Source organism: Lissotriton vulgaris, chromosome 4_2 (genome assembly GCF_964263255.1).
Source record: "Lissotriton vulgaris chromosome 4_2, aLisVul1.2, whole genome shotgun sequence".
Classification (NCBI taxonomy): domain Eukaryota; kingdom Metazoa; phylum Chordata; class Amphibia; order Caudata; family Salamandridae; genus Lissotriton; species Lissotriton vulgaris.
The window spans coordinates 17,219,674-17,291,762 of NC_141692.1; the positions used below are offsets into that span (position 1 = coordinate 17,219,674).

Sequence of the window (72,089 nt, forward strand, 5' to 3'; positions counted from 1 at the left end):
GATGCGCACTGCTTGAAAGTGGTTTTATTCGCAATGGCACCATGCTGAACGATGCCCATAGATTGAAAGTGGTTTTATTCACATTGCAACATGCTGAGGGATGCGCACAGTTTGAAAGTGGTTTTATTCGCATTGTACCATGCTAAAGGATGCGCACAGCTTGAACGTGGTTTTACTCGTATTGCACCATGCTGAGGGATGTGCATAGCTTGAAAGTGGTTTTATTCACATTGCACCATGCTGAGTGAAGCGCACAACTTGAAAGTGGTTTTATTCACATTGCACCATGCTGAGAAATGCGCACAGCTTGAAAGTGGTTTTATTCGCATTACACCATGCTTTGGGATGCACACAGCTTGAGAGTGGTTTTATTCGCATTGCACCATGCTGAAGGATGCACACAGCATGAGAGTGGTTTTATTCACAGTGTACCATGCTGAAGGATGCGCACACCTTGAGAGTGGTTTTATTCGTATTGCACCATGCTGAAGGATGCGCACAGCTTAAAAGTGGTTTTATTCGCATTACACCATGCTGAAGGATGCGCACAGCTTGAAAGTGGTTTTATTCGCATTGCACCATGCTTAAGGATGCGCACAGTTTGAACGTGGTTTTATTCGCATTGTACCATGCTGAAGGATGCTCACAGATTGAAAGAGGTTTTATTCGCATTGTACCATGCTGAAGGATGCACAGAGCTTGAACCTGTTTTTTTTTCCGCATTGCACCATGCTGGAGGATGTGCATAGCTTGAAACTGGTCTTATTCGCATTGTAGCATGCTGAAGGATGTGCACAGCTCGAAAGTGGTTTTATTCGCAATGGCTCCATGCTGAAGGATGCCAACAGGTTGAAAGTGGTTTTATTCGCATTGCACCATGCTGAGGGATGTGCACAGCTTAAAAGTAGTTTTACTCTCATTGTACTATACTGAAGGACGCGCACAGCATTAAAGTGGTTTTATTCACATTGTACCATGCTGAAGGATGTGCACAGCTTGAACGTGGTTTTATTCGCATTGCACCATGCTGAGGGATGTGCATAGCTTGAAAGGGGTTTTATTCGCATTGCACCATGCTGAGGAAAGCGCAGAGCTTGAAAGTGGTTTGATTCGCATTGCACCATGCTGAGGGATGCACACAGCTTGAAAGTGGTTTTGTTCGCATTGCACCATGCTTTGGGATGCGCACAGCTTGAGAGTGGTTTTATTCGCATTGCACCATGCTGAAGGATGCACACAACATGAGAGTGGTTTTATTCGCATTGTACCATGCTGAAGGATGCACACAGCTTGAAAATGGTTGTATTTGCTTTGCACCATGCTGCGGGATGTGCACAGCTTGAACGTGTTTTTATCCACATTGCACCATGCTGAGGCATACGCACAGTTTGAAAGTGCTTTTATTCACGTTGCACCATGCTGAGGGATGCGCACAGCTTGAAAGTGGTTTTATTCGCATTGCACCATGCTGAGGGATGCGCACAGCTTGAAAGTGGTTGTATTCGCATTGCACAATGCTGAGGGATGCGCATAACTTGAAAGTGGTTTTATTCACATTGCACCATGCTGAGGGATTCGCACAGCTTGAAAATGGTTATATTCGAATTGCACCATGCTGAAGACTGCGCACAGCATGAACGTGGTTTTATTCGCATTGCACCATGCCGAGGGATGCGCACAGCTTGAAAGTGGTTATATTCGCATTGCACCATGCTGAGGGATGCGCACAGCTTGAAAGTAGTTGTATTCGCATTGCACCATGCTGAGGGATGCGCACAGCTTGAAAGTGGTTTTATTCGCATTGCACCATGCTGAGGGATGCGCATAGCTTGAAAGTGGTTTTATTCGCATTGCACCATGCTGAGGGATGCGCACAGCTTGAAAGTGGTTTTATTCGAATTGCACCATGCTGAAGATTGCGCACAGCATGAACATAGTTTTATTCGCATTGCACCATGCTGAGGGATTCGCACAGCATTGAAGTGGTTGTATTCGCATTGTACCATGCCGAGGGATGCACACAGCTTTAAAGAGGTTTTATTCGCATTGCACCATGCTTTGGGATGCGCAAAGCTTGAGAGTGGTTTTATTCGCATTGCACCATGCTGAAGGATGCACACAGCTTGAAAATGGTTGTATTTGCTTTGCACCATGCTGCGGGATGCGCACAGCTTGAAAGTGGTTGTATTCGCATTGCACCATGCTGAGGGATGTGCACAGCTTGAAAGTGTTTTTATCCGCATTCCACCATGCTGAGGGTTGGGCACAGCTTGAAAGTCGTTTTATTCGCATTGCACCATGCTGAGGAATGCGCACATTTTGAAAGTGGTTTTATTCGCATTGCACCATGCTGAGGGATGCGCATAGCTTGAAAGTGGTTTTATTTGCATTGCACCATGCTGAGGGATGCGCATAGCTTGAAAATGGTTTTATTCTAATTGCGCCATGCTGAGGGATGCGCACAACTTGAAAATGGTTTTATTCGAATTGCACCATGCTGAAGACTGCGCACAGCTTGAACATGGTTTTATTCGCATTGCACCATGCTGAGGGATGTGCATAACTTGAAAGTGGTTTTATTCACATTGTAGCATGCTGAAGGATGCGCACTGCTTGAAAGTGGTTTTATTCGCAATGGCACCATGCTGAAGGATGCCCATAGATTGAAAGTGGTTTTATTCACATTGCAACATGCTGAGGGATGCGCACAGTTTGAAAGTGGTTTTATTCGCATTGTACCATGTTGAAGGATGCGCACAGCATTAAAGTGGTTTTATTCGCATTGTACCATGCTAAAGGATGCGCACAGCTTGAACGTGGTTTTACTCGCATTGCACCATGCTGAGGGATGTGCATAGCTTGAAAGTGGTTTTATTCACATTGCACCATGCTGAGGGAAGCGCACAACTTGAAAGTGGTTTTATTCACATTGCATCATGCTGAGAAATGCGCACAGCTTGAAAGTGGTTTTATTCGCATTACACCATGCTTTGGGATGCACACAGCTTGAGAGTGGTTTTATTCGCATTGCACCATGCTGAGAAATGCGCACAGCTTGAAAGTGGTTTTATTCGCATTACACCATGCTTTGGGATGCACACAGCTTGAGAGTGGTTTTATTCGCATTGCACCATGCTGAAGGATGCACACAGCATGAGAGTGGTTTTATTCACAGTGTACCATGCTGAAGGATGCGCACACCTTGAGAGTGGTTTTATTTGCATTGCACCATGCTGAAGGATGCGCACAGCTTAAAAGTGGTTTTATTCGCATTACACCATGCTGAAGGATGCGCACAGCTTGAAAGTGGTTTTGTTCGCATTGCACCATGCTTTGGGATGCGCACAGCTTGAGAGTGGTTTTATTCGCATTGCACCATGCTGAAGGATGCACACAACATGAGAGTGGTTTTATTCGCATTGTACCATGCTGAAGGATGCACACAGCTTGAAAATGGTTGTATTTGCTTTGCACCATGCTGCGGGATGTGCACAGCTTGAACGTGTTTTTATCCACATTGCACCATGCTGAGGCATACGCACAGTTTGAAAGTGGTTTTATTCGCGTTGCACCATGCTGAGGGATGCGCACAGCTTGAAAGTGGTTGTATTCGCATTGCACCATGCTGAGGGATGCGCACAGCTTGAAAGTGGTTGTATTCGCATTGCACAATGCTGAGGGATGCGCATAACTTGAAAGTGGTTTTATTCACATTGCACCATGCTGAGGCATACGCACAGTTTGAAAGTGGTTTTATTCGCGTTGCACCATGCTGAGGGATGCGCACAGCTTGAAAGTGGTTGTATTCGCATTGCACCATGCTGAGGGATGCGCACAGCTTGAAAGTGGTTGTATTCGCATTGCACAATGCTGAGGGATGCGCATAACTTGAAAGTGGTTTTATTCACATTGCACCATGCTGAGGGATTCGCACAGCTTGAAAATGGTTATATTCGAATTGCACCATGCTGAAGACTGCGCACAGCATGAACGTGGTTTTATTCGCATTGCACCATGCCGAGGGATGCGCACAGCTTGAAAGTGGTTATATTCGCATTGCACCATGCTGAGGGATGCGCACAGCTTGAAAGTAGTTGTATTCGCATTGCACCATGCTGAGGGATGCGCACAGCTTGAAAGTGGTTTTATTCGCATTGCACCATGCTGAGGGATGCGCATAGCTTGAAAGTGGTTTTATTCGCATTGCACCATGCTGAGGGATGCGCACAGCTTGAAAGTGGTTTTATTCGAATTGCACCATGCTGAAGATTGCGCACAGCATGAACATAGTTTTATTCGCATTGCACCATGCTGAGGGATTCGCTCAGCATTGAAGTGGTTTTATTCGCATTGTACCATGCCGAGGGATGCACACAGCTTTAAAGAGGTTTTATTCGCATTGCACCATGCTTTGGGATGCGCAAAGCTTGAGAGTGGTTTTATTCGCATTGCACCATGCTGAAGGATGCACACAGCTTGAAAATGGTTGTATTTGCTTTGCACCATGCTGCGGGATGCGCACAGCTTGAAAGTGGTTGTATTCGCATTGCACCATGCTGAGGGATGTGCACAGCTTGAAAGTGTTTTTATCTGCATTCCACCATGCTGAGGGTTGGGCACAGCTTGAAAGTCGTTTTATCCGCATTGCACCATGCTGAGGAATGCGCACATTTTGAAAGTGGTTTTATTCGCATTGCACCATGCTGAGGGATGCGCATAGCTTGAAAGTGGTTTTATTTGCATTGCACCATGCTGAGGGATGCGCATAGCTTGAAAATGGTTTTATTCTAATTGCGCCATGCTGAGGGATGCGCACAACTTGAAAATGGTTTTATTCGAATTGCACCATGCTGAAGACTGCGCACAGCTTGAACATGGTTTTATTCGCATTGCACCATGCTGAGGGATGTGCATAACTTGAAAGTGGTTTTATTCACATTGTAGCATGCTGAAGGATGCGCACTGCTTGAAAGTGGTTTTATTCGCAATGGCACCATGCTGAAGGATGCCCATAGATTGAAAGTGGTTTTATTCACATTGCAACATGCTGAGGGATGCGCACAGTTTGAAAGTGGTTTTATTCGCATTGTACCATGTTGAAGGATGCGCACAGCATTAAAGTGGTTTTATTCGCATTGTACCATGCTAAAGGATGCGCACAGCTTGAACGTGGTTTTACTCGCATTGCACCATGCTGAGGGATGTGCATAGCTTGAAAGTGGTTTTATTCACATTGCACCATGCTGAGGGAAGCGCACAACTTGAAAGTGGTTTTATTCACATTGCACCATGCTGAGAAATGCGCACAGCTTGAAAGTGGTTTTATTCGCATTACACCATGCTTTGGGATGCACACAACTTGAGAGTGGTTTTATTCGCATTGCACCATGCTGAAGGATGCACACAGCATGAGAGTGGTTTTATTCACAGTGTACCATGCTGAAGGATGCGCACACCTTGAGAGTGGTTTTATTCGCATTGCACCATGCTGAAGGATGCGCACAGCTTAAAAGTGGTTTTATTCGCATTACACCATGCTGAAGGATGCGCACAGCTTGAAAGTGGTTTTATTCGCATTGCACCATGCTTAAGGATGCGCACAGCTTGAACGTGGTTTTATTCGCTTTGTACCATGCTGAAGGATGCTCACAGATTGAAAGAGGTTTTATTCACATTGCACCATGCTGAAGGATGCACACAGCTTGAAAGTGGTTTTATTCGCATGGTACTGGTCTAAGGAGAAGGAATCTGAGTCTGTAAACAAGGTAAGTGCTGTAAAGAAGGGTTGGAAGAAAACTGATGATAGTGACAAGGGAAAGATGGGAGAACAAGATTAAAAAGAAAGAGTGTTTTAATGTGGAAGTACCAAGCATACTGTGGAGGCAGGTAATTGCCCAGCTACTAAAAGCAAGTGCTTCAAATGCAAGAAATTAGGTAATTTCTCAAGAGTTTTTAAGATGTCCTTTGTAGGGAGGTTTAAGAAATTTGTAAATTTGGTAAACAGACATGAAATAGCTGGTGTGGAAGGAGAGTGGAGAGCGATGTTGAAGTTTTAGTAGTGTGTGGGAAGGAATCACAACTGAGTAATGAGGTGTGTGCAAAATCTTTGGAAAAATATAATGTTTATCTTCCACCCAAGTATGATCGGGATGAATACAAATAATGTGCATGTGTGGGATGATTCGTGTTTGCCATTTATTTTCATTGACAGGCATGTCTGGGAGGATCTTAAGATGGGTGAGGTGAGTCCCACTTATGTGAACCCTGAAGGATATTGTGGGAGAACACTACCTGTCTTGGGATATTTCATAGCAAAGATAGAATTTCAAGTGATGAAAGCTGATAAAAAGATTCACATGTTTAAGCAGGTAAGATCTGTGCTTGGATGGAAAGAACAACGTGGGCATTGAATTGTTTTGAACCCAGACCACCCCAAGCAAGTATTTTTAACAGAATATCATGGAGTAAATAAATGGGCCACCAGATTTCCTGACTTGTTAAGAGAGGGACTGGGATGGCTTAATACATTTGAACCCCACATAGTGCTCTAAGAAGTTGTTGTGCCTAAAGTACAGAAGTTGAGGAATATTCTGCTTGCTGTAAAGGGGTTCATGAAGGAGGAGTTAGAAAGATTATGTGAAGAAGCACTGATTGATCCTATCAAGGCTTCAGAATGGTCAAGTCTGAGTGTTATCGCAAGAATCCCAATGGGAAGTTCCGCAGGGGTGTGGATTTAAGAGATTTGAAGGACTGTATTTGGATTGCCCGTCATTCCCTACTCCAGTTAAATGAGATGTTGTGGAGTGTGAAGGGTGGAAGATACTTTACCACCCTAGATTAATCATGTGCCTATAATCAGGTATACTGCACAAAGAATCCGACCATGTTACTTTCTTCATTACACCCGAGGGAGCATTCCAGTATATTTGCATGCCCTTTGGTCTGGCCTCTGCTTCTACATTGTTCTAGAGGGTCATGCAGTGTGTCTTCTACACCATATCGAACGCACTTGTATTTAATGTATTGATATGTAGAGAGAGTAAACAAGTTCATGATTAAGTCCTGCAGGAGGTGTTGAACAGGCTGGAGAAGATAAGGCTTACCGTCGGTATGAGTAAATGTACATTTTGCGTAAATGAAGTAGTTTAAGGCACTCTTTCAATCCCAAGGAATTAGACTCAACCTAATTTAGTGGAGGCAATAGATAAAGCTCCCCCACCACAATATAAGGACTAACTAAGATCACTGTTGGGACTTGCGGAGTACTATGCTAAGTTTGAGTATCATTTTGTGGCTAAAGTTCATGATTTTAAATAAATGGCATGGTTTCCTACTTAGATAAGTGCATAAATGACTCCCCCAAACTAGCTGGTCACTCCACCTAAGCACTTCTAATTGAAATGAACACTCTTCTGCTTTACCATACTCCATCAGGGTTCCAAAGTCTTCTGAATACATTTTAAGAGTTCTGTTCCATCCATGGGCTGGAGGTGTACACCTCTAAAACAAAGATCATGGGGACATATTTACAAGAAAGTGGCAAAGCAAGTTTTTTAAGCCAAGAAGGCTAATGACACGCTTCGTCACTTTTGGAACACAGGCCTGCACCACATTTACTAGAATGTGGTGCAGCCCTGTGATTCCCCCTGCGTTGGCTCTAAATTAAGCTGCCTAGAGCCAACATAGGCACCCTTGTACCAAAGTGCAAGGGTACCTGTGTTGAGGGGAAGATTGTTTATGTGCAGTATTGTCTCCCTTCCTTCACATAAACAATCTTTAAATGCTTTTTTGCATCGTCTATGTGTGCTGCTTAATGCAGCACACATCAAAGTTGCAAAACAACATTTTTTAAATGAGTGTTAATGTGCAGGAAGGGGGACCTTCCTGCACATAAACAATGATTAATGTTTTGCTGTTTCCATGTTTCCCAACGCAGCACACAAGGAAAGAGCAAAAACAAGGAGAAATAACTTCAGACAAAATCCTGCACTTACTACTTTTGGTATTCACAGAATGGATTCTGGCCCGGAGGTGGGGATTCCGGCCCGGAGGTGGGGATTCCGTGCGGTGGCAGCAATTTAGCCATGGCCGAAATCTCAATCTCTGGGCTGGAAGTCCCACCTCTGTGCTGGAAGCTCCGCCTCCGGTCCGGAAGCTCCGCCTCTGGTCCGGAAGCTCCACCTCCATGCCGGAAGCTCTGCCTCCAGCCGGAAGCTTTACCTCCCGGCCAGAATCCATTCTGTGAATACCAAAAGTAGTAAGTGCATTCTGTGAATACCAAAAGTAGTACGTTTAGTTAATTCTGTGAATCGGGCCCGAAGGTTTCCCTGGTCTTAATTTTGGCACTGCCTCCTCTTTACACTGCCCTTGTAAATAGGGGGCAGCATCAAAATCAAGGGGTGTTGCGGTGGAACGCCCACCAAAACACCCATTGCCCGCCCCTTTCACACTAGGTGTAGCGTGCAAGGGTCCCTTATTCACAAGGCAGCGTTAAGGCACGTTAAGTGGCGTAACGCTGCCTTGTCCACCATAAGCGTGGAAGGGTATACTCAGATGTGAGTCCCTTGCTCATTGCACCATCAGGATTCAAGAAAGCCGGGCCGAAGACGGCTGAAATGCCAGAAACCGGTCCCCGGTAGCTTGTTTCCTTCCCAGTATAAGAATTGGCTTGGTAGTTTGGTCTGCCCTGTTCCCATGATGCACTGGGCCAGGGTCAGACTAATTTGCATGTAGCCAGGTTCTGAGCTGGGATGGTGCAGTGAGCTAAAAAACAGTGATGGATCAAGCCCTGATCTTTGGACTGGGTAAGAGTGGTCTGCTTAATTCAGACACTCTGTTCATCACCACCCCCTTTTCTGAATCGTTTTTGTCCACCATAAGCGTGGAAGGGTATACTCAGATGTGAGTCCCTTGCTCATTGCACCATCAGGATTCAAGCAAGCCGGGCCCAAGACGGCTGAAATGCCAGAAACCGGTCCCCGGTAGCTTGTTTCCTTCCCAGTATAAGAATTGGCTTGGTAGTTTGGTCTGCCCTGTTCCCATGATGCACTGGGCCAGGGTCAGACTAATTTGCATGTAGCCAGGTTCTGAGCTGGGATGGTGCAGTGAGCTAAAAAACGGTGATGGATCAAGCCCTGATCTTTGGACTGGGTAAGAGTGGTCTTCTTAAATCAGACACTCTGTTCATCACCACCCCCTTTTCTGAATCGTTTTTGTCCACCATAAGCGTGGAAGGGTATACTCACAGAGGCGGATCCTCCATGGGGGCGTTTGGGCGCCGCCCCACTGCTTTCTCGCCGTGCGAGAAGGCAGAAACAAATTGTAGAGAACTACCATTTGTTTCTGCCCTCTTGCACGCGAGAAAGATGAAGTTCCTGGTTGCGAGAGTGGGGGGAGTGGCTTTCCCACTGTTGTAAATACTGTCTGTTTGGGCAGCCTCACAGAGGCTGTCCAAACACACAGTATTAACTGTATTAAGAAAGCCGCTCCCCCCTGCCCTCGAGTAACCCCTCCCACTCTCCCTGTTCTCTGTATGCTGCAGCATACAGAGAAATCACGTGGTGTTGGCGCAGCCGACCGAACCAATAACAGCGCTGTGCTGTCGTGGAGGGGAGGGAGGCTGCCTGGCTTCCTGCGTGACGAGTGACGAATTGAAGAACAGGAAGGCGGGTTCGGGACGTCTGGAGTCGCCACGAACTTGAAGGCGGGAAGGTAAGGAAAGTTACGTTTAGTGTTTCATTTTGCAGTTTGCATCTGCTTTGATTCTTTAAAGCTAAAATCCAACATAGCGCGAAAATGATACACAATTCCGTATTTGTGGTGTGAACTTGGCATGTGGTGAGAACTTGGGCTCAGCCCGAGCCAGAGGGAAGATTGATGTATGTTGCTAATGCGGACTTTAACTAATTTGGCACACCGCTATATGATATAGCCTATATCACAGCAATAGCGGCGCTATGAAGTTACCGACCGAAGCACTGTATTAAACACTCCATGGCGGTGTGAGTTGAAAAGTGTGCACACTCACCTGTTGCGCGAGGGTTTGGGGACTGGGGTATTGCTGAACAGTAAGTTGTCTCTCAAACCGTGGTGCTGAGAGAGCGGGAGCACAAAGCAGGCTCTCAGTGTGGTGGGCATTTTGCACTATAGTGAGTGGACCCGAAACCACTGGTGCTGCGAGGTTGTATCACAGTGAAAAGTGAAGGGTGGCAGCATATGCTCGTTTTATTGCCTGCTCACCCGTGCTATAGAAGGAGAGGCGTTTCAGTGTCTGTTTAAGGACAATAAAACTCGCTGCGGTGTGACATTAATCACATGCTGTTTGTTTATTCAATGACCTTAATCTCACTCTCGTTCTTTTTGTTTAATGACATGTATCTCGCGCTGTGTTGGTTTCCAGGAGTTTAAGCCTTGAGAACTTTGCGTGTTTTCCTTCAGCTGTGAGATTGCAGCCGCTGTTTGCAGTGTCCACAGTTTGCACCAGTGCGGTTTGTGCTCTCACTGCTGGTCTTTTAAAGGGAGGGCTGGAGGCCGCTTGTAGCATTAGATACCAGAAGGGACTTCTGCCCTCCGTCCCCGCCTCCCACCTCCCCACATAAACAGACTTGGTGTACTATTCAGGCAGCCCGGCGGTCTGTTTCAGAATACTTTTACTTTAAAAATCGCCATTTGCCAATCCTTTTCCAATTTTCTTTTGAGAGGAGGACCCAACCTGTACCCACTTTCATTAGCTTCGCTTGCTCACTTCGCTTGCTGTCATGCCCAACTTTTACGCCCCACTGTTTTCAAATGTCACCAGCCGCCACTGTATACTCAGATGTGAGTCCCTTGCTCATTGCACCATCAGGATTCAAGCAAGCCGGGCCCAAGACGGCTGAAATGCCAGAAACCGGTCCCCGGTAGCTTGTTTCCTTCCCAGTATAAGAATTGGCTTGGTAGTTTGGTCTGCCCTGTTCCCATGATGCACTGGGCCAGGGTCAGACTAATTTGCATGTAGCCAGGTTCTGAGCTGGGATGGTGCAGTGAGCTAAAAAACGGTGATGGATCAAGCCCTGATCTTTGGACTGGGTAAGAGTGGTCTGCTTAATTCAGACACTCTGTTCATCACCACCCCCTTTTCTGAATCGTTTTTGTCCACCATAAGCGTGGAAGGGTATACTCAGATGTGAGTCCCTTGCTCATTGCACCATCAGGATTCAAGCAAGCCGGGCCGAAGACGGCTGAAATGCCAGAAACCGGTCCCCGGTAGCTTGTTTCCTTCCCAGTATAAGAATTGGCTTGGTAGTTTGGTCTGCCCTGTTCCCATGATGCACTGGGCCAGGGTCAGACTAATTTGCATGTAGCCAGGTTCTGAGCTGGGATGGTGCAGTGAGCTAAAAAACGGTGATGGATCAAGCCCTGATCTTTGGACTGGGTAAGAGTGGTCTGCTTAATTCAGACACTCTGTTCATCACCACCCCCTTTTCTGAATCATTTTTGTCCACCATAAGCGTGGAAGGGTATACTCAGATGTGAGTCCCTTGCTCATTGCACCATCAGGATTCAAGCAAGCCGGGCCGAAGACGGCTGAAATGCCAGAAACCGGTCCCCGGTAGCTTGTTTCCTTCCCAGTATAAGAATTGGCTTGGTAGTTTGGTCTGCCCTGTTCCCATGATGCACTGGGCCAGGGTCAGACTAATTTGCATGTAGCCAGGTTCTGAGCTGGGATGGTGCAGTGAGCTAAAAAACGGTGATGGATCAAGCCCTGATCTTTGGCCTGGGTAAGAGTTGTCTGCTTAATTCATACACTCTGTTCATCACCACCCCCTTTTCTGAATCGCCTTGTAAGTAAGGCAAAACTCCTCTCACCGGAAAGTGACATTGTGGTGGCGATAGGGGCTTGAAAACATGCCCATGGTGTTTAACCCGTACAAATCACACAGAAGGATCTTTCAGCTGAACATGCAACCCTCCAGGTAGTAGGTAAATGTGACTACCTGGGCATCAGTATTGATAAGAGCAGGGCATGGAAAGCATAGTTGGATAACAGTAAGGCGGTTCTTTTACATTCTGCTTCTGCCATCACCAAGAAGTACAGGCCAACTACCTCTTGGTCTATATCCCCAGCTATTGAGGTACACTAGGGAAAAGCAAAGGCAGCTGCTTTATATGGTGCTAAAGTTTGAGGGTCTTCTAAAACCAAAGGCGTAATTTCTAAGATGAATTTGAGATCTATATTTAGCCTCTCCCAGAGTGCACCCACCCTCCCACTCTTTTATGGCATTGGATTGAAAAGTGTGGGTGACCTATTTTATTTATTTATCCATTTAAAAGGTTTTATATCATGCTGGCTGGACCTGATAGTTTAAGAGCGCTTTTCATGGGTATTAATTGCAATATAACAACATTTACAATGCAGTAGTATTCAAAACCAATACAAACAGTAGAAAACAACTAAAATGTTACACAATCTAATGACATGAATTGCAATGGGCTACAACAATTCCTGAGAGATTAGGCTAGTGGAGGAGGGAAAGGATGGAGAAGAGGGAGGTAGGGTATAGGAATGGGGAGAGGCTGGGGAGAGGGGGAGGTCAAGGCAATATCATACCGCCATACATTGGTAATATTTGTAATGTAACAGAATTACAATGAGGTAGCACTCAAAACCCATACAGACAGTAAAAACAACTCCAGTTTTCCACAAAGAAATTACATGTATTGCAATAGGCTACAGCAAGTCCTGAGAGATTAGCCTAGCATGGGAGGGAAAGGATGGAGAAGAGGGGGGAAGGAATGGGAATGGGGAGAGGCTGAGGAGGGGGATAGGATAAAGCAATACCAAGTGGGACGAAGCAGGTCCTATGGGAAAGGCTAGTGGGAGAAGTTAGTGGGTGAAAGAAGATAGGAGAGAGGGAGTCAGGGATCAAAAAAAGGGGGGGGGAGATCTTAAACTGTAGGTGGTCGGGTTGGATGAGTGCCCGGGGAGGGATTAAGGACCCCAGTATTTGTTGAGAAGGAGAAGTTTGAGGTCTTTTTTTGAAGCTGACATAAGAGGGGTTACAACAAGGTTCTTTAGGGAGGGAGTACCAGATGTTAGGCGCGTTTCCGGTAAAGGAGCGTACCAGTGTTAAAACCGCTTCTCCCTTGGATGAGCCTGTGGCCGACCCCTGAGCTTTTCCACTATAGGCTAACTCCGAAGGACATCATGTCCCATAAAAACGCTCATCTTCTCCTCTGGATTAAACATGTCAAATTCCATTGTTGTGACCAGGGCTTGAGTTATATCCGGACTGATCCATTTTCAATGGGGGCAGACACAAAGGGTAGAGTCAAAGTCGTTCTGGGTTAAGAGTGTTAATAACAATCACAAAAAAAGTGTGTTCTGGGGGGCTGGTAGAGGCTTTCTTGGCTTAGAAAGTTCTCCCCGCCAAGGAAGCATAGATGGACCAGATTCAGCTACCACTGGCGCGCACATTGCACATTAAGGTTAGACTAGGAACACTTCATGTAAATGAACTCACACAGAGATGGAAGTGATGCCAAAGTATTTCCCCAAACTGGGATTCTTGTAAACATGCCGCTGAGGATGTTGAACATGTCCTCTTTTTGAGTCCTGCCTTTGCTAGATCCAGACAGAGATGGATGAAACCACTTAGCGCTCTCTGAGGTGTGAGGACATACTGGGAGGCATACTGCATTTTGAGATGGGACACTGGTCAGGTAGTGGTATATGGTGTTAGTCGATATCTCTACACAGTGTGGCTACACAAGATAAAGCAGGGGGCATTGTTTTAACTCGATATATGTTTTAATCATCAATCAGTACTCATTCATGTGTCCCATGATGTTCTTGGATTGATGTATTCGGGTACTGTAGCTCCTGTACTTTTATTGGGAAAGTGTCAGCTGCTGTATTGAATTTTCTTTAACCAAGACCTTTCTTTATAACCAGTTACGTGTTTATGAGAAATGGACTGTGAAGGGGAACATATCGTTTTTAATGTTTGCATTCATCTTTATAACTTGTAAAAATGGTGTTATGATTGTAACTATTTAAACAAAACAAAATTGGATTTTGCAAATGTTATTAATTCCTTATCTATAATTTTTGTATATGCTTTTATGGTTTAAAAAAACAAAATAAAGATGAAGTGACAGCTCAGACATGGAAGACCAGTGTTTCTTTGATGAAGAACAGAGCACTGAAATAAGTTAGTTCCCCTTTAGGAGATTTGCAAGAGGAGGAGACTTCAGCAGAGCCCAGAAATAAATGACTCTCTCAAGTCTCAAGTGCAATAAAGCTAAGCTGAGCTCACATATTTAAGGTTTGTGTCTCTTTGAGGTGGAGGAGTAGGAGAGAGCAGCCGAGCTGAGATATAGATGATCAACTCTTTATGGCAGAGCAGAGATCCGAGATAGGTTGGTGTATTTATAAGGGACTTGTAAGATTCATAGAACTCAGTGGAACTCAGAAGTAGAAGGTTAGGGTTTCTTTAAGAGGTTTCTGTGATCAGTAGGTCTGCAGAGACCAGACATAGAAAGTAAACGCCAGAATTATGAAAAAGTGTTGCAGCGCAGCAACTGATCGCGCAGCGCTGCATTGCTGGGAAAGGGCAGGAATGTGCCTATTTTAGGCAAAACAGTGCATTCTTGTCCTTTCCGCTTCACTGGAGCACAATGGCCGCCTAGCACCAGCGCAGGCCCCCTTATACTATGGTGCAAGTGTGTGTGAGTTGCATGTAGCATTGTGTTTGTATTGTCTCATTCCTGCACAGAAACAATCCTGGGAGGCAAATATTAGAAAGAGGAAAAAAAGAGGAGAATTGTAGATATTTCTCCTCATAACCCCTCTTCGGGGCAGCGTATCTTATTGGCACATTCCCAGGTTTATTTGTTCTTGTAAATCTGGGGAAGTGTCCAAACCCATGGATGTTGCGTTGGAACACCGTCGCTCCACCTATGGAAAGGCCTCCCTCAGGCAGAGTAATGCCACACAGCAGTTTGCGCTGTGTTAGATTTGAGATTTATGAATCCACTCAGGGCCATGCAAAGTGGTCTTGTGCTGCTTGATAAATCTAATTTGCGTTGATCTTGCACTATGTTGTGTGGTACAAGAGGGATCACAGTTGCAATTAAATATGCCCCGTTGTGTCTCTTTAGCACAGTAGAGCTGGGCAGACCTCAGACATAGAAAGTTAGTGTCTCTTCAGCAAATTTGTTTGAGCAAGAGAGCTCTGAGAGAGTAGGTTATTGACCCTCTTTAATCATTTGAGGAGAGAACCCAGAGAAATTGTTATATTTTAGGATAACCATCACATTGCTGAGTTCATTGCAATTTAATCAAACATTTATAGATGGGCACATGCCCCCACCCGCTCAACTCTTAACTGGAGAATGTGTGTAACTTTGTGATATAACAAACACAATCCATTAAGGAAGCAGACACATGGGAGAATAACCAGCTTACACTCATTGGACATTGACATGAAAGTTCAGCCACCTACTACTGGAAGCCCCCATATATGAAGGAGCAGAAGGGTTCTACAGTTACCTCATGGTTTAGGTGCCCCACCTGGAGCTCATGTGAGGCTGTGAAAAGTAAACAGTTCCAAGATTCTTACCTCAAAGCACAGCTCTGACCATGAGGGCGCTGATGCCCGCTGCCAGGGAGAGCGGCCTGTAGCTGATCTTCGCACTGCTCGCTCCATTGCATTGGTTTGTACTGCTCACTCCGTTGCACAGGTCACTGCTGCAGCAGGTAGTTTTAGATGTCACACCTAGAACAGTGTATGTGCCCGCCGTGCAGGATGACGCACAGCTCTTGCTAATGTATGAAGTCCCTGTGAAGAAGTACAAGGGATTATTAAAAATGTACTCAAAGACCCCTCAGGGTGTCAGTATTACAGAACGAATGAATAGAGAAACATTAGAGGTAGACAGACTCTGACAACCTTTGGGAGGCACCCAATGCCATATCTCAACCTCTGGTTATCAGACTGAGGGGCATATTATCAAGAAACTGAGCTAAAATTATCGCTGCATTAGCGGGAGAAAACTGCTGCTAAAGCGGCAATAATGGGCTTGATAATATGCTTTGTGAATTCCCATAGAAGACCATGTTCTGGTTTGAACATGGGCTTCTATGGAAATCCTCTACGGCGTATTATCAAGCCCATTGTCGCCGCTTTAGCTGCAGTTTTCTCCCACTAAAGCGGCGATCATTTTAGCTCCGTTCTTGATAATATGCCCCTGAGTCTTTTTGTTCTCCAGAATATCTGCATTCCCCTCTGCTGTTCCAATTTCCTGAAGCATAAATCAAATGGAATTCATCTCTTGCACCAATTCTGTGAGCCGCTGCATATATTTACTGCATTTTCTACAATAACAACCTCTGATGTCACTCATGTCTACAGCTGGCTTATATGGCAGGCTGTATTCACAAACCAGAATCTAATTGAGCAGTCTCTAATCTTGAGTGTGTTCCATGACCTGGGATACAACAACTGAGACTGCAACCTCTGTGCTCTAATTCGCAGTGCTCTAGGACATTGGTGACACAACAACAGATGCTCTGACTCTAACCTCTGCAGTTTTCTATCTGTGATCTGTCATCGAAGCCTCAAGGCCTCCAACCACCTGACCCCTGCAGACAGGTAAAAGTGTGGCCTCTAACAAAGGGTGCATTCTATAAGCTGAGCTCCCCAGCCAGCTACATGTGAGTCCTGTGATGCTAGGGGTGTTCTATTACCTGAGCCACCAGCCAGTTGATAATGAGCCCCCTAATCCTGGGTTTCTTTTATCACCTGACTCCCACACTTGCTTATACAGAGACCTCTAACCAAAGGAAGTGTTCTGTCACCTGAAAGCCAAGCCGGCTGTCACTGTGACATCTAACTGTTTGAGTGCTGGTATTTACCAGCTTCTACTTGCTTCAAGTTATACATACTTTTGTTTCAATCAAACAGTCAAACGGGATGTATAAACTGAAGCTAATCACTCAGGAGGGTATCCAGGTGGTGAGAGACAAGCTGCTGAGGTGGCATCATTTAAATAGCCAGGTCCAGAGCCCCCTTCTGAACTGCTGGAGAGAAAGTAAAGTCCTGAGATGGAGGAAGAGGCTGTTCCAGGAGTTTCCAGTGAGGTTGGGGAAGGATTGTCCTCCACTGTTGCTTTGGTGGATGCTGGGTGTGTGAACAAGGAAGAGGGATATGGAGGGCAGGAGTCTGGAGGGTTTGTGGAAGTTCACCAGGTGGTTGATGTTTGCTGGTCCTTGCTTGTGCAGGGCTTTGTATCTCTTGTGAACAGAGAGCCAGTGGAGTTTCTTCAGGTGAGGGCGATGCGGCTTCGTCTGGGGCGTTCAAGGATAAGTCTGGCCACTGAATGGTCTGCAGTCTCTTTAGAAGGTGTACAGTAATTCCTGTGTAGAGTGCATTGCCATAGTCAAAGCACCTGGTGATGAAGGCTTGAGTGATGGTGCTTTTGGTGAAGACTGTGAGCCACATGGAGATCTTTAGCAGCTTGTGCAGAGTGAGGAAGCAGGCTGAGGAACCTGCATTGATCTTGTTCTTCATGGTGAGTTTTGCTGTCCAAAATGATGCCATGGTTCCGAGCGTAGTCCGTGGGGGTGGGAGACGGGTCTCAATTCAGCAGGCCACCAGGAGCCGGTTCATGGAGCGGTGTTGTTTCTGAATATCAGTGCTTCTGTATTGTCTGTGTTAAACTTGAATCAGTTGTTTTGCGTCCAGTCGGTGATGCTGGTCATGCACAGATGGTCGTGGTGGATAAGTCTTTGGATGGAGAGAGGATGAGATGGATGTCATCTGCGTAGGAGAAGATGTTCAGCCCATGGTTTCTGACAGTGTTGGCCAGGGGGTTCATGTGAGCGTTGAACAGAGTAGGGTTGAGGGATAAACCCTGTGACACAGAAGATGATGATGATGATGATGATGATGATGATGAATTTGACCTTTTCCCATATATAACGTGACTCAAAACACTCACATTTTTGGAACCCTTTCTCTACAATACCCCAAAGATGACTTTATCTTTCTATAACTGCACCATTCAGAATAAATCACATATTTTAAATGAGGACTTCAGTATTGGATGCACTACCCTAGATCTCAGATCAGGAACTGAACAAAAATATTTAGGAAAAGTTTCCACAGACTGAACACAATAGAGCTGTACACAATAATCTAGACCTCGTCATTTGGCCCTAGGCTAGTCCACCAGTAACAGCCAAAATAATTGAGATGAGGGCTCCAGAGAAGACTCACAATGAGACCTAGATCAATCTCAGTCTTACACTCATCGCTATTATTGGCATCAAACCTACTAGGGTACTCCTCCTGATCACATGGGCTTGTCACAATCTCCTCTGACTCTGCCCAGGGGCCTATGTAAAACCTGGAGCACATGTAAGACTTAAAAAGAGGACTGCATCATTCTGGTGATATGATTTACAAACAGAATGCATTTTAAAAGCAGACCCTAATTTTACTGAGCACTTCCCCACCCAATGTAGGAGGTCACATTGCTGTGGCTCTCATATGTCTCTCAATAAATTTCAACACAGCTCAGACCCTTCTCATACTAAGCACTCTTCCACTCAAAGTCTGTGAGTACACAACACTGTGGTCCTTACCCACCTCTCAACATAGACAAAACTCAGATCCTTCTTTAACTGAGCACTGCTCCACTCAATGTAAGAGGCCACACTTCTGAAGATCACACACATGTCTCAAAAAGCATTGAGTCAGCTCAGACCCTTCTTAGATTAAGCACTCCCTCACTTTAAATCCAAGCTAAATTCACTGTGGTCCTCAGTTACCTCTCAACAAATGTAGAAGTAGCTCAGACAGTTCTTAAACTGAACACTTTCCACCTGCAGTCTCAAATGTATAACCTTCATTTTGCATCTAAAGGTAATATGTGTAAGAAATTGGGTTGTTGGTTGAATGGGGTGTGAGCGCTGGTCGATCAGCAACCATGACCCTTGCCAGGATAAGGAACAAGTCAGCCCTAAATTAACCTGTGGTCAACCCTGTGGTAGCTTGGCACAGAGCAGTCAGCCTACACTTAAAAACAATGTGTAGAGTATTTGTGCAATACTTCGGATAGTAATATAGGAAAAACAACAACCAAAAATGGTCCCACACAAAGTTAGAATGATAAGGTAGTTTTTTAATGAATAAACCAAAAACAAAATGACAAAAAGCCAATCAGATTTTATTGAAAATAGCTTTAACAAGCACAATGTGCCAACTGTGGCTATCCGGTTGTGCCGGTGTGTGACACAGTCACACATTTACGTCAACCACAATAGAATGCGAGCCTGCTACAGAGATTCAGTTAGGCCCACTGAACAAAGTACCTTAAATCAGGATTGCAGGGAGTCATGAGGATCAAAGATGCGTTGTGCAGCCAAAGCGATGTCAAACTGATGCTGCAGTTTAAGGGCTTGAGTCATAATCAAGGATCTCATTGACGGGGGCGCTAGAGGGCGCCAAGCAAGATGGCTGCACTTGCGTGAGGCTCTTGCGGCTCAGATCTCTATCCGGTGAATATCCTCCTCATCTCCCGCCTAGCCAGCCATTAAAAGATTCTGCCTGAATGCCACAGCCTGAATGCCCCACGTGGGTGGCCGCTCTGGACCGGAGCAGTTCATGATTGTTATCTTCTAGGCAGAGAACACAATCATGGTAGCGGTGAACTGCCAGTGAGCAGTGAAGTTGCTGAGGCATAGCACTGCGGGAACTCTACGCTCCGTGCCCGTACCTGCCGATCCCCCTGTTAACTGGACTCCGCTGAATATCGGCTGGAACTCGGCTGCTGGTTGTCGACTCCATCCACCGTAGCTTACCTCGCGGCCTTCCATGACACTGCCGTGGCCTGCCGAGACTGCCTAAAGAAGATGAGAGAGAGTGGAGACCGAGGCGCTGCAGGCCCTTGAGGTGGTGGTGAGTGAGCCGCATGGCTTTGCATCCTCCCAGGCATCCGCCGTAATACCTGCAGTCACAATGACAAAGAACTGTGTATCCCCATCACCTGAATAGGCCCTGCTCCTCCCCTCTAGATGGTGGACCTGGATAGCCTGCCCTGCTCGCGGAGGTCTGCACCCGTAGCAGAGCCTTGACTTTCCCTCATAAGCTGCCGCACCCAGCCCAACTTAGCCGCGATGGACCCCTGCGAGCTTGACATCTGTACTGTCCGGGGGGGCTGCTGTGACTCGCCCGAAATACCGCTGGGAACCCTGCCCCCCTCTGGGGGACTGCCAAGCAAGGCGTGAAGTCCTATGAGTTGATGGGATACTTCTGCTATTATTCCTCCAACATACTCCTTGGGCTGAACAGAGCCCTCGCTGAGATCTGTGACCTCGCTCTGCCTTGGATCCTCACAAAGTGCCAGAAGGAGAGAATGGGGGGCTGTCCACATGGCCCCTCATTTCAGGGGACGCGCGCCCCATGGGGTGTGCATATTCCTGAAGGGTCTGTGACCTGCTATATCGCCCATGACCCCATACCATAAGTTGGCCCATCTGAGTCTCATGGGAGAGAGGAACAGGGTCCCAATTACTTCCGCAGGTCCCAGTGAATCCACTGCTGCTGCTTGACCAACACACTTGCTGATGCCATTTGGAGGACACTGCCCTCCACCGCTGACCCAACACGTGCAGAGCCCACAACCCACGCCGCGGGAGGACCAGTGGGAGCTGCGGGCCGCAATACGGGTCCTCCCTGACCACTGCTGCACTGCTGTGCCCCCCGCCCAGCAGCCATGGGGAAACCGAATGGACGACAGCAAAAGCTGAATTTTGACACAGGTAAGACTGCCCAGTCCCATGCGGAACCTGAGGAGGATCAGCCCGACACTCCGACCACATCCACTGCGGACCTTAAGGAATCAATATTAGTGATGCAATCAAGCTTGACATCTATCTATTAAAAATGGACTCCATGAACGCCAGGTTGGATGGTCTAACCCATAAAGTGGAGAAACATGACGATCACTTAACTGAAGAGGAATGGAGAATATCTGACCTGGAGGAGACCTCTAACGCTACCACAAGCCATACGAATGAAATGGAAAAGGTCCTGAAAGTGATAGCGGACAAAAACGAAGATTTAGAATCCTGTTTGAGGAGAATCAATTGACGCATTCTCTTGGTGGCATAATCAACAGTCACTGGTAAGATGGAAGACTATACAGACATCTACTAATATCGCTCTTTAGCAAAGAGGTGTTCTCTCCGGTTCTTGTTATTGAATAAGCGCAACGCTCATTGGCGAACCGACCTGCTCCTGGAACTCCTCCTCGTCCCATAGTAGCCAGAATGCTTAACTACCGGGACTGGGACACTGCCCTTCGCCTTGCTAGGGAAATAGGTCAGATCCGACATGAAGGGATAGAGATATCAATCTACCCCGACTTCACTATGGCGGTTCAAGAGCAAAGGCGAAAATTCTGTCAGGTAAAAAAAAACTGCACCAACTCAACATACCCTATGCCTTGCTTTTTCTTGCTCATCTCACAGTAACGCACCAACACAAACAGCTTTCTTCACAAATCCACAACATGTCCAGGAAATTGAAATGCGTCTGACAAAGAATGACTCCACAGGAGGCGAACCCCCTGACAGGGGGAGGATTGGGACTATGCCCCTTCGCATGGACTTAGGCTCCCAATGGAGCTACTAACATTGAGGAGGTACACTTAGCTTGGCTCATTCAGGGCAAACTGTGAAGTGTGTAAGCCCTGCATATGTACTTGCAGGAGGTCATCTGCATAATGTTCCTGAGTAAACCGTGCCATGGGTCAGCATAGGGGCCCTGCAGGAACTTCTGTTCTCCTCCTTGAGAATGTCCGGAGCAGACCACAGTTTAGTATCTTAATTGCTCAACTATATTTACATGCTCCATCTAGTAACTCTGTCATGCCACTTTTGACGACACAACAGAACCGCACTAACCCCCGGACAGAATCCTCCAATCGAAGAATCATAACAGATACTGTGACGAGATGAATCTCTAAAATCTTACCCGAGCACCCTCGCCTGTACGAGGATAGACTGGTTGACCTCTAGATATCACCCACCAGGTGAACCCTAAGTAATGTATATCATATATTTGTTAACGGTTAGGCCACCTTCCTTATTTGGGAGTCTGGCGCAAAGGGAGGTTTGGGAGGGGCGGGGGGAATGAGCCACAGCAGGATTGGGCTGCTGATGTGGGAGGGTGAGGGGAACCCTGATCTGCACTGTTGCAGAGAGGGGGATTGTTTTTTTCATGCCACTATCCAATGCATTACGACGTAGAGATAAACCGCAACGACATAGCCATCATAATCAATGCCTATACCCTAGATTACATATTCTAAAGCATCCACGTGGATGACCACCCTAGACCCACCTCTTACAACTTTATAACTTGGAATGTTCGTGGCCAGGGTAATCCCTGCAAGCATCGACATATCCTTTCCAATTTAGACCACCATAACATTCACTGTGCATTCTTGCAAAAAACACACTTCAGTCCCAGTGCCACTGTCTCGATCGCATCCCGCTGGGCAACCTACTCCTATTTTTCCTCATACTCCTCCTACGCCAGGGGCACAGCCATTCTGATAAAACAATATCTCTCTTACACCCCTATAGGCTCACAAGTAGATCCCCAAGGCCACTATACTATCGTCTGGGGCCAACTGGCAGCTCAGTCCATAACCCTTGTCTCCTGTTACGGCCCCAACACTGATGACCCTGAATTCTTTCGGATTATTTGGGGTGCGATCTTGGACATCGGATCACAACACTTGCTGTGGGGTGGAGACTTCAATGTGACCTTAGACCCTGCTGTTGACCGCTCACATCCACAACCGCATCACTACTCTAATGCTCACAGTACTCTCAAAGCGATTGTAGACGAACACGAATTGCAAGAAGCATGGTGCCACTTACACCCGCAATGCCGGCAGGGTTCTTGCTACACGACCGCCCATTCTTCTTGGTCACAGATTGACGGATGGTTCATCACCAAGGGTCTTGCCCCATGGCTGACACATGCATCATACCTCCCCCACACTTATTCTGACCACTCAACAGCACTCGTTACAATTAACCCCCCCAGACCGCCTCACCCTTACTGTTTTGGTGCCTAAATCCGTAAAATTTGTTAGACCCGGTGTTTAACCAAGAACTTGAGTGGGAAATATCTGAATTTTTCCAACGTAATTAAGATTCGGTGGAACAATACTCCACAATATGGTAGGCTTTTAAAGTCACCATTTGCGGGATATGCATCTCAAAGAGTGCAGGAATTCTGAGCGATCTCCGCTCTACGCTTCATAAACTGGAAGCTGAGCTCAAGCAAACGGAATGTTTGATACAGACCTTCCCCACCCCAGAATTACAGGCACAGCTTAGATAAGCTACTTACTGAATATCAAGAAGCAGCTGAATCGAAGTTCAAATTTTGAGGCAAATATCATCAGGCATGCCGGTATGGGGAGGGAGGCCATTGCATCCCTAATTCGACCCCGAAGTTCTCCAACACAGTTGTGGAGATTGAAGTTGAAGATGGTCAAAAACACAGGAGCACTCCTGATATAGTAGCCGCCTTTCACAGCATTTATAAAACCCTATACAAATCACACAGAACTCATCCGGTAGACTTCACCCACGTCATTGATGACACGGCAATAGCATGGCTGGGAGATGGGCAGAGAGAATTCCTCTTAGCACACCACATCGATGAAGAAACTATCTCCGCCATAATGCAATTGTAATCAGGAAAAGCCCCGGGCCGGACTGCCTCCAGCGGAATTTTATAATGCATTCCACCACTTGCTTATCCCAGTCCTACAACATGTCTTCAAAGAAGCTAGAGAAACGGGTATACTACCCCAAACAATGTGCGAGGCGTGCATAATATTCTTACCCAAGCCAGGCAAACTGTCATCACAATGTGATTCGTATAGACCCCTTTCATTAATCAATGTCGATGCTAACATTTTGGCAAAGCTGGTTGCTAACCACATCAGCCCTCTCATGCCTGTCCTGGTACTCCCAGACCAGTCGGGCTTTGTACCCAGTAGTGGCACATCTCACAACCCGTGCACTCTGTTTGCGGTCCTCCAGGATATCGAACCGGACTTGAATGCAGCGGCAATGTTCCTATAATAATAATAATAATAATAGGGGGTCTTGTAAAGCGCTTGGTGACGCACAACGGCGTGTCCCCGCGCTATGATGCGAGCGCTAGCAGGAGAAGGTACTAAGGTGGGAACCCACTACCAGGCATATAGAAATGTTTTTAGCTTGGCTCTGAAAATGGGCTCTGAGGGTTCCAGGCGCAACACCACAGGAAGTTTGTTCCAGCTAGATGCAGCCAGATACCTGAAGGATCTGCCGCCCATCCTTACTTTGGACACCTTAGGAATGGACAGGCGCCCCGAGCCAGAGGATCTGAGGGAACGAGAGGGCTCGTATTGTGTCAGCAGACCCTTCTAGATGCCACAAAAGCGTTTGATCCGCTAGAATGGGACTACCTTGCCTTTATCCTGCAGCACATGGGTTCCCCCGCGCCGTTCCTGGCCTGGATACATTTATTACATACAGGTCTCCGGGCCAGGGTACTAGTCAATGGGGTCTACTCCTCCACTTTTAACATCACCAGAGGCACCCGCCAGGGTTGTCCCCAGTCGCCCCTCCTTTTTGCCATAGCGATTGAACCCATGGCTACCAAGGTAAGTCAACACTTCTGGGACCACAGGTTGATCTAACCAGAGAGGCAGACTTTTATTTCTCTATACGCTGATGATATTACATTATATCTCTGCAACCCAGATGAAAGCCACAATCCCATTCTCCGATTGCTCATCCTATTTGGCTATTTCTCTGGAGTAAATATTAACTGTGGAAAATCCCAAATATTCCACCTTACGGATGCCACCACGCATTTTTAACCAGATTATCCTCTTGCATGGTGCGCAGATACATTGACATACCTCGGAATAGTCATATCCAGGAATTTAGATGAACTGATGCTCTCCAATTATGGTAGGACACTCGATCTCTTCACAGACAAGATCTCTAGATAATAGCATTACCCCTCTCCATGGCTGGTAGAACATCTCTGATCAAGATGGGGGTTCTGCCTAAGTTGCTCTATCTTTTCACGAACATTTCATATGCCCCAGTGGCCATTTCTTTAAAGCCCTCAGAACCCAACTGATTCGGCTCACGTGGGGTGGGACACAAGCTAGGTTAAACTGGAACACCCTTACATGACCCTTGAAGTCCGGAGGCTTTGAGATACCAGACTTGGAACTTTACTGCGTTAGGGCCCAGGCTCATTTCGCAGCTTATTGGATAAATCCCCCTCCATACATGCCTCACCTTGCGATAGAAGATAGATACATGACTCTCACTCCTTGTCATCAGCCTGCACGCCCTCCGCTCCGCTGACTACATCCTCCTGGGAGACCTCAACTTCCACCTGGAGAACAACAACGACCGCAACACCAGCACCCTGCTCGACAACCTCGCCAACCTTGGACTCAAGCAACTGGTGTCCACCCCCACCCACCTCGCCGGACACACACTCAACGCCATCTTCTCATCCAGCACAGACATCGCCTTCAGCCACGCCACGGGACTCCACTGGACGGACCACAGCTGCGTCCACTTCACCTTCAAAAGAACGATGATCCACCACCACCAGCAACAGGTTGCTCGAAGAAGCTTGAACAAGATCACAGCCGACCAACTCGCCGCCTCCCTGAGCCAGCACCCACCTGCCAGCTCAGCGAACCCCAGCCAGGCCGCCGACAACCTCACGAAGTGGATCAGCAACTGCGCGGACGAACTCGCCCCTCTGAGGATCCCGCCCAGCAGACACGGCAGCAAGAAAGCACCATGGTTCACCGACGAACTCAAGAGCTCCAAGAAGAACTGCCGAGCCCTCGAGAAAGTCTGGAGAAGGGAACCTACACCGAACAACATGACCACCCTCAAGCTCGCCACCCGGAAACACCACCAGCTGATCCGCACCGCCAAGAAAACTGCATTCAAGGACCGGCTGAACAACAACGCACACAACTGCAAGGAACTCTTTAACATCGTGAAAGAGCTCTCCAACCCCAGCGCAGGAAACAACGACATCACCCCATCGCAAGACCTCTGCAACTCCCTCGCCTCCTACTTCCACAACAAGATCGCGGACATACACAACAGCTTCAGCAGTCAACCGACGCACGCCACGAACACAGCAACGCCACCCACCATCACCCTCCGCGCCTGGACCCCGGTCAACACCGAAGACACGGTCCGCATGATGAACTCCGTCCACTCCGGATCTCTGACCGACCCCTGCCCTCACCACGTCTTCAACAAAGCCGACGCTATCATCGCACCCCACCTACGGGACATCATCACCACCTCCTTCGACGCCGCCACCTTCCCTGAGAGCTGGAAGCACGCCGAACTCAGCGCTCTACTCAAGAAACCCACAGCGGACCCCAGCGAACTCAAGAACTACCGCCCCATCTCGCTCCTCCCGTTTCCTGCAAAAGTCATCGAGAAGACCGTCAACAAACAGCTGGCCGCCTTCCTTGAGACGAATGGATCCCTCGACCCCTCACAGTCTGGCTTCCGAGCCAAACACAGCACCGAGACCGCCCTCATCGCTGCCACCGACGACATCTGAGCCCTGATGGACAACGGAGACACAGCGGCCCTCATCCTCCTAGACCTCTCCGCGGCATTCGACACGGTCTGCCACCGCACCCTAGTGCATCGCCTCAGCAACGTCGGAATCCAGGAGAAGGCACTGGATTGGATCATCTCCTTCCTCAACGGAAGAACGCAGAGAGTCCGCCTACCACCGTACAAGTCAGAGGCCACCGAAGTCATCTGCGGCGTCCCCCAAGGATCCTCTCTGAGCCCCACCCTCTTCAACGTCTACATGAGCCCCCTCGCGGCCATCGCACGCCAACACAACCTCAACATAATCTCCTACGCCGACGACACCCAGCTGATCCTGTCCCTGACCAACCACCCCGCCGCCGCCAGAGCCAACCTGCACGAAGGGATGAAAGAGGTAGCCGAGTGGATGACGACCAGCCGCCTGAAACTGAACTCAGACAAGACGGAGGTCCTCATCCTGGGCTCCTCGCCCTCCGCCTGGGACGACTCCTGGTGGCCCCCCGCCCTGGGCACCGCACCCAAACCGACAGACCACGCACGCAACCTGGGCTTCATCCTGGACTCCTCGCTCTCCATGACCAGACAAGTCAACGCCGTCTCCTCGTCGTGCTTCAACATCCTGCGCATGCTACGGAAGATCTTCCGGTGGATCCCCACCGAGACCAGGAAGACCGTCACCCAGGCCCTCGTCACCAGCCGTCTGGACTACGGCAACTCCCTCTACGCCGGAACCACCGCCATGCTCCAGAAGAGACTCCAGCGGATCCAGAACGCCTCAGCCAGACTCATCCTCGACATCCCACGCAACAGCCACATCTCCGGACACCTGAGAGACCTGCACTGGCTCCCCGTCAACAAAAGAATCACCTTCCGTCTCCTCACCCACGCACACAAAGCCTTACACGACCAAGGCCCGAGCTACCTCAACAACCGAATCAACTTCTACGCTCCGAAACGCCACCTCCGATCAGCCAGCCACGCCCTCGCCGCCGTCCCCCGCATCCGAAGAGCGACAACAGGAGGAAGGTCCTTCTCCTACCTGGCCGCCAAGACCTGGAACTCCCTCCCGACCGACCTGCGCCTGACCCAAGACCACCTCTCCTTCAGGAAGAAGCTGAAGACCTGGCTATTCGAGCAGTAACGGCACCCCCCCCCCCAAGCGCCTTGAGACCCTACGGGTAAGTAGTGCGCTCTATAAATGTCTTTGATTGATTGATTGATACCAACACTGGGTTGGGGCTCAGAGCAGTAAGGCCACGCCTCAACCTACTATACAACAACATATCTGCCAATACTGGCACTAAATTTTCACTTAGATTTTTTAAAAGGACAAATTGACATAAAACAATATATCCTATAGACTCCTTTTTTTGTCTGAAATCAATCAAAATCTTTTATTTTATATTTGCATATCAAAATCAGTTTTTCATTTTATACATTTATATACATTTCACAAACATTTACACCTTATACCATTCTAAAAGTCTACTAATACATTCTGTAATGTATTTATATCATGCACTCTTCATCCTTTCATACATCTAGCATACAACCTATCAATACACTCTCACTTGCAAAATCAAAATAATAACATGTTCCTTCTCTTAATTCCAATCAACAGCCTTGGGATATATTAAACAAATTGTTTAAAAGCTGGAACACCCTTACACGACCCTTTGAGGCCGGAGGCTTTGAGATACCTGCGTTAGGCCCCAGGCTCATTTCACAGCTTATTGGATAAATCGTCCTCCATACATGCCTCACCTTGCAATGGAAGATAAATACATGACTCTCACACCTTGTTCAGCATATCTGAGCACCCCAGCGGTCCTGCAACACCTCACTTCCACCACTGTACAATGCACAACTACTGTCTGGAAAGAGCTGGCCTACCGAACCCAATGCCCCCTGCTATATTCACCCCTGCTTCCACTACAGGGGAGACATGAACTCCCGGTTACCCAAGAAGGCGGGTGTTGGCACCTGCTATGCAACTATCTATACACACCTGGGGCAATTGTACAGGAAAGGGATGATTTGTACTAGCAACACATTTTTTGGTACCTCAATGCCCACCCCCTTAGACCGATTCTATTATATTAGGCTCAGACAAGATATGCTGACCCTCATCCCATGTTTCCCGCAAGACCCTGCTATCATGCCCCCCTACATGCCCTCCTGAATCAAACCACTCCAACACATGTGATGTCCCTTCTACACCGCACCACCCAAAGAGATACTGAACACTTTCCCTCCCCCACAGAGAGTATATGGGAAGCTGAATTAGGGCACCTCCTCACAGAAGAACAATGGTCCTTTTGTTGTCGTCAAACTGGGGAAGTCTCCACCAGTAGAAGACTGCGTATTATACATTATATGTATCTACATCGGTTATACTATTCACCGGCACGTTAACATCGCCTTTACCTGCGAGATAATGATCACTGTGACCGTTGTGGGGAGCCTGAAGCAGATTTCAAACACCTGGCCTGGGACTGTACACAAATCCGCCGACTACTGGGGGAGGTTTATGTAACTCTAGACCGAATGACGGGGGCACACATTCCGGAGGACCCCCTCACCTCTCTTTTGGGATACACTGAACCGATATCCGTGAAGATAAGGAAGTTTGTCTCCTTAGCGTTACTCTTCACAAAATGACAAATTGTTTGTAAATGGAGCAGGGGGAGGGCTTCCACATTTAAGGCTTTGCTCAAAGATCTCATAGACTGTCAAAAACAACTGAACATCTATGCTGAATTACTGCCACCCACCTCTCGCCCTCGGGATATCTGGAGCCCCCTTCAAACGTACCTCCTGAAACATACAACCAAAGACATAACCACTGACTCTCATATTAGGGGGGGATGCACGGGATGAGGATGGGACACAAAATACGGGTAACTCGCAAGAGCAGGACTAAGAATACAAAATGTACAATTCTAGGGACTTGGACGGGTCAGGGATGACTATGTTGACGAGACAGACATTCAGGATAGCATCACCTTGATGCTGCTGTGATTGGTGACTAGTGGCACTGTTGATGTGTAATCAGATTATTTTGTTATGTATGTTTATGACCTTTTCTGAGGCCATTTCACAGTGATTGACCTCCTGACGTGGCCGGCCATTTGAGGTTGTAGGCGGCTTGAGTGTATCCCCCCTACCACCCTACTGCCTTATCACAAATCACCTTGCATTGCCGGCCCACATGGGATGTAGGCATTACGCTCTGTACAATTCATATGGCACCAATAAAGGTCTTAGAAAGTAAAAAAAAAATAAAGGATCTCATTGACTGGTCTTGCAATGTAAAGTCCTGCATTGAGGATGATGTCCACAGTTGTGGCGATTCATTGGTTCTGAGGAGCTATAATGAGGAATTCATAGTCAAGGCTGCAGCCGATCAGGGAAGTGAGCACCTGTGCTGAGGATGCATCACACAGTGGCTGTTCCTATGGGACTGCAGAGGCCATGTGGATCATTGCAGCCAGTGCAATGCATGCAGCATCGGCAATGCATCTGCTCTTCTTGGGTTTTGCCATGCAGCAGAGGAGATGTGTTGATTCTGCTGAACCCACATAAGCTGGCAAAGTACCTTATGCCCACTTCCAAGAGTCTAAGACAGGTGTGGCACAACTTGGCAGGGTAGACACACAGATGGCAGAGCTCAGGTGCTGGAGCAAGATTGTTGGAAGCCTGTGTGTACCCGAGGCTTTGGATCAGGCCAGCTAATTATCCCTTAGAATCACTCTAGGTTCGGGATTCAAGAATTGCAGGCCCAGTCCTTCTTACCGAGGCAACATGGAGCAGGTTAACACAGCAGGGCAGCACTTCCTTCAAGCAGCATTCCTGAAGAGTGGCAGTCCTTTCAGCAGCACAGCAGTACTTTTTCCTGGCAGAGTAGCCACAGGTCCGATTGCATACTGAGGTCAAGTAATACCCGGTCGTGCCTTCAAAGTGGGGGAGAAGCTTCTAGTCATGCCTTTGAAATGCTCAAGTACCCTGTCTTCCTGGCTCCAGCTCCAGACTAACCACAGGGGGTATGCAGGCTTTTGAGTACAGGCAGGACACAGCCTATTCAGGTGTAAGAGCAGCTGGGTTCAGCTCCTCCCTCCCCTCCTACCAGAGATGGTTCATCCAGGTATACCTCACCTCCCCATTGTGTGTGGCTTTCTAGAAGGAATACACAAAGACCAGATGTCATCGACACCCAGTCTTGTGACCAGGAGACAGGCTGCAGAATCAAATGACGAAGACAGAAAAATTATGGATGGAATGCTTAAATTCATTTTAGCCACTGGTATTTTTCAGGGGCTGCATCCCAATCCATTGTTATTTTGTACACCATTACTAATAACACAACAAGCCGGGGGTCTAGAGAGAAGCCAATATGTTGGGCTCAAAAAAGGCTAAGGCTCCTTCCCAAGTGAGCCAGGACACAAGTTCCTATCTGGCAAAATACAGGACGAAACAACAGTATACAGAAACAAAGACACTAGTGATTGTTGGTGAGACTCATGAATAATCAATGGATTCCCATCAAAGTATAGTAATGATCAATTATCTCATTTGGTCATCCAGGAAATGGGATGGTATGTCTCTTGATCATTGAGACTCATCTCCATACCCACTATGTCGATGTAAAATGGGTCAAGCCCACAATCACTTTACTGACCTTGAGAATTGAAATAGTATAGGAGTACGTGCAGTGCACAACAAAAAGAAAAGTGGTGAGTAAAATAGAGTGAAGAGGTAAAAAAGTAAGAATTTTTATTAGATATTGTCTCTTCCTCTAGTTAAAACCAAGAACAGTGCAAAAGAGCAGTGCCAACAAATAACTGCGAATGGGCCAACATGTTTCAGCCGACAGGGAAAGAGATCCCAAGGCTTTCTTCAGGGCCTCACTTTTGCTACTGCATAAAGTGATAACAGCAAAGAGAATTAGTGAATATTTTCAAAAAAAGGATATAGGTGAACGAATCACTCTATATTCCTAATCCTCCATTTCAAATGTTGTGTCTCACATCCAGTTTGACCAGGGACTAGACCTCACCTCACCTGGACCGAGCTCAGGAATTAGGAGGCCCCGCTCTGCCCGTCGTTGCCTCAAGCGGTTCCCGAGTCAAGGGGCCTTGAAAATATTCACTAATGTGAAAAGTGATGGATGGAATGCTTGAATTATTATCAGCCACTGGTAAATTCTTCAGGCCGCATACCAATCCATTGTTATTGTATGCACCATGTCAGCTGAGTTTGGACCCAGCTTCGTGCAAATCAGTACTGACCCTGCTAAAATCAGAACAGTCCAGCCTGAACTGCCGAACCAGGTCCTCCCTGAACTCGAACACAAGCAACCCAGGACTGGTTTTGCCCTAATTATAGGCTCATCAGCTGGGTACAGCTTAGTATAGTAACAATGTGTTTGTAACAATTGCAGGTTGCACTACCTTACAAGAGAGTCCATAAAGAAGTAAATATACAAATGTCCGTCCAGTGTTGAGAGAAATCAAAACATTCTTTATTCTTCTTTACAATGTTGACAATGTACAGCAAACAGCCAAACAGACAACGCGTTTCGTTCTATGCCAAGAACTTCATCAGGGCTGTAAAACAACTTTTAAAAAACAAATATATAATTCACTATAATGAAATGCAAATTGCTATACATATAATGAATCCTGTACATGTAATTAAAAGCATTCCCTATGGAGAAATGTTGAGATTGCCCAGGAACTGCAGTGATACTAATGTGTTAACTTAAAAAAAAAAAAAGATTTGAGTATAGAGGCTATAGGATGAAGATGTTGGATAATGCGGAGAAGAAAGCAATGCAGAAAACCAGGGAATCCACACTGCAAGAGTAGGGTACTGCAAACATTAGTCAACCTACTCGGTCTTCAATCAATTTTGTCACGAAATATAACAAACATAGCCAGGACATTTATAAGATTCTTCACAAACATGGGAAACTGTTACAGGAAGTGCCAGGAGTAATGGAGGAAATCTCTACAAAACCAAGAGAGACTTACCGAAGGGGAAGGACACTTAGAGATATGTTGTGTCCGAGCTACGTGAGACCAAAGAAAGCAAGAAACACGTGGCTGCCGACACAAGTGAATGGTTTCTATACATGTACTGACTGCAATGTATGTCAATATGGTAAAAACAGATTGAAAGAATTCAGTTATAACACCTCTCTGGTTTACAAAATGCGACAGATTATAACATGTAAAACCACCAATGTTACATACATAATTGGGTGTCGCTGCAACATCATTTATGTAAGAAGCACAACTTGGGCACTTAAAACTAGAATTCAGGAACACATAATGGCAATCTGGCATCAAGATACTGGATATCCTATGACTGCACATATGCGGGAGTGCCATGGAGGAAGACCGGAAATCAGGTTCTGTGGCATAGATCATATCTCTTTGAGAATGAGAGGGGGTGGACAGGGAGCTGTCCCTTCGGCAAAATGAGGCGGGCTGGATATGCCAGTTACGCTGTACTAAGATGGGAGATAATACTGATGAGGAGCTACATTATTTTATGTAATCTTAGAGAGAACAAAATATCCATTAGCAATATCAACTGAGAATTGTGTTTTGAAAGCAAATGTGGCTATCCAATTTTCTATTTAGATGTGGAATAAAGGGACTACATATATTGTTAATAATTTTGATGTAAAGTGGGTTGGATGTGCATACTCTGTCTTGCCAGAATTGTGATTGGGACACAAATGCATTTGATATGTATACAATCTAAAAATGGGATGTGGTTAATTTGCCCTGACAATCTGTGAAGCAAAGAGATTGAATACACTGGCTGTTAGAATTAATGCATTGTGGTTTCAATATGCCTGCACATACTTTGTCAAAACTCCTTTTGAACACAAATATACATAATGTTAACATAATTCCCCAAAAAATGATTAAAGAACTAGATTGGGCACAATTTGGTTGACAGTGCTTTGTTTTCTTTGGGGGAATCGAACCTTGGAGGTGGGAGTGGTCGTGTCACGCCCTTGCTGTTTGAGCTATGTATCATCATTGAACTAACCCTTGCAAGTTCTAGGAAATAATATGTTTAAGTTCTATTTGAATAAAAATATACATAATGGCAATACAATTCTCAAAAAACGCATTAATGAAATAGACTGGGCAGAATCTGGCTGACATTGCTTTGCTCCCCTGGAAGAGAACCGCGGTTCTCCAGTTATCATGCCGGGAATCGCCGTACCATACGAAGAGTGATATATGCTAGTCATCGCCCGTCTCGCCATCCCTTATATGTATTTTCACTGGGAGCTTACAGGTGCTTTTCCGTCGACACATCAACTTCCAAATATTTTTGTAAGGTATTTAAGTACACCTTACATCTGATATCCTTATTGCAACAAGTTCTCATCACATCGGCTACCTCCTTTTTTTGATACCGCGAGGTTGCATTTTTGAATATTTATAGGACTGAATTTTGCCTTTTACCTCGCTCCTGGGGAGACGTGGCTTCCCGTGGATTTTAAAACTGCTTTGGGGTCATCTTTTGCATTGACTCAATAGATCATTATTATTGATTCATTCCTGCACTTTGTGCATTTTGGAATTTACCGTTTGTATCCATTTGGACTATCTTCATTGCCTATTGGCTTTCTTATATGTGGAGCCCTGATGAAGTTCCCTCTCAGAACAAAACGCGTTGGCTGTGTGCCGTTCTTGTTAAAGATTATCGGAATAAAGAAAGAAAGTTTTTGGATTAAGTGCACCTTCCATCTTTCGATGAACGTCCCATTCAACCTAGCGCTGACTCACCCTGCCCCTCCAGGAGCCACAAATACCTCTCAGCCCCTGTCACTCACAAGGCAGACATGCAATTCACATCAGTCAGGCAGACATATGTGCCCATGAGGCACAGGGTCAAGACTGATTTGCATATGGCCATGTTTGAACTGGGGTGGCTTGGTGAACAAAATAACGATGGATTAAACCCAGATCTGTGACTGGGGGTGAATGTTTTGCCATTGTGCAACATTCCGTCCATCATCTTGTGTGTTTTGCTGTTTACCCTATGTGGGAAGGGTATGCCCAGACGTGGGTCCCGTGCTCACTAGGCCACTAGAGTCAAGCTATCCTGGCTGGAGGCGGCTGATAGCCAGAAACCGGTCCTAGGATGCTTGATTCCGGTTCAGGGAAGACATGGCTTGGCAGCTCGGGCTGAACTGTGCCCATGAGGCACAGGGTCAAGACTGATTTGCATATGGACATGTTTGAACTGGGGTGGCTTGGTGAGCAAAATAACTATGGATTAAACCCAGATCTGTGACTGGGGGTGAATGTTTTGCCATTGTGCAACATTCCATCCATCATCTTGTGTGTTTTGCCCTAGGTCTACCCTTTCCAGTGTGGCTGATGATGTTCCCTACCCATGTTGCCCTCGTGTATGTAGTGTATAACTTTTTGACCTTGATCTACCCTTGTATATGGTAAGCTCCCTTTGATTTGCCTCACTCTATCTTCCTTTTCTGTATACATATCTTACCCTTTTGTTTTATACCCTAAATTTTCATCCAGTCCCATTTTGTATCTTCTCTGTGTTCTTCTTCTGTTTGGTTGTCTTGCTTTGTGCCGCCCCCTCTCACTTCAATGTCCTTTTCCTTGCATGGTTTCATGGCTAAAGTCTGCAGGCTTTTTGTCATCTTCTTGTTGATATCTATTTTGGTGGAGTCCTATCTTCCTCCTCTTCTTCTTGTATTTGTTCCTTTTCTTTCTTTCCTTGTCTTCTTTTGTATTTCGGGGTACTCACTTATTACTCCTCTCTTTAGACTTTTACTTTTTTTCATTTCATATTTTTTCATTGTGCTTCCCTATGTCTCTTATTATGTTCCTTTTCACTTAAATTTTGCATTATTCTCCTTTTATGTTCTTTTCTTCCTTGCTGTATGATCCATCAGCTCCCTTGCACTTTCTTCTGTGTACATCTTTTTGACCTCATGTACACACCTTTTAACTAACTGCTGATTTTTGAGTCTCTCCTACTCAATGTTTTTCTCCAATCTAGCTTACTTTCCTATTATCTATTTTTCTATACTTCTTATTAATGAAAGGACTCCGTATTATGACCTGCGCAATCCTGTCAAAAAACAACTGGTACTATCCCACTTTGCCAGATTGAACTGTCAGGTTGCGATGTTACAAGAGTAACACCTCAAGTTACAAGACTTATCATCGTTACGTAAACAATGGGTGGGCGAAATTTTTGCTCACATGCTGTCAATAATAAGAATGAAGTGATAAATTTATTTCATAAATCTTTAAATGTAACATTACAAAATGAGTTTGCAGATACAAATGTTAGATGGCTATATTTAGGTGTTAAAGTTAATAATCACCATTTTTCTTTTTGTAATGTGTATGGTCCAAATGGTATTGATCTATCTTTTTGGAGTGATATTTCCACTTTCCTTTCCTCACACTCGGCTGAGCATTTAATTTTGGGTGGAGATTGTAATCAACTCATGGACCCCTTTCTTGATCGGAAATCCCAGACCAGATAAACTCTAAATAAGATACAGGAAGGATTCCTTAAAACCATTACCAATAGGGGATTGATAGACACTTGGCGCACCTCACATTCTAGAATTTTATGTCTTCTCACCTGTCCACAAATCGCACTCATGGATTGATTACATCTTTCTCACACAACCTGCCTTAAAATTTATGAACAAGGTTGAAATTAGCTCCATCCTCATTTCTAACCATGCTCCTGTTATTCTTGATATGGATTACCCTGTTCCCTCTCCTACATCCATTCGATGGCACTTCAATAACTCCCTTCTTTTAAAACCCACAATTTTCTGAACAGTTTACCTCGTTTGCACAGGAGTTTTATCATCATAACCTCTCCTCCGTCTCTCAATTCCACTTTGTCTGGGATGCCTTTAAAGCTTCCACTAGGGTTTTACTATAGATTTTGTGTCTCGGAAAAAAAAGGAAGCCGTCTCTCATTCAACAGTGCTTCTAAAACAAATCAAAACTTTGGAACATAAGTATTTCACTACGAATTACTCCGATACACTACCTCTTCTAATTAAAGCTAAAATTCAGTATAAGGAATTATCTTGGGATTCAGTCTGCAACTCTCTTCTCAAATTGAATGCTAAATTGTATGGAGGTCGTAATAAAGCAGGGAGATCTTTAGCAAATTATCTCAAAATTAAGAAACTAAAATCTAAAATTGATACCATAAAAGATGAATCAGGGAATCTGTACCTCTCAGACTCTAACATACTGGAATGCTTCAATAAATATTATTCCTCCCTTTATACTCCTGAAACTTACCCTTCCCTAGATCTCGTTGATTCCTTTTTCAAAACATTCCTAAAACCCCAGATAGTAACTCAATCTCTCATCTCTTGATGCCCCTATTTCGGTAAAGGAACTTATAAAGGCTATTGTTCTACTACCCAAAGCTAAAAGACCGGGGCTGGACGGTTTTACTGTTCTATTTTTTTCTACATTTTAAAATATTTTTGGTTCCTCATCTCAGGTCATTGATTGACTCTTCTTTGCTCGCTGGCGAGTTACAGGGTTCCTTTATGTAAGCGATGCTTTGTTTAATTCCCAAGAAAGACAAAGACCCCTCTTTGTGCAAGAATTATAGACCAATTTCTTTAATAAACACCAACTGGAAAATGTATGCAAAACTTCTTGCCCTTCGCATTAATAAGGTTATCCCCAATTTAGGTAATGTATATCAATCTGGTTTTGTTAAAGGCAGGTCTATTACAGATAATTCACGTACATTCCTTAACATCATACATTTAGCTTCAAAGTATGTTTTTCCTGTTGCGGCCATCACCTTGGATGCCAAAAAAGCATTTGATAGGGTTAGCTGGGACTTTAAATTTGCCGCTTTTAGTCCCCCTATCATTTATATGACTCTTATACTCGGCACCAACTACCTCTGTTTGGGTAAATGGTCGTCAATCCCGATATTTCCTTCTCCTTAGGTGAACTAGACAGGTCTGCCCTCTTTCCCCCCTTCTTTTCAACCTCGCCCTTGATACTTTCTTAGAGACTATTAGAAGTTCAACACACGATACAGGGTTTCATTATCTTTTTTTTTTTTCCGCAGAGTTTTATATAGCGCCTACTTGATCCGCAACCGAATCGGGTATCAGAGCGCAGTTACGTTACATGAGGACACACATTCATATTTTTGTTAGGCACGGGGAGATTAAGTGATTTGTCCACAATCACAGGATGTTTAGCGTAGTTACTGAGACTCGATCCCAGTTCCCCAGGTCCAAGGTCGAACGCCCTAGCCGACTCCTGATATCAAATTCACTGCATATGCAGATTATATCTTATTATTCATTCCTAACTCCTCTGTGTCCTTGCTGGCCTTCTTTTCCCTATTACATGATTACTCCAATGTCTCGTTTGTAAATTGAATGTTGATAAATCAGAAATCCTACCTTTAAATAAATGTTGTCTTCCCTCCATGTTTACTGACTCAGGCTTTGAATGGACCTCTTCTCGTATTAAATGCCTTGGAATTTTATATGGTAACAATATTAAGGACCTTGTAAAACTCAACCATACTGATATTCTTAAGAAACTCTCAGCCCTCTTTGATGGTTGATCTCCACTTTTCATCTCTTGGTGGGGTAGATTAGCTACGATTAAGATGATGCTTCTCCCAATTGTTAACTTCTACCTCTCAATGCTCCCTGTGTATCTTCCTAATACTTTCTTTCACAGTATCAACAGTTCACTGATCAAGTTTCTTTGGAATAAACGTAAACCAAGAATCTCATTGGCCCATCTTCAACTCTCTAAAGATTTGGGTGAGGTTAATTTTCCAAATCTCAGATGATATCATTCAGCTTTCACCTCGAAACAAATTTGGAATTTTTTGTCTGATTTGACTACTTCGTCATATACTGCATGGAGTGCCTTGGAACAAGCCCAGTGTTCTCTTTTCTCTCTCCTCTCCCCTATCCAAATTACTAAACCTCTGAAGCGCATGTCTTTCCCTACTTTCATTCACTCAAGGGCTCTTGCAGTTTCGTCAGGCATACATCTTTCTATAACTGTAGGCCCCCTGAGCATCCCGATTTGGTATAATAAAAATGTTAAGATTAACAATTATTCTGGAAGGAATGGATTGACAAAGGTATCAATACTTCCCAACAACTGATGAAGGATGGTTCTTTTATGTCATTTTCTGAACTTCAATTGTTATATAGTATTTCCTTGCAACATGCCACCCAATATACTTTACTCAAGGATGCCCTCACTCGCTACTACCTCCTGCAAACCCTAGTGTTCTACCCGAACACTCATCCCCTTCCCCTGTTTCTATCGATTTCTCCACTCAATATAAAGCTGCCACCATTTATGAGCTATTATCCCATTCCCCTGTTCTTAGAACCAAATCCTCCTTGGAATTAAGTTGGGAAAAAGACTTAGGCCTTGACCTTCGCTTTCGCACATGGGATATCCGTTGGTTCAAAATACACACGACTTCACGCTGAGCCACCACCACACAGACTTTATGCTATTTTTACAACAGACTCTTCTTGACCCCTAGTGACCTCCATAGATTCAAATCACTAGATTCCCCCAAATGTTGGTACTGCCCTAATGAGGAAGGGAATTTTCTTCACATGTTTTTTCATTGTCCCCTTGTCAAAGCCTTTTCGTCTCATATGTGGTCAAAATTAAACAACATTTTATTGCCTAATATTCCCTTCCACATGAAGCATGTTTTTTGGGTAACATCTCCCCCACCGGGTTAAATCACAATAATGAAGGTAATTTTATCAACTTATTTCTAGCCGTCTCACTCCAGAACATTACTGCTGATTGGAAAGACACCACAAAAATCTCTTATCAAGCATGGTGGAATTTACTATGTCACCATCATTGAATGGATAGAGCTCACGCCACTTCTACTTTCTTGTTGATTAAAAGAGACTTACTATGGTTACCATTAACTCATTTTTTATCTAGAGTATCAAATTGATTCCTTTAGTGATATAAAACAATGTTGTTTGTTATATGCTTAATATTGCTCTCAAAATGTTCATTGTTGCACCTTTTTTTAGGACTCCTCTTTCTCTCTATCTCCTTCTTTTCCTTCTCTTTTTTCTTTCCTCTTTCTTTTCTTTTCTTTCTTTTCACTTTAAAATCTTTTAAAAATGAAGTTTCTTCTAGTACTGTTTTATATTCTAAGGATATTTCTAGATACTACTTCTCATAATATACTCTATCTTATTAATTTCCTGATGTTTCCAGATTCTGTACTGATGTTTTACATTTCCTATGATCTCAAGAAAGCATTCTAAACTAAAAATAAAAAATGGACAGAATGTTGAAAATTGACAAAAATTCACCCCTAGTCACAGATCCGGGTTCAATCCATCATTATTTTGCTCACTACGCCGTTTCAGTTTGGACCCAGCCATATGCAAATCAGTCTTGACCATGTTTCTCATGGGAACAGTAGAGCCGGAACTGCCAGGCCAAGTCATTCCTGGACTGGAAAGCAAGCATCCTGGGACCAGCTTTGGGGCATTACCCCATATCAGCCAGGCTAGCTTGAAACCAGTGGTGTAGCGTGCACAGGAGATACGTCTAGTCATACCCTTCCCACGTAGGGTGTAAATGCAACACAAAAAGATGATGGACCGAATGTTGAACATTGTCTGACATACACCCCCAGTCACAGATCTATTTTGCTCACCACACAAATCCAGTTTGGACCCAGTCATCTGGGAATCAGCCTTGACCCTGTTCCTCATGGGAATAGTCCACCCCAAATTCCAAGGCTGGGACTCGGAAGGGCCCTGGTCTGTCACTCCCTGCCCAGCTGTGGTCAGTGTGACCTCCACATGATCTTAGGAAGCGGAAGTACTCACACAGGTCACACACATACTCATGTTGAAAATGGTCCAGTGTTGCCATGTAGCACCTGTGACATGTTACCTATATTGCATGTGTACAAAGCAGAATAATGCTTGCTGTCATGTGGTAACAAATGATGCATAAACATTAGTAAATAGTCGTCTTTACATTCAGTCGATGGGAGCGAGGGTGGGGTGTATAGAAAGGATAAGGGCCGGGGCACACTCCTAGGATCACTTACTTGGATCTAATCACGCGGACTGTTGTTCTTCTTTACTGAATATAGGCACACTTTTCTGTTTCCGGTCTCTGTGCCCATTACTACTTCCCAGCACCCCTCCCCCACAGCCTGTCCATTCAGCTGGGTACCAAAGGTTGCTTGTTGGAAAGCCTCAGACTCACACCCCCACTCACATTATAAAAAAGATACGCCCTTGCAGACAATAACACTTTTTGTTTTAACACCACCTCCAGTATTTCCCAAATCCCTGGAAGCAGTGTACAAACACGAGGCTGGGGCTCGTGCATTGTGGTAAATACCTAAGCGAGGTGGAGCGCTTTATCTAGGATCAGCGTATGCACCTGAGTGGTCATGCTTCCTTACCTGCGCCAGATGTATAGATGCTCTCACAGTAAGAATCGTAGTAACTGGAACACTGTTCCACCGTGCAGTATGAGTCGCTCGTAACTGCTGAACATGTGTAACATTTCAAGGCGTGACCTGAGGAAGAAAAAGCAACAGGTAAGAGGCAAATTCCATCCACTCATCTATTCCTCTCACTCTAACACTGGCTGTATGGTCCCTCTAAGTTTTTCACAGTCTGTCGAGCTTCTGCTGTGGGTCCTCTTTGAGGCTGTATGAATTATAGGTGACATTAACATATAAGAGACACACAGTGCTCTCTGTGGTGCTTCTGCTGTGGCCCCCCTCAGCCTGTATGAATTGTATGTGATATTAACATATAAGAGACGCATGGTGCTCTCTGTGGTGCTTCTGCTGTGGGCCCTCCCTCAGCCTGTAGGAACTGTATGTGATATTAACATATAAGAGACACAAGGTGCTCTCTGTGGTGATTCTGCTGTGGCCCGTCCCTCAGCCTGTATGAATTGTACCTGATATTAACTTATAAGAGACGCATGGTGCTCTCTGTGGTGCTTCTGCTGTGGGTCCTCATTCAGTCTGTATGAACTCTATGTGATATTAACATATAAGAGACGCATGGTGCTCTCTGTGGTGCTTCTGCTGTGGGTCCTTCCTCAGCCTGTATGAACTCTATGTGATATTAACATATAAGAGACGCATGGTGCTCTCTATGGTGCTTCTGCTGTGGGTCCTCATTCAGCCTGTATGAACTCTATGTGATATTAACGTATAAGAGACTCATGGTGCTCTCTGTGGTGCTTCTGCTGTGAGTCCTCCCTCAGCCTCTATGATCTGTACCTGATATTAATATAAAAGAGACGCATGGTGCTCTCTGTGGTGCTTCTGCTGTGGGCCCTCCCTCAGCCTGTAGGAACTGTATGTGATATTAACATATAAGAGACACATGGTGCTCTCTGTGGTGATTCTGCTGTGGCCCGTCCCTCTGCCTGTATGAATTGTACCTGATATTAACTTATAAGAGATGCATGGTGCTCTCTGCGGTGCTTCTGCTGTGGGCCCTCCCTCCGCCTGTATGAATTGTATGTGATATTAACATATAAGAGATGCATGGTGCTCTCTGTGGGGCTTCTGCTGTGCGCCCTCCCTCAGCCTGTATGAATTGTATGTGATATTAACATATAAGAGACGCATGGTGCTCTCTGTGGTGCTTCTGCTGTGGGCCCTGTATCAGCCTGTATGCATTGTATGTGATATTAACATATAAGATACTCATGGTGCTCTCTGTGGTGCTTCTGCTGTGAGTCCTCCCTGAGCCTGTATGAATTGTATGTGATATTAACTTATAAGAGATGCATGGTGCTCTCTGTGGTGCTTCTGCTGTGGGCCCTGTATCAGCCTGTATGCATTGTATGTGATATTAACATATAAGAGACTCATGGTGCTCTCTCTGGTGCTTCTGCTGTGCGCCCTCCCTCAGCCTGTATGAATTGTATGTGATATTAACTTATAAGAGATGCATGGTGCTCTCTGTGGTGCTTCTGCTGTGGGCCCTCCCTCAGCCTGTATGAATTGTATGTGATATTAACATATAAGAGATGTATGGTGCTCTCTCTGGTGCTTCTGCTGTGCGCCCTCCCTCAGCCTGTATGAATTGTAAATTACATTCAGCTGTAACCAGACATGCACAGTCTCTCACAGGTAGATCTACAGGTGACCAGGTGTACACAGCTCCCTCTACACAGGTACATTCAGATGTTATTGGACACGCACAGTCTCACGCAGGTCGTTCTGCAGGAGACCAGGTATGTCCAGCCCCCACACAGGTTTAATTCCGTGGTGTGTCATTTATTGTGAGTCTTACCTGTGCCCACAAGGAGGGCCGCAGCCAAAAGAGAGCCGAAGACAGCCTTCATGCTTCAGAGGGATGGAGCAGCGATGGGAAGAAGGGATGCTGGTGGTGTCTGTGGGAGTTACCTGTGCTTGATGGTTCTGTGTGAGCTCTCTGTGTGATGGCAGTGCGTGGGATCGGAGTGTCATGTCTGTATGAGTCTCATATGGTGTCTCTGCGCTGCCTTTATACATTATCACAGTGTTGTGTCAATGCAGCTCTTGGCAACACTCGTTCACAAAACACACCCGTAATTTGTTTTCACTCTATTGTTCACGTGTTCCATTAAACTCTGACCCACGGCAAGATCGCATCTCACAATGATCCAAAGATACTAATTTATTCGTCTCTGTCACTACCACTAAACACAAAAAACAGCCAGACACGCGAAGCAGGTGAGGAACACAATCAACAATAGGACCCTGAGGAGGGAACGCCGTTCCACTCATACTTTCACTTTCCTTTATCAAAGAAAGAGCGGCCCAGGCCTGTCATTAATGCAAGCTTCTTCTCCCCGGTCCCTCGGTTGCTATGGTTACTGGCACGCGTCCCTCTGTGCACATGTCCCCGGGCTCCAGCCTAGGGGGGCGGGGGGGGGGGTAATAACGAGTGTCGGTCACTGCCCTCGCAGGGAGGACGGGCCCAGGGTGAAGCGCAAAGGACTGTTGGTTAGGGGGCCCAGGAGCATAGCCCTGGCAGGGCCCTTGCAGTGATGCACCTGAGTGATGTGGGGGGGCTCACAGCATCATGAACATTAATACACTGTGGGTGGTGTCACCTCCTGCCCAGTGTGAGCAGCCCCCAGGGAGGGGGGGGGGGGGGGGGTTGTGTGAGTAGAGGGGGCCACGCCTGGAATTCTCCAGGCCCTACACCCAGTGCGCATGCGCCTCAGCCGTGAGGACTCGGGTGCCAAGTGGCTCCACAGTACTTCCTGCTCGTCATGTCCGGTGCCAGGCCCCTGCCTCTCGCCCATCAGACCTTTCCCAGCAGGTACAGGGCACATGGGCACCGGGCACAAAGGTTCGACTTGGATCCACCTTCTCTGCAAAGGATTCTACTGAGTTTTCGTTGGTTCCACTGACTGGTTATTGCCAATCTCACAAACGTGTTTTTGCGCAGCTAATTCTCCCTTGCACATTTACAAAATCCAGAAGTTAAAATTATTTTATAGTTAGGTAACGTAATTACATTTTAGCTTACGTAAAACACAATTCTAGAAATTCACAGAATTCAAACTAAGGTGAAACTGACTTTATAGTCAGGTTTAGAAATATTATACAACTAATGTTTAACCATTTACCGGATTTTACTATGCTGACACGAGTACAGTGTTCGCCTCACCATGCTTATGACCTCACATAATCCGTCACTCATGACGTGTAATGACATCATTGATGGCATCATCCAGACTACGGCTCTTCAAATTACTCTATAAACCGTTTCATCACTCAAAAAAAAGAAGGGTAAGAAAGGGTCCATAAACATATACATCATGTATTGTCTTTATGTCATGTGTACAGGTATGACATAGAAACGGTCAGTTGCGGCCGGCATGCCTCGCCGTGAGGGGAGGGCAGGGGGGAGGTAGTCACAGGGGGGGGTCACGTGGGTGGGTCACGCAGGGAGGTCGTGTGGGGGTGTTTTAAGTACAAAACCTTGAGGCCAGGTCCTGAGTAACTTGGCTCCTGCTCTCCTGCCTCTGACGGGAACAGGAAGCAGGCAGCCTGGCTCCCTCCCCTAAGCCAATCCAAATGCTGCATGCAGCGTTCTGATTGGTCGGACGGCGCCCAGCCAGGGGCTTATGGTCTGGGCATGTTCTCCATGCAGGCTGCATTGCAGCAGTGATGGAGGAGGGCAAAGTGCGCCTGACTGGTTTGGGCGGACCGAGAGTGCCCGCAAACAGTCTTCACACTGAGGAGTGGGCACACCACTCCTCCCCTGCTCGAAGAGCAGAGCAGCCCCTCCCACTGCCGGCCCGCCACGCAAAGATATAATGGAAATAACTCCAAGTGACTATCATTTTATGTTTCCGCTTCTCGCACTGCAAGAAAACAGTGGGGCAATGCTCTACCGCCAACGCAGAGGAGCCGCCCCTGGAAACAGTGTAGAAAAAAGTGTGAAAAGTTAAAAGGTGCGCTCCTTCGCTACCAGTGACGGTGGAAGTGAAAGCAGTACTTCATTCAAACCCAGTAGAGACGGAGCGCAGCTAGAGTGAGTTATAGACACGTTTCAGCAGGTAATGGTTTCATTCAAAGGCCTCTTGTGAAAACAAAACCTTCTCCTTACAATAAATGATTCACCTGTGGATTTATGTTCACATACGAACATTAAGGAGTTCGCATGTAGCGCTTGCTACAAATATCATATAAACTGGATATTTATAAAGTACGGATATTTATTCACATAAGTTCATGAAACTTATCATACATTATACATCGCTGTAGAGCCTATAATCTATGGGTGACTCTCTAATAAGCTATTCAAGTCACTGAATGAGTGTAACCCTTGTTAAAATAGTGTATCCCGTTATGCTCATTTCAGGAATAGGTGAAAGGTGTGTTTTCATTCTATGGAGGGCTGCGCATAGGGCATGGCTGTGCATGCCTTATTATTCTTTGCTTTATAGATGTGATATAGCATTGCCACCCGCTGCAATGGGCTATTCCAGTTTTTAAAGGCCCGAGCCACAGCCAAATACCTATACTGAAGATGAGGGCCTTTAACAACCATTATAGCCCAAGGCAGAAGGCCTATAAGGCTATTAGAGTATTCCATCCACTGAGGGTAGAACATTCTAAACTTTTCAAATCAAATCAAATCAGGAATATTTATTCAGCGCAATCATATCACCCGAAAGTCTCATGGCGCTTGCAAAAAAGCTCAGATGTTAATTTAAGCAGAGCCGTTAGGAGTCAAACAGCCAAGTTTTTAGCTCCCCGCAAAAATGATTATGACTTGAGATGGTATGCAAGTATAGGGGCAGTTTATTCCAGAAAGCGGGCGCGAGGAAGGAAAAAGATCTCCCCCCCCCCCCCCAATCTGGTTTCACAGATTTAATAGAATTTAAAAGAAATGTGTTGCTGGATCTTAGAGCCCTGCATGGGCAATACCAGCTGAATTTCTTCTTCCAGGAACATTTCCATAAATATTTTTATGAGTTAGGCAGAGAATCTTAAACCAAGTTCGTTTTCTGATAGGGAGCTAGTGGTGAAGTCTTAACTTTGAGAACGAGGGGGATCTCGGAGGAAGATTCAACACCAGTCTAGCAGCCGTGTTCTGCAGGACTAGGAGCCTGGTTTGAGAGATATTCATTTACAAAGGACAACAGAGCATTGCCATAATCCATGCGATTTATGATCAGGCCTTGGACTAATGATTTCCTAGCTATGGTCGGGAGCCATTTAAAAACTTTACATGGATTCCCCATGATGCCGAAACAGGAACCGACTAAATGATTGACCTGATCTTTCATAGACAATGTATTGTCTATATGGATACCTAAGTTCCGAATAGATTGTTTTGGCTCTGGGAAAGGCCCGAGAGCTTGGGGCCACCAGTCACTGGACCAGCATTCGTGGGCTTTGCCAAAGAGGACTATTTCAGTCTTTCCTCCATTTAATTGAAGATGGTTTGAGTTTATCCATTTATCAATGTGGGTCATACAATTTTTAAAACGTATTTTTGTGTCAGTGGGGTCTGTGCCGAGGGTGATCAGGGCCTGAGTATCATCAGCAGATGACACAACGTCAAAGCCGTAGGATTTGATCACCTCTGCTCACTGAGTTAGGTAAAGATTAAAGAGTGTCGGGTTCAGAATAGGCCCCTGAGGTACTCCCATCCTTACAGGTGACTCGGTCAGTTAGATAGGTTCTCAGCCATTTAAGGGCTTTCCCTCTGACACCAATCTCTCAGAGTCTTATATCTATAATTCTGTGGGAGATAGTGTCAAAGGCAGCCGATAGGTCTCGCAGGATGAGAATAGATGATTTACCGCTGTCCAACGCTAGCCTGATGTTGTCGTTGACTTCTACCAAGGGTGTTTCAGTGCTGTGTGCGCCTCTTAAGCCGGACTGTGATGAGTCCAGAAGACCGTGGCTTTCTAGGTAAGTGACAAGCTGTCTATTGACCAGCGACTCGGGCATCTTCCCAAAGTAGGGAAGGAGTGAGATAGGGCAGTAGTTTGCTGGGAGATTTGGGTCAGCAGTGTTTTTTTTAGAAAAGGTCTAACTTTTGAGGCCTTACATATTTTAGGGACGACAGCTTGTGACAGCTTTTGCAGAGATTCTGCACATACACATAACTATGTACAGGATTATGGGACGTCAGAGTATAAGGTTTAAGCTTTCCTACCTCCTTAGTACCCATGAGCTCTGGACCGCCTAGCTATAGTGTCTCACTCGTTCTCCTACTCACAAAAGGAGAAACACATGATTAGACAGCCCAGAACACAACACTCCCAGATCTCTCAGAAATCGCTGTAACAAGACACTCCCTTTTGCGCACACTCTCGTACCAGTAAACAATAAGATCTGATTGAGTCACTGAAATAGTTTAAAATATTTATTTCAGCTAAAGTGCTCTAAAATGCAGAATAGGTGCCACCACTAGCATAAAAATGCATAATACAAATATTGTCAGCATCACAGCAAGTGTATATATATTACAAAGTGAGATGTCATTACACATAGATAATGGAGACAGGACTACAGTACCTATGCTCCCTCCCCATGGACAGAATAAGTATTATTATATAATAGAAGATCTCTGTGCTTTGTCAGCAGACCCCATACCCGGCCTTAGATTGTATCTCTACATCACAGGTGCGTCTTGCTCTTCTCTCTGGACAGGTCCCCCTTCAAGTGTGTCTGTGTAAAACCCGCATTACCGTAATATCAAAAGTACCACTTTTTGCAACAGCAGTTGCAGAGGTATGTTTTGTCTATGTGCTAGGGCCTGACCAGTACAGAATAACAAGGGGCATTGTTGATTGATCTTGCCTACAATGTTCAGACTAAACTCCAGGGATAAGCAGAGAACACTTGCAGCAGACAGTCCTCATGTGAAAGACATAAACAGAGTCTTGCATAAACAGAAAGCTTCTAGTAACATGTGCAAAAGATCATGCTAACTTGAAGATGTCAACAGTGCGCCTAGCGACCATGTAACACCCTCCCCCTGGCCAGGTTGTAGCATATAGTGAAACTAAACCACAAAGGATAAGCAGAACCACAGTGCAATCATAGGGTGGAAAGATAGCAAATGAGTAATGGCACTTTAGAGAATTAATAGCTGCTCATGGCGTGCCTGAAAACTGCATCAACTTGTTGGATCCTTGGTAGACTAGCCGTTCCAAAATGTAATCATTGTCGGTGAAAGCGAACTGGGATGCCAACCAGTTTAGCAAATCGAAGGAACATACATGCTGGTCATAATCAATGGCTACCAGGAGCATATCCGGGCAGCTTGCATTGTATTTGATGAAACTTTGTTGCAAGAGGTGCAGTGCAGCCTCACAGGTATTCCCGCAACCCAATACTCCATTCACAGCAGCAAGCATTATTCGGTCATCACCGGAACAGTCTTGGTCATGAGCCAACAAAGGACCCTTCAACAGTTCATAATCCGAGCCAGGTTGAGATGCATTTGAGAGGCATACATCCAATGCCTAGGTACAAGTGCATGTTTGGCACCAGAAAACAGGTTGAATGCAAGTAAAATAGGCATAACAGAAAGTGATCCCAACAGTGACACTTATAGTTGTGAGAGGCATCAGCTAGCAAAAGGATCAGAGGCAAGCCACCAAAGGCGCTGGAAAATATAGAATGGATAAAGGCGGGTATTACACCAATATTGTCTGAAAAGATGTAACAAGGCCGGATCGCACAAGTTTAAAAAAAACTGCTAGGCATCTCTGTCCATGTAATAGTCGCTAGTGCCCAGGTGGAACAATCAGTACTGATCAGGATTATTGAATGACTGGAGTGTTACTTCTGGAACATCCACAGAAAGATCCAGTGGTGGAGAGGCATATTCAGGCTGGGCAACTGGAGACGTTGACCATAAAACTGGCAACACATCAATCGAGGTTTCCACTTCCCATACTTGTTGCACAGGACTTTATGGGGATGACATAGCAGTAAGGGAAACATCTCTCCACGGGATGGTCCTAAGCACATTGTTCAGTACCGGCCAACTGGTGTAGTTTGACATTTTCAATAGAAATGTAACATTTCTCCTTGCGACCAGGCAACAGCGGTAAACTTATTGTACGAGTACCCTTCAATGCAAGTACTGGCACCAGTGCACGGTAGGATGGACCCAATTATTTTTTTCTTCTCTTTCTTTTCCTGGACTAGGTCACCCACTTTCGGAAATCAGTGGAGATAGGAATCAGCACTGCAGTGTCGTTGGACGAGAGCCACTGAGATGTTGCAAGAGTATCACATGTCTATTGTAGATCCTGCAACAGAGTACAATGGTCTACGTCAAATGTTACAACTGCTGCCACAACATCTAGACCATCAATGTCTGGCACAAACATTTTATTGCCAAAGAGCATTGCGTATGGGGTCCGCCCAGTCAGTGATCTTCTAGGGAGATTATTTATTTCACATTGGGCACCATAGAAATCAGTCAGCCAATCCCGATCTGTACCTATAACTCTAGCTGTGAAAGACTGCTTCAATAATAAAACAAGGCTGTGGAAAACCACAACCTACGTGAAGCACAGCTGAAGACAATGATGTCTCTACAAAAGTAAACACACTTTAATTGCATACATCCAAAAATATTTGCATGAAACCTAATGAACAAGAATCGTTTTAAGAAACAATGCAATACACAACTCAATACTCAGTAGATGTCACTCTCATGAGTTCAAACTGTATTTATGTAAATCATAAATGTTATTCATTGATTTGACATCAGCCAACAAGAAACAATTTGTTGCCTATTTACAAAATCAAAAACAAGAACATCAATCCCAGTGCATTTCGGGTTAATACTAAACCCTTTATCAGGGGCATATAACAAAGAATGATAATCAGTGTTTGTATCTTCATGTCTTCTGTCCAGAGCTACAACAAAAGTCAAAATGAATGTTCAATGAGCAACTTGTTAAATGTCATGACAAAAAATGTTAATAGGATTTGCACTCGGGGGAATTCAAGGGTTAAAGAAAAAGAAGAAAAAATGGTAAAAGACCAATCACCAGGTACAAACACAAACTATACTCTCTGTGACTTAATGTGCCATATGAAACAATATATAAAGTGACTCCTTCAAACGCAACCCAACCTAAATGTGTGCTTGCAAATATACGTCAGTAGCTTACCCCAAATTGATCTCGCTTGAATACCAAGGCGTGAAAAGTTTGTAAAGCTAAAATGACAAAAGCACCTCTGATTATGACCGCAGCGTTAATCGTAGGATAAAAACAAGCCCAGCAATGTAAATTACCACTGTTCTTACCCGTGAGAGCGAACAAAGTTCCAAAACAGCCACAAGGTAGTTAAAACAATCTGAACGGTCGGTGCTCTGTGGAGCAAAAAGAAAACCGCCCGTCAACCTCAGCCAAAAGCCGTCCAGTCTGATTAAAAGGATGTGAATGCCGACAGTGACTCACCGTGCCCAAGGGACTTCAACCGACTTCCGTGTTACACAAAGTACACCCGTGGTGTACATGAAGTACGCTCATGGCACAATTTGACGTTGCTTCTCTATTTGAATGGCCAAGTTAGTCAAAATAGAAAGGGGACTCTAAAGTTACAAAACAGTCTGAACTTTATGTAACCTGAACTTGCACACAAGAGTACAATTGGCGATATTCGAGTATATTGCTCCACATGTCTAATCACTTAACTCTGTACCGTAGTGTCTAAAGTTGACCATCATGATAAACCTGAAAAGCTCCCCATATAGTTATACCCATCAGTCGCTTCCTAGGACCTTTAACCGAGAATAAGCTCCATTCTAGTTTATATAAATTATACATTTTGGCTCGCCAGAGCTCAAATGCCGGCGGCTTTTCCTGCAACCATTCCGCTGCAATACACAGGCGGGTTACCGTCATTGAAAAAAATATATATATATATATTGATGCAAGCCATTCGTAAAACTATTTGTGGTAATCTTCCCCAATAACATCATAGCAGGAGTGATGATCAGAGGTAGGTTTATAGCCAAGGACAACAACTTTTCCATATCTGCAATGAATCTATTCAGTTTGTTGCATCTAAAAAAATATGAACGCTGTCCGCGTTGTCTTCCCCGCATCAAAAGCATTTCCCGTCGTACCCACCCCCCCATTTAGCCATCCGTGCAGGGGTATAATATAAATCAAATAAGGTCCTAAAAAATTGAGCTTTCAAATTTGCTGACATTAGTGTTTCTCTAGACATCACAAGAAGAGCTTCAATCACAATATCTGTTTCTCCCAGCGCTGCAGACCATTTAGACCTACATTTTTCAAGATCATCTGGCCTGTCCACAAGCAACAATTGATATTAGGCTCCAATTTTAACCTGCCTTCTAATCCCTTCTACCACAGCATTAGATCGCATATCAACATCAGTATGAACTAAAAAATCTCTAATTTGCAAACATTTTAAAAGATGAGTTTTGGGAAAGCCAAATTGAGTAGTTAATTCATCAAATGATTTACATATCCCAGTATCAGAATACAAATCACCTAAATATCTAACCCCCTTCCTCTTCCAATTTTGCAAGATATTATCCCCAAATATTCCTGGTAAGACCCTACATGCATTAAAAGGAGTATAATATGAGCTCTTCCCCATTACATTCGATTTAAAAGTCAATTTCCACACTTTAAATGCACTGATCAAGACTTTAAATTGTGTTCGTTTAAAGTAACTACCATCCAGTTCTATAAATAAATACTGTTTTGCAATTGGGCCTAGTAAGATTTCAAAAATTGTTGGAGCAGTAGCACTATTAGCAGCAGTCTCCCCCGTAATTAACACCCGCATTTTCAAAAGAAAGCATGTAACAAAGTAAAGTAAAAAATCAGGTACAGCCAAGCCCCGCCTATCAAAAGGCAAAGTCATGAGTCTCATCGCCCGTCTAGGTCTCCACGGGCTCCATATACATTTCCCACAGATTGATTGTAAGTGCTGTAATCTCGACTTGGATATTTCCAAGGGTATTGACCGGAATAGGTAAAGGACCTTAGGAAGTACATTCATTTTACCAATATTACAGCGTCCAATAATTGTAAAATACAATTGATCCCACCTGTCCAAAGAAGCTTTAACTTTATGGGCAAGCAACTTCCAATTAACATCCATAAGTTCAGACATAAAAGCTTGGATTTGTATCCCCAAGTAGGTCACCTGTTTCACAACCCGCCCATCCTGCCATAATACACTAGCAGAGCATAAAATTTGCATTTTTAACTCATTAAGTTTATAGCCCGTAGTCCTACCAAATTCTTTAGCTAAGCGCTCTATCTCTATAATCGCAAGAGAAGGATTCTCTGTGACTACCGCTATATCGGCTGCATAAGCAAAAACAGAGAAACAATAGTCAAAAACCCGAAATGGAGGAATAGATGCATTATAAGACAGTTGTTCTATAAAAGGATTAATATATAAGGCAAACAAAAGAGTGGAGCAAGGGCACCCCTGCCGAGTTCCTCTGGTTATGCTCACAGCATCCGATAGCATTCCCATTACCGATATCTAAGCCGTAGGAGCCGTATATAGCGCCTGTAATGCTACAATTAATTTCTTACCAAACCCAGTTTTATCCATCAGTCACCACATATAATCCCCTTGGACGCGATCAAACGTTTTCTCTGCACCCAGTAAGATCAGCGCTAGATCCCTTTTTTCTGTCCCTGCAATATCAAACAGTGTTATTACTTTATTCACATGGTCCGCCGTACCCCGTTCCGGAATAAAACCATGTTGATTTCATGAGACCGGAGGTGTTATACCTTTAGCCAACCGATTGGCCAAGATTTTAGAGTACATTTTATTATCGCTATTCAATAAAGAAAATGGGCGACATGATCCTACTAAATCTGGAGATTTACCCTTCTTACAAAATACTGCTATCGTAGCATCTGACCAAGATTTCGGAGGGTATCCTAGCTGTGCCAACTGTAATGCTTTCAACATTTCATAGAGATCGGGTTATCCAATTGCTCCACAAGACTGGAATCTAGTTGTTTCAAGCCCTCTTCAAAGATCAGTCTCTGATCCCCCTCCGATATCCCCTGCTGAGTATACAAATAAGAGTAAAACTGTGGAAAATTAAAAGAATCTGATGAGGATCAGAGTGCAACACCCCATTCGAGTCCCTCAATGCCTGAATATTTTGAGCCAATTCCTTTATTCGCAGTCGAACAGCCAATCGTTTTCCAATAGATTCTCCATATTCATGACTTTGCCGCTTAAAGATCAGATATTTTGGCCCTTGTTGTATAGTCAGACATCCCTTCAGTCAAGTGTAGCGAAATTCCAGTGGCACTGTGAGCACGGGATCCATGTCTGGGCATACCCATCACGCTTAGGTCATCCCAATGAAGACCACAAAAAAGTGATGAATGGAAATTTTGAGTTAATCTCAGCCCTGGTAATTCCTCAGGGACACATCCCAGCTGAGTATGCCAAGACATTGGTCATGTTACATACCCATAAGAAGTGAAATCAGGAAAGCAAGGGATTGTTAACCTTTTGTGTTTGTCAAATATACACAGTGGTCGAAGTGGAGAATAAAAAGTAGAGGAACTGTGGGTGGAGAATCAGGGGGCGGGAATAACCGAAGATTGGATCAGTGGGAGGAGTCAGTGATGTGGCTAGAAATCGCAAAACATACCAATTTTTTGTACTTTTAGCATTTCACGGACCAGTTACAGCTTATAACGGTATTTAATTCAAACAATGGATAAACATGTTTATTTCAGAAAAAAGCAAATACTCTTAGGGAATACAGGTTTATGTAAAGTGTGCAAAATATTAGCAGGAACAATGGGATGGGCGCAAATTCAGGATAGTGAGTGTAAAAATTCAGGACAGGAGGTCAAAATTCACGTCAGTGGATGTCATGCAATAGTATATAAATAAATAGGCAGGGAACATAGGTACAAGTCACTTTTCCTATCCCTTCACCGCTCCTTCCCTGTCATTTCCCCAGCCCGGTCGCCACTCCTGCCCGTTCACCGCTCCTGCCCTTTCACAGCTCCTACCTATTCACCACTCTTGCTCATGCCTAAACACTGCTCTCGCCTGTCACTTCTCCTGCCCCGTCACTTCTCCTACCCCATCACTTCTCCTGCCCCATCACTTCTCCTGCCCGGTCACTTCTCCTGCCCCGTCACTTCTCCTGCCCGGTCACTTCTCCTGCCCCGTCACCTCTCCTGCCCCGTCACAGCTCCTGCCCCATCACCACTCCTGCCCCGTCACTGCGCCTGCCCCGTCACCACTCCTGCCCCGTCTACCGCTCCTGCCCTGTCTACCGCTCCTGCCCCGTCCGCCACTCCTGCCCTGTCCACTGTTCCTGCCCCGTCCACTGCTCCTGCCCCATCCACCACTCCTGCCCCTTCCACCGCTCCTACCCATTCACCGCTCCTACCCATTCACTGCTCCTACCCACTCACCAATCCTACCCATTCACCACTCCTGCCCGTCACCTCTCCTGCCCCGACACTTCTCCTGCCCCTTCACTGCTCCTGCCCCGTCACTGCTCCTGCCCTGTCACTGCTCCTGTCGTGTCACTTCTCCTGCCCTGTCACCGCTCCTGCCTGTTCACTGCTGCTGACGTTCACTGCTCCTGAAGTTCACTGTTCCTGCCTCGTTCACCACTCCTGCCTCATTCAGCACTCCTGCCTCGTTCACCGCTCCTGCCCCGTTCACTGCTCCTGCCCCGTTCACTGCTCCTGTCCTTTCATTGCTCCCGCCCGGTTACCGCTCCTGCTCATGCCTAATCACCACTCCTGCTAGCTCAGCACTCCTGCACGGTCAGCACTCCTGCCCGATCACTGCTCCTGCCCCATTCACTGCTCCTGCCCCATTCACTGCTCCTGCCCCATGCACTGCTCCTGCCCCATTCACTGCTCCTGCCCCGTTCATTGCTCCCGTCCGGTTACCGCTCCTGCTCATGCCTAATCACCACTCCTGCCCTGTCACTTCTCCCGCCCCATCACCTCGCCTGCCCTGTCACCTCTCCTGCCCCATCATCTCTCCTGCCCCTTCACTTCTCCTGCCCAGTCACTTCTCTTGCCTGGTCACATCTCCTGCCCCGTCACTTCTCCTGCCCTGTCACTTCTCCTGCCCCGTCACTTCTCCTGTCCCGTCACTGTTCCTGTCCCATCACCACTCCTGCCCCGTCACTGCTCCTGCCCCGTCACCACTCCTGCCCCGTCTACCACTCCTGCCCTATCCACCGCTCCTGCCCCATCCACCACTCCTGCCCCTTGCACCGCTCCTCCCCATTCACCGCTCCTACCCATTCACTGCTCCTACCCACTCACCAATCCTACCCATTCACCACTCCTGCCCGTCACCTCTCCTGCCCCGACACTTCTCCTGCCCCTTCACTGCTCCTGCCCCGTCACTGCTCCTGCCCTGTCACTGCTCCTGTCCTGTCACTTCTCCTGCCCTGTCACCGCTCCTGCCTGTTCACTGCTCCTGACGTTCACTGCTCCTGACGTTCACTGTTCCTGCTCGTTCACCACTCCTGCCTCATTCAGCACTCCTGCCTCGTTCACCGCTCCTGCCCCGTTCACCGCTCCTGCCCCGTTCACTGCTCCTGCCCTGTTCACTGCTCCTGCCCCATTCACCGCTTCTGCCCCATTCACCGCTCCTGTCCCGTTCATTGCTCCCGCCCGGTTACAGCTCCTGCTCATGCCTAATCACCACTCCTGCCCTGTCACTTCTCTTGCCCCATCACCTCTCCTGCCCCATCACCTCTCCTGACCCGTCACCTCTCCTGCCCCATTACCACTCCTGCTCGGTCACCACTCCTCCCCGGTCACCCCTCCTGCTGTTCACTTCTCCTGCCGCGTCACCGCTCCTGCCCGTTCACTGCTCCTGCCGTTCACTGCTCCTGTCCGGTCAGGGCACCTGCCCCGTCACTTCTCCTGCCCGTTACTTCTCCTGCCATGTCACCTCTCCTGCCCTGTCACCTCTCCCTCCCTGTTGCCTCTCCTTCCCTTTTGCCTCTCCTTCCCTGTCACTTCTACCTGCCCCTTCACTTCTCCTGCCCCGTCACTTCTACCTGCCCCTTCACTTCTCCTGCCCATCACTTCTCCTCCCCCGTCACTTCTCCTGCCCCGTCACTTCTCCTGCCCTGTCTCTTTTCCTGCCCTGTCACCACTCCTGCCGCGTCACCACTCCTGCCCGTTCACTTCTCCTACCGTTCACTGCTCCTGTCCGGACTTCGCTCCTGCCCCATTCACTGCTCCTGCCTGGTACACTGATCCTGCCCCGTTCACTGCTCCTGTCCTTTCATTGCTCCTGCCCAGTTACCGCTCCTTCTCATGCCTAATCACCACTCCTGCCAGGTCAGCACTCCTGAACGGTCAGCACTCCTGCCCGATCACTGCTCCTGCCCCATTCACTGCTCCTGCCCCATTCAATGCTCCTGCTCCATGCACTGCTCCTGCCCCATTCACTGCTCCTGTCCCGTTTATTGCTCCCACCCGATTACCGCTCCTGCTCATGCCTAATCACCACTCCTGCCCTGTCACTTCTCCCGCCCCATCACCACTCCTGCCCTGTCACTTCTCTTGCCCCATCACCTCTTCTGCCCTGTCACCTCTCCTGCCCCATCACCTCTCCTGCCCCGTCACCTCTCCTGCCCGTCACCTCTCCTGCCACGTCACCACTCTTGCCCTGTCACCACTCCTGCTCGGTCACCACTCCTGCCCGGTCACCCCTCCTGCCGATCACTTCTCCTGCCGCATCACCGCTCCTGCCTTTCACTGCTCCTGCCGTTCACTGCGCCTGTCCGGTCAGCGCACCTGCCCCGTCACTTCTCCTGCCCGTTACTTCTCCTGCCCGGTCACCTCTCCTGCCTCGTCACCTCTCCTGCCCTGTCACCTCTCCTGCCCCGTCACCTCTCCATCTCCGTTGCCTCTCCTTCCCTGTCACTTCTACCTGCCCCTTCACTTCTCCTGCCCCATCACTTCTACCTGCCCCTTCACTTCTTCTGCCCCATCACTTCTCTTGCCCCGTCACTTCTCCTGCCCCGTCACTTTTCCTACCCTGTCACCACTCCTGCCACATCACCGCTCCTGCCCGTTCACTGCTCCTGCCAGTCACTGCTCCTGTCCAGTCATCGCTCCTGCCCCATTCACTGCTCCTGCCCCGTACACTGCTCCTGCCCCGTTCACTGCTCCTGTCCTTTCATTGCTCCCGCCTGGTTACCGCTCCTGCTCATGCCTAATCACCACTCCTGCTAGCTCAGCACTCCTGCACGGTCAGCACTCCTGCCCGATCACTGCTCCTGCCCCATTCACTGCTCCTGACCCATGCACTGCTCCTGCCCCATTCACTGCTCCTGTCCCGTTCATTGCTCCCGCCCGGTTACCGCTCCTGCTCATGCCTAATCACCACTCCTGCCCTGTCACTTCTCCCGCCCCATCACCTCGCCTGCCCTGTCACCTCTCCTGCCCCATCATCTCTCCTGCCCCTTCACTTCTCCTGCCCTGTCACTTCTCTTGCCTGGTCACATCTCCTGCCCCGTCACTTCTCCTGCCCTGTCACTTCTCCTGCCCCGTCACTTCTCCTGTCCCGTCACTGCTCCTGTCCCATCACTTCTCCTGCCCCGTCGCTATTCCTGCCCTGTCACCGCTCCTGCCGCATCACCGCTCCTGCACTTTCACTGCTCCTGCCGTTCACTGCTCCTGTCTGGTCATCACTCCTGCCCCATTCACTGCTCCTGGCCCGTTCACTGCTCCTGCCCCTTTCACTGATCCTGTCCTTTCATTGCTCCCACCTGGTTACCGCTCCTGCTCATGGCTAAACACCACTCCTGCCCTGTCACCACTTCTGCCCGGTCAGCACTCCTGCCCGGTCAACACTCCTGCCCGTTCACCACTCCTGCCCGATCACTGCTCCTGCCCCATTCACTGCTCCTGCCCCATTCACTGCTCCTGCTCCATGCACTGCTCCTGCCCCGTTCACTGCTCCTGTCCCGTTCATTGCTCCCGCCTGGTTACCGGTCCTGCTCATGCCTAATCACCACTCCTTCTCTGTCACTTCTCCTGCCCCATCACCTCTCCTGCCCTTTCACCTCTCCTTCCCCATCACCTCTCCTGCCTCGTCACCTCTCCTGGCCCGTCACCACTCTTGGTCACCACTCCTGCCCGGTCACCACTGCTGCCCGGTCACCGCTCCTGCCCGGTCACTGCTCCTGCCGTTCACTGCTCCTGTCTGGTCATCACTCCTGCCCCATTCACTGCTCCCGGCCCGTTCACTGCTCCTGCCCCTTTCACTGATCCTGTCCTTTCATTGCTCCCACCTGGTTACCGCTCCTGCTCATGGCTAAACACCACTCCTGCCCTGTCACCACTTCTGCCCGGTCAGCACCCCTGCCCGGTCAACACTCCTGCCCGGTCACCACTCCTGCCCGATCACTGCTCCTGCCCCATTCACTGCTCCTGCCCCATTCACTGCTCCTGCCCCATGCACTGCTCCTGCCCCGTTCACTGCTCCTGTCCCGTTCATTGCTCCCGCCTGGTTACCGGTCCTGCTCATGCCTAATCACCACTCCTGCCCTGTCACTTCTCCTGCCCCATCACCTCTCCTGCCCTTTCACCTCTCCTTCCCCATCACCTCTCCTGCCTCGTCACCTCTCCTGGCCCGTCACCACTCTTGGTCACCACTCCTGCCCGGTCACCACTGCTGCCCGGTCACCGCTCCTGCCCGGTCACTGCTCCTGCCATTCACTGCTCCTGCCCGGTCACTGCTCCTGCCCGGTCAGCACTCCTGCCAGGTCAGCACTCCTGACCGTTCAATGCTCCTGCCGTTCACTGCTCCTGCCCGGTCAGCACTCCTGCCTGATCACCACTCCTGCCCCATCACCGCTCCTGCCCCATTACCGCTCCTGCCCCATCACCTCTCCTGTCCCATCACTTCTCCTGTCCCATCACTTCTCCAGTCCCATCACTTCTCCTGTCCCATCACTTCTCCTGCCCCGTCGCTGCTCCAATCCATTCGCTGCCCCTATCCGTTCACTGCCCCTATCTGTTCACTGCCACTATCCATTCACTGCTCCTGTCTATTCACCGCTCCTGCCCGGTTACCTCTCCTGCACATGCCTTTTCACCGCTCCTGCCCCGTCACTTCTCCTGCCTCGTCATCTCTCCTTTCCTGTCACCTCTCCTGCCCCGTCACCTCTCCTGCCTCGTCACCTCTCCATCCCTGTTGCCTCTTCTTCCATGTCACTTCGACCTGCCCTTTCACTTCTCCTGCCCTGTCACTTCTCCTGCCCCGTCACTTCTCCTGTCATTCGGCACCGAAAGGTTCTTTTATTTCTTTTGCTATGCCTTTTGTCTTCACGTCTTTAGAAATTTCCGAACATTCAGCAGTATAACACAGTCCAGGGCCCTGTCGGATCGGAAGTATCACCGACGGAGTGGTGAGCATTCACCAACCCCCCCCCCTTTTTTATTTTCCACCACCTGTTATCACGTCCTCTTAATTATCATGACTTTGACTCTAGCCTACCAGATTACGCTCTTTTCACCTCTCATTGACGGTGCCCCATAAGTTTTTGTATTTTAGACTCTCCCAACGATACTTCAATTTTCCTTAGGTATGCTCCACCGATTTGATTAGCCTTATGTCAGTTTACACTATCTTGACACTTCTTGTGTGAGATGGTTCGTGTGTTGTCCCCTACTGTGGGTCACGACGATTGTTACATTTATTACCACGCTTTTCTTCTTTTCACTGGCATATCTACCACCTGTAGCAGACAAGTCTATCACCCACCATCACATATCTTGTGTTTTATTCACGTTTTCAGTGATTTTCCTTTGGTTTTTGGATCACAAACTTCCTAGTACGTGATCAATCGCTACTGTATAAAAATGTTACCATGTACCCCATCACCTTCCTTTCTATCCCCCCAAGCCCTGAGGAGTCGCGGGAAGATTGTCCCTTACGCGATGAAACACGTGTCGGCTGGTTCTCATGAACATTAAAGACACCATTTCCGACGATTGTCTCCAAGAACTTCTACTTTCTTTCACTAAATTAATAGGCTGTTGTCTCTAGTGTGCAACTTGTCTAAACAGACACCAGTATTTAATATTTAGAGTGTGCAGCAGTGGTTATTGTTGTATGTTACAGAAAAGATGTTTGAAAAACAGTTTCAAACATCTGTTTTGTTTAAGGCATATGTTAATTGGTGTGTTCTCTGACGGATGCAGGACCTGAAGCCTCACCGGGGCCTCTTCTACTCATGTACACGCAAATGTACATTTACATATTTTTACTAATCACCATTTCTGAGTGCAAAGTTACTTTAAAATGTAGACTCTCTGTAGGGGGCGAAGTCGTCATAAACATATTACTGCTATTGAATTTGTGACCATATTTTACGTACTGCACACTTTGCGCAGACCTCTTCACTTGAGGCAGAGATCTCCACAAGCTGGAGGGAGACCTCCACATGCAGGAGGCAGATCTTTGCATGCAGGAAGGACACCTGCTTGTGCAGGAGGGAGACCTCCAGATGCATGAGGGAGACCACTTCACCTGAGGCAGAGACTTCCAAATGCAGGAGGGAGACCTCCACATGCAGGAAAGAGATGTCCACATGTATGAGGGAGATCTCTACATGCAAGAGGAAGACTTCCACCTACAGGAGGGAGACCTCCACATGCAGGAGGGAGAAGTCCACATGCATGAGGGAGATCTACATACATGCAGGAGGGAGCCTTCTGCATGCAAGAGGGAGACTTCCTCATGTAGAAGGGAGGCCTTTGCTTGCAGGAGGGAGACCACCACATGCAGGAGGGAGACCTTCACATCCAGGAGGGAGACCTCCACATGCAAGGGGGACCTTTGCTTTCAGGAGGCAGATCTTTGCATGCAGGAAGGAGACCTCCTCATGCAGGAGTGAGACCTCCACATGCAGGAGGGAGACATTTGCATGCAGGAAGGAGACCTCCTCGTGCAGGATTGAGAACTTCAGATGCAGGAGGGAGACCACTTCTCCTGAGGCAGAGATGTCCAAATGCAGGAGGGAAATGTCCACATGCATGAGGGAGATCTCTACATGCAGGAGGGAGACTTCCACCTTCAGGAGGGAGATCTTCACATACAGTAGGGAGACTTCTGTATGCATGAGGGAGACTTCCTTGTGTAAAAGGGAGACCTCTGCTTGCAGGAGGGAGACCACCACATGCAGGAGGGAGACCTCCACATGCAAAAGGGAGACCACCACATGCAAAAGGGAGACCACCACATGCAGGAGGGAGACCTCCACATGCAGGATGGAGAACTCCACATGCAGGATGGAGACCTTTGTTTGCAGGAGGGAGACCTTTGCTTGCAGGAGGGAGACCTTTGCTTGCAAGAGGCAGACCTTCACATGCAGGAGGGAGACCTCCACGTGCAGGAGGGAGACCTTTGCTTGCAGGAGGCAGATCTTTTTATGCAGTAAGGAAATCTCATCATGCAGGAGAAAGACATCCACATGCAGGAGGGAGACCTTCACATGCAAGAGGGAGACCTCCACGTGCAGGAGGAAGACCTTTGCTTGCAGGAGGCTGATCTTTATATGCAGTAAGGAAATCTCATCATGCAGTACAGAGAAGTCAGCTTGCATGATGGAGACTTTCTCATTCAGGAAGGAGACCTCCACATGCAGGAGGAAGACTTCCAAATGTAGGAGGGAGACCTCAGCATGCAGGAGGGAGACCTCCACATGCAGGAGGAAAACCACTTCACTTGAGGCAGAGACCTCCACATGCATGAGGTAGACCTCAACATGCATGAGGGAGATCTCCACATGCAAGAAGAGGAACTTCAGGTGCATGAGGGAGACCTCTGCATGCAGGAAGGAGACCTCCACATGCAGGAGGGAGACCTCTGCATGCAGGATGGAGAACTCCACATGCAGGATGGAGACCTTTGTTTGCAGGAGGGAGACCTTTGCTTGCAGGAGGGAGACCTTTGCTTGCAAGAGGCAGACCTTCACATGCAGGAGGGAGACCTCCACGTGCAGGAGGGAGACCTTTGCTTGCAGGAGGCAGATCTTTTTATGCAGTAAGGAAATCCCATCATGCAGGAGGGAGACATCCACATGCAGGAGGGAGACCTTCACATGCAAGAGGGAGACCTCCACGGGCAGGAGGGAGACCTTTGCTTGCAGGAGGCTGATCTTTTTATGCAGTAAGGAAATCTCATCATGCAGTACAGAGAAGTCAGCTTGCATGATGGAGACTTTCTCATTCAGGAAGGAGACCTCCACATGCAGGAGGAAGACTTCCAAATGTAGGAGGGAGACCTCAGCATGCAGGAGGGAGACCTCCACATGCAGGAGGGAAACCACTTCACTTGAGGCAGAGACCTCCACATGCATGAGGTAGACCTTAACATGCATGAGGGAGATCTCCACATGCAAGAAGAGGAACTTCAGGTGCATGAGGGAGACCTCTGCATGCAGGAAGGAGACCTCCACATGCAGGAGGGAGACCTCTGCATGCAGGAAGGAGACTTCTGCTTGCAGGAGGGAGACATCCAGATGCAGGAGGGAGACCTCCACATACATGAGGGAGACCTCCACATGCAGGAAGGATACCTCCACATTTAGGAGGGAGAGCTCTTTACCTGAGACAGAGACCTCTGCATGCCGGAGGCAGACCTTTGCATGCAGGAAGGAGACCTCCTTGTGCAGGAGGGAGACTTCCAAATACAGATGGGAGACTTTCACATGCAGGAGGGAGACCTTCGCTTGCAGGAGGCAGACCTTCGCATGCAGGAAGGAGACCTCCTCATGCAGGAGGTAGACTTGCAAGAGTTAGACCTCCACATGCAGGAGGGAGAAGTCAGCTTGCAGGATGCAGACATTTGCATGCAGGAAGGAGACCTCTACATGAGGGAGACCTTCACATGCAAGAGGAAGACTTCCAAATGCAGGAGGAAGACCTCTGCATTCAGGGGGAGACCTCTGCATGCAGGAGGGAGACCTCTTCACCAGAGGTAGAGACCTCCACGTGCAGGAGGGAGACCTCCACATGCAGAAGGGAGACCACCACATGCAGGAGGGAGACCTCCACATGCAGAAGAGAGACCACCACATGCAGGAGGGAGACATTTGCATGCTGGAGGAGACCTTTGCATGCAGGAAGGAGACCTCCTCACGTAGGAGGGAGACCCCCACATGCAAGAGGGAGACTTTCACAAGCAGGAGGGAGACCTCCACATGCAGGATGGAGACCTCCACATACATGAGGGAGACCTCCACATGCAGGAAGGACACCTCCACATGCAGGAGGGAGACCTCTTCATCTGAGACAGAGACCTCCACATGCAGGAGGGAGACCTCCTCATGCATGTGGGAGACCTCCACATGCAAGAGGGAGACTTTCACAAGCAGGAGGGAGACCTCCACATGCAGGATGGAGACCTCCACATACATGAGGGAGACCTCCACATGCAGGAAGGACACCTCCACATGCAGGAAGGACACCTCCACATGCAGGAGGGAGACCTCTTCATCTGAGACAGAGACCTCCACATGCAGGAGGGAGACCTCCACAAGCAGGAAGGAGATGTCCACATGCAGGAGGCCAACCTCTTCACCTGAGTCAAAGACCTCCACACGCAGGAGTGAGACCTCCACATGCAGGAAACAGGAAGAATACATTTACCTTTACCAAAGTATACGCACCTGGCACCCATTCCTTTCAACATGAAATATACTGCCTACACCACAGGCTCTGCATTTTGCTCTATGTCATTCACTCCTGCGTTCTGCCTGAAAGATCCATAATTCACTTCAGTAGAGGAAGAGAAACTTCATTGAAGAGGAGAGAGCCTTTGTTATTAAATGTGTGGTGAAACATTACAAACAACTATAAGGGCTGTGTTCATTCACCTTCACTGGAACACAGAAGCCAGCGTTATGGCATGCGGTGGAAGGCTCAGTCACTACATTGAGGAAGGAGGCACTGACAGTTTGAGATATTTTTTAAAAAGTGGCAAGATGAGAGGAGGTGGATGCAGGTGAAATTTTCTAGGATTCAGCTGACACAAGTCCCTCCTGGAGGGCCACCTGGAGGGCCACCTGGAGCCTGTTCCTCGAGAAGGCTCGCCTCTCTGCAATGCACCCCCACCTGCTAATTCAGCCGCCTCTTTCTGACAATGTTAATGTAGTGCCAGGTAAGATTCGAAACTTCTCTGCGCTCATAAGAAAAACAAACCTACAGCCACTCGCCCATATCTGTCCTTCAGCCATACCTAGATTGTTAGGCACAAATCACATACATACCCCTGAAAATCTCCCTTTCATAGATACCCAAGGAATACCTAGGCCTTTTCATATATTTATATAATTTCTATTCTTTCATGCAGCCAATCTTTCGAGGATAGATGTATTGCTTTAGCCATGGCCAGGTTCATTGCAAGTTCAGCAGAGCAACACACAGGACACTTGGGGCCATATGTAGGTATCCAAATACCGGTCAGTAACCGCCGAAAATACCGATTTTCGGCCGTTACCGACCGGTATTTGGATACTGAGATGTAGGGCCATCTAAAATACCGACTCGGTAATTTTACAGATTCGGTAATTTTACAGATTCAGTAAAATTACTGATTCTGTAAAATTACCGAATCTGTATTTTGCGATGTAGGTAGCACTGTAATCAGTGCTACAGGGCTTTAAGAATTCGTTATTTACCACCAACTAGAAGTTGGTGGTAAATAATGAAAAGCCCTGAAAAAAATTTTTTTTTGCTTTTCAAACGCTGCCGTGTTGCAGACATTCATGCCCTTAGGGCATGTATGTCTGCAACATGTGCACCCATACACGATTGAGGGGTGCAACAGGGTGTCAAAGTGACACCCTGCCACCCTTCAATGTTTCCCCCAATGACCGATTCGGTATTTACCGATTCAGTAATTGACATTCATTTCTATGGGCCTCCAGGCCCATAGGAATGAATGGCAATTACCGAATCGGTAAATACCGATTCGGTAATTACCGAATCTTACCGATTCGGTAATTTAAAAAGAGAAATTACCTACATCCCATTTACCTACTCTTAAATACCGAATCGGTATGATTCGTTATTTAAGAGTAGGTAAATCGAGATTACCTACATCTGGCCCTTGGTTTTTTAAACCTAAACACTATATTTTACAATGTGTTTCATAATGACATATTTGTATTCAAATCTGGCCCAGAAATTCATATTGTTAGACTATTATATACATATATACATTATTTCTTTCACTTTTAAGGCCCTGTGTTGTTGTCCCATCCACCACCTGCGGCAACTTTTACTTCTGCACCAAAACCAAGATTGGCACCTCAGAGCACGTGGATGGTAGACAATGGTGAATTAATGGGCTGTGTGCCATGTTGACTCCTTTGATTTTACCGCATGAAGACACACACCCTGCAATGGCAGAGTGCTTAGCCTTGGCAAGGGCCCCTGGGGGGGCACAACCAGTGCTGCAGCCCCAGAGGACCCTCTCCAGTACCGATGCCCGAGGCACCAGGAGTACCATTTACTAGGAACTTATAGGGGTAAGTGAAGTTGTGCCAATCATGGTACAGTTTTGGGGAAAGAGCTCTGAGGACCTGGTTAGCAGAAACCAGTGTACTTACAGTTCAAAATCACATCAGGCAAAAAGTGGAAGCAAACAATGCAAAAAGAGGCGCTTTCCTACAGGCACACTATGAGATATCTGTTAGGTCTTGTCTTAGCTTGCAGGAGACAAATATTTGTTGGTCTCAAAAATTAGTATATAAACTACTGTTTAGGTTATGCACTGAGAAAAACACACTCTTTGCATTTTTAAGTGTCCATGCAAAATTATTTTATTATCGTCCGTCCTTGTTCAGACATGAAATAAGTTGCCTTCAACTTTGGTAGAAGTGAAATTTGAAGTACATCATATACTTAATCACAAAATTCTCTTCACATAGTAGTGTACAGAACAGCCAAGCCAACACATGTTTGGCAAAATAAAATTGCTTCTTCAGGGCTTCAGAATTTCAGTTCCATCATACTAACAGTCTTCTCAACTCTTGATGAAGGGATCCCAGTATCTGACTGATGTTTGTATCAATGGGAGGCTATAGCAGTTTTTCCTTATATTGGAAGGTTACAGTATACAGTGCATATTGCCAGGGTGAATCTGGGATCCCTTTATCAAGAGTTGAGAAGACTATTAGTATGATGTACTTCTAAGTCACTTCTACCAAAGTTGAAACCAACTTGTTTAATGTCCGAAAAAGGACGGACAATAATAAAAGAATTTGCATGGACACTTACAATGCAAAGAGTCTGTTTTTCTCAGTGCACAACCCAATGTGTGACTATTCCTTGAAAGGAAAACAGGGATCTGGGAACTAGCGCCGGGCATTTCTCTAAATTTCCTTTGTCGTTGATATAAACTACTGTCTTCAGGCATGATTTAGGAGGGCTAACTATCCTAAATATGGCTTACTCTCTCCTGTCAGGTTTTGCCACACCTCAGCTTCTCGTTTCCACCTCCCGATCATCAAAACTAGTGACATCAGTGGTTGTAGCAATTAGGCCCTCTACCATCCATCAAGGAGGTAAGGTTAGGAACCTCTCATTTGGCTTTTGTATCTCATCTTTAGCTATTTCACAAACTTATTTTTCATGATTTTTTTTCATTATAGTAAATTTGAAAACTTTTAGTTGGTGTTGATTGTTTTTCTTTCATGTATTCATCTTTAATGTGTCAACAATTGTGGTTATGTACATATTTATTCATTGACAAAATACAACATAATTTCTCTTGCGATAGCTGCTGCATCAGCAGATACCTTGGCTACACCAACATTAAGGACTCAAGTCCAGCAGCTGACCTCATTGGGATTATTCAGAAATCAAATATCTGTGTCTCAAACTGATAAGTTAACATTGTTGTAATATAATAATGCCATGAATTGATAAAGCCTTAATTTCATATGTTTATTTACAGTCACACACTACTAAGAACAATGTTTATTAAAGTACCAAGGAGGTAAAAACCCCAATGGGCAAAAACCTACAAGAACCATCCACAAATGTGCTGCAAGCCTAAAATATGACCCCTGAAGACACTAAGGGATGAGCTAGAGATGAGCTAGACTGATGGAAGCTGGAGTCGAAGTCTTGAAGAAATTATATAGATAAGGTAAGGCTGGGAGGAGAAGACTACTGAAGTGCTGAGTAATAAGGGAAAATAAACCAGGCAAGTGTTCAGTAGGAAATGCATGAGCAAGGAACCCTACGAACAACTACGCAAAATATTACAATGCAGAGAGTACATGAGTCTCTTCATTTTATAGGTTAAGAAAAAATAAATTGTGTTGTCTCCATATCTCCATATTGATTTGAGAAGGACTTTCAGTATCTTAAAGTGCAACCACCATCTTACTTTGGGTCAGATATTACCTTCTCTTACGACCTCACCAAGGAACACTGGAAAGGTGAAAGTGAAGCAGTGCATGGACTAATACGTGCTGTCAGCAAGATGGCCGTCATGGAGAAGAATGCCAGCAAGAACAAATACCCTGGTTGGTCAGCTGCTGCTAGGTCAACCATGAATGGAAATGCAGAAATCCATCATGCCGCCAGGCTTTTGTCTAATGTGGCAGAGACCATTAGCCCAGAAGTGAACCTAATGGTTAATCAGTCGCTCTGAGAGGCGTATGTCCCAATGGTATGGAAGCAGGCCTTGATCCTGCCTCTCCTTAAAAAGCTGTCTCTTGACCCCCTGCTTCGCTCTAACTACCGCCCTATTTCGCTCTTACCAAGTTTGGCTAAGGTATGCAAGAAGGTGGTTACAACTCAACTTACCAACTATGTTGAGGTATCAGGTTTACTCCATCCGGCTCAATTGGGCATCCGTGCTTTGTATAGCACGGAGTCAGCTCTGTTAGAGGTGTCAGAGGTGATCCGGGAGTGTTTGGAATTGCCAGCGGGAGAGCTGGGCTGGTTATGCTGGATCTCTCGGTGGCATTCGACACGGTGCCCCACTCTCTGCTTCTCGACCCTCTGGCAGAGATAGGCATTTCGGACTCGGCCCTGCGGTGGATTAGGCCTTTTTTGGACAGTCGGTCACAGCAGGTCTGGAATCCTCCGTGTGCCTCTGTGCCTATTCTTGTGGCTACGGGTGTAGCGCAGGGGTCATCGCGTGGCCCCTTACTTTTTACCATCTATGTGACTCCACTGGTTTATCTTGCGGAGTTATTAGGGGCTAAAGTGATGGTATATGCGGACGACACCCAGCTTCTGTTTTCATGGAGCAAGGAGGATTATTCAGTAGTGGCGGCCCAACATTGTTTGTCCTCGGTCTTTCAGTGGCTGGTGAATGCTCAGCTGAAATGTAACGATGGTAAACCCGAAGTGCTTCTTTATGGCTCGTTTACAACAGACTTTAGGAAAAGGCTTTGGCCGCCTGGGTTTTCCCGACCAACCGCGGAAAAGGCGCCGTAAAAAATCTTGTTGTCTGGTCCGACAAAAACCTGAACTTCTCCACACAAGTCAAGAGAATGGCCGGCAACTGCTTTGGCATCTTGAAATCCTTGAGGAAGTTTCTTCCCCTTTTACCAGGTCATGCCAGAGAAACTGTGGTCCGTGCTCTTATGTTGTCCCGTTTCAACTACGCAAATGCCCGTCTGGTCAGCAGCCCCGGTTCTCTTACCAAAAAACTGCAAGTTGTACAAAACTCAGCGACCAGATTGCTTCTGGGTTCAACATCTAGGCCCAATGTGCGCACTTATCTGCGCTCCTTACACTGGCTTTCAGTGTAATCCTGTTTGAAATTCAAAATGCTAACTATTGCACATAGGGCTCCTTATGGGCTGGGTCCCATTTACTTGCAGAAGAGGTAGGACAGTTGCGCTAGTTTGGTCAGCTGCTAATGCAGACCCCTAGCTTTCACCGCCAATGACTTGGCGGGAATTCCTGTGTGCGCAAAGCCAGCACGGCTTGGAACATGCTGTCTTTGGCTCTCCGGGGCACTCAGGACCCTCTGCTGTTCAAGAAAAAGCTGAAAACACTGCTGTTTTAGTCTCTGATGTGCATGCATTGCTCTCTTTCTGTAGCTAGCGCCGGGACACTTTTGAGTAGCTGTGCGGTCTATAAATTAAACATAACATAACATAACATAGAAAGAAAGGAATTACTCTCTGTAGCATTGCAGAAGTGACGGCAGCTGAACAGGAATAACCACCGCAGCATGAAAGTATGCCTCCTTCAGAAGCTCTGAGGTTACCTACAAATTACTTGAAAATCAAGGTATCAGCACTGGGGCTTGAACTGAGGAAGCATCTTCCCAGGATCCTATACTAGGTGGATAGCCTTTCCAATGAACCAAAAACTTCCTAAGGGTCTGAGCATCACAAACAACTTGAACTGCAAATGGTGGCACATTATTCACAAAGACTGGTAGAGGCAGAGACAAAAGGCATTGAAAAGTATTCAAATTATATGATTTCAATTAGGAATTTTAAACAAAACTGGATGAATCTTCCATTTCAATGGTTAATGAGGTTTGAAAGCAACCTTGATAATAATCAGAATTATTTTAAATGGTCTATACAACCGGGGTTTGAACTGATTTAAAGAAGGATGAGAAGGTACAAAGTATTCTTGCATAACCTACATATTTCACACTTGGAATTTATCCAAAATATTCACTGACCCAACAATGTCATTAATACATTTATTTTATTCTTTATGTTTTTTTATTCGTTAAATTTATCTTTTTTTACACATGACAATGTAAAAATCATAATTATTAACATTCTCTATATCACACATTTCCAAATGTGTAGTCATTTCAATAAAGCACATAATTTAATCATTATAAACGTAATCTTCACGAACCCCACTCAATTGTTCAACTTCTCATCCATGCAAAAAAAATCACAGGCATGCAGACTCAAAACACACATCTCCCATTCCTCAGGATTTTCTTAGCTTCCCAACATGGAGACTGCTCTTTCTAATCCTCCATTATTGTGTTTTAGACAGAGGACTCCATAAAAACATTGGTCAACACATGTTTCGTGGGGGTAAATATTTTCTTGACCACCTTCTTCACGACCTACACCAGTATATTGTTTTCACATCACAACAATGTTCTAAAGGGAATTTTGAAAAAAATATACATGTAAGGGTCAGGAAACACCATAAATGTAAAGAATATACTTTCCGTCCAAAATAGACACCACCAGATTATATACAGTGCATTAGTTGTCCATGTGATTACACCAGTATCATATGACTGACCGAAAACCATCACCAGTAACACCCCCAAGTTGCAATTAAGTCCCAATATTAGAAAAATACATCCTCTCCATGCTCAGACCCTGGAGTGACCCCTCAGTGCAGCATACCACCTCAGCATGTGTTTTTTATTTAGAAAAATCATGCTATTCTCAAAAATAACTTACATATCATCCCTTTATCTATATGTCAGAGCAAGCTTTTGCATTCAGCTGGTTGTCATATTTTGTACATTGTAAAATGTCAGTCCATCACTGTCAGGTATACATTGCGGAGGAATTGAGCCAGCGACTCCTACCCTGGTCAGAAAAACATATCTACGCAAACACTTCATCTGCTATCACGTCCCAAGACTAGATTGATTATAACATACTTGCTGACAACTGAGATTTATACCAACCTGTGGGTCCAAATTTCAAATCTGTAATCAATTGATTCCCATAGAAATACTGTATACAGCTGGTGAACAATAAACTTTCCTTCCTTAAAGTGACCAGTCACTTGGAATACATATTTGACTGGATTGTAATGCAAGGCTGTATTTAAACATCTCATGCTACTTCTCAGATCAACCCAAAGTGCAAATTATCTTCCTTCAAAGTTTTCACATCAAAAGGCAGCTAACCCTCTGCTATGTCACACCCTAAATCAAATGGAGACATCGCTTTACACATGGCAACTTCTGCATCCCATACTTGACTAGGGAAAACACACTGCACCAACCTCTCATTCTCCTTTCACTCCATATTTTATCAACAGGTTAATTAAGTCTCCAATCTTCAAACTCTTCTGATGGCTAGTTTTTCCTCCCTGCTGCTACTTTCACCCATCACATAACTTAATTTCTAACACATCTGCATATTTGAATATTCAATATTCTTGTGTAAGGTGCTTGCGTTTCAGTTTTTTGGCTAAAGGATGCATGTGCACTAAACAAGCCCAAAAGCACATCAGCTGCTTGCCTCTGGTTGTTTGGGTTGTTCCTATTCTCATGTGCTATAATTTTGGTGCCATGAGTGATGTAATTACGTGACCCCCATGAAATGGCATAGTTTCTGGGATTTTGAGTAACAAACATAAGGTGAAATTAGCTAAATTTTTCTTATGAGGACTTACTTTTGTATACCTACTACCTCTCATGGGATATAGCCCGTTAGCCAGGACTCTCCAGCCATCTCTGTCTAGGGCTTTTCTTTCAATTACACTCCAGTTGTAGCCCATCTTCTTGCAGTCAGCCTTGAGGCCTCACTATCAGGTTTTTCTTAGCCTTACAAGTTTCCATTTACCTTGAGGGTTACAGATCAGGGTTTGCCTGGTGGTGTTTGGCGCATGCTTGTGAACTATCCATCCGCAGTGTATTTTCAGGATTTCTTCATGAGCAGGGAGTTGTAAAGTCTACTGTAATAGGTTGTTTGGCCAGCAGATTTGTTGGATTTTCCTCAGGCAGGTGTTGGTGAAGCTTCAGAGTTTGTTGGTGGTGGTCACTATTGTCCTCCACGTTTCTGCCCCACACAGAAGGACTCATTTTATGTTGCTGT

The 72,089-nt window shown here is 46.4% G+C and overlaps 1 protein-coding gene across 1 annotated transcript; it reads right to left on the bottom strand.

Annotated features, from left to right (window-relative positions):
- Positions 1 to 15,603: 15,603 nt before the first annotated feature.
- Positions 15,604 to 43,191, bottom strand: LOC147718149 (prostate stem cell antigen-like). Its single transcript, XM_086919225.1, has 3 exons — positions 43,062 to 43,191; positions 41,201 to 41,317; positions 15,604 to 15,821 (listed from the first exon to the last, which is right to left on the bottom strand). The coding sequence occupies exons 1-3, from the start codon at positions 43,111 to 43,113 to the stop codon at positions 15,604 to 15,606; spliced, it is 387 nt and encodes a 128-aa protein (XP_086775351.1). The 5' UTR covers positions 43,114 to 43,191.
- Positions 43,192 to 72,089: the final 28,898 nt, after the last annotated feature.

What these genes read in the sequence shown, in the direction of transcription:
- LOC147718149 (XM_086919225.1), bottom strand. Translation starts at nt 43,113, where the DNA reads ATGAAGGCTGTCTTCGGCTCTCTTTTGGCTGCGGCCCTCCTTGTGGGC. An exon ending in GGCCCTCCTTGTGGGCACAG is followed by an intron (nt 41,318 to 43,061) that starts GTAAGACTCACA and finishes TTTCTTCCTCAG; the next exon opens with GTCACGCCTTGAAATGTTAC. An exon ending in CATCTATACATCTGGCGCAG is followed by an intron (nt 15,822 to 41,200) that starts GTAAGGAAGCAT and finishes ACTTCTTCACAG; the next exon opens with GGACTTCATACATTAGCAAG.